Raw genomic sequence first — 70,582 nt, 5'->3', positions numbered from 1 at the left:
TATTAACAAAAGTTATAAAAGTAGATCTGTCAGTAATATGTCTTTTGCTTTAGACAACATCATGGAATGCATAACAGTAGAAATTGAAATCAAAAAATCTAAAAACCTTCTGATAAGCTGCGTGTATAGAAAACCAGGATCATGTGTTGACACATTTGAGAAAAAGCTAGCTGAACTTTATAACTACACAAGCAGCAAGAAAATGCTTTTTGTATGTGGAGATTTTAATATTGATTTGCTGAACCCACAAGAACACAATGCAACTACAGAATTTATTAATTCTATGTATAGCAACAGTTTATATCCTACAATCACACGACCGACCAGAATAACATCACACAGTGCTACACTCATTGACAACATATTCACAAATGTTATGGATAGGAAAGTAATAAGTGGAATATTAATAAATGACACAAGTGATCACTACCAGTCTTTGCAACAATACAGAACTGTACTAGGATCAAAAAAGAGACCAGAACAGTCGTAATTACAAGACACAAAACACCAGAGTCTGTCAATTCTTTTAAAGAAGAATTACGTAAACAAGACTGGAACAAAGTGTATGTACCAGATGTAAATGAAGCTTATGAATCATTTCTAGATATTCTATCAGGGCTGTATGAAAAAACATTGTCCTCGTGTAAAGAAAATTGTGAAACAAAAATATGCTGAAAAACCATGGATAACTAAGGGAATAGAAAATGCTTGTAAAAAGAAAAATGAATTATATAAAGACTTGTTAAAGAATAGAACAGTAGAGGCTGAACAAAAATACAAGACATACAAAAACAAATTAACAAAGATAATACGATGTAGCAAAATGGATCATTACAACAAATTATTGGAAGATAACAAAAATAATATTAAAAACACATGGAATGTATTAAATACCATTATTAAAAAAGGAAATGGAAAAGCACAGCACCCAAACAGTTTTCTGTCAAAAGACAATACAGTCATTTATGACATGACCTCAGTTGCTGAACAGTTTAATGAGTATTTTGTTAATGTTGGTCCTTGTCTAGCTGGGGAAATTCCAAATACTGGTAGTAGTGAAGGTGTAGAAAGTAAAGATATAAATGTGAAGGAAACTATATTCTTAAGAGGGACTGATGAAAATGAAATTATTGACACAGTTAAAAAACTAAAGAGTAAAAGGTCTACAGACTGTCATGATACTGACATGTATACAGTTAAAAACATTATTGAATGTATAGCCAAACCACTAACTCACATCTGTAATCAGTCAATACAAACCGGTGTATTTCCAAATAAAATGAAAACTGCTAAAGTCATACCGATACATAAATCTGGAGATAAACATGTACTGTCAAACTATAGACCAATTTCATTGCTCCCACAGTTTTCTAAAATACTGGAAAAAATCTACTATGTAAGACTAAATGACTTCTTCACCAAACATAACATACTCTATGAACAACAATATGGTTTCAGAGCAAACAGAACCACATCATTTGCAGTTATAGAATTTATGGAACACATTACTAAGGCAATAGAAAAGAAAGAATATGCAATAGGGATATTTCTGGACCTTAAAAAAGCATTTGACACGGTTGACCATGAACTATTATTAAAAAAACTACAGAGATATGGAATTAGAGGTGTTGCACTATCATGGCTATCCAGCTACCTACATAACAGGAATCAGTACGTTGAAATACAAAGTCATACATCACAACTACTACAGGTTACATGCGGGGTGCCTCAAGGCTCAGTCTTGGGGCCATTATTATTTATTCTGTATATTAACAACATATGTGAAGTATCAAAAACTGTTAAAACCATTCTTTTTGCAGATGACACAAGTCTACTCTGCTGTGGGGACAATCTAGAACAGCTATTGGTCACAATGGAAAAGGAACTGAGCAGGATGAAGATCTGGTTTGACCAAAATAAATTAACATTGAACGCAAGCAAAACCAAACTCATAATATTTGGGAATCGGTCGACCAATACAGAGAAGAAACTCACTATAAATGGCGTCCAACTAGAAAGAGTAACGGAAATAAAATTCCTTGGAATAATCATAGACAATAAATTAAGTTGGAAACCACATATAAGCTATATCAAAGCCAAAATATCGAAATCAATAGCAAATCTAAATAAAGCCAAATACCTAGTTAATCAAGCTTCCTTGTTTATGCTGTACTGCTCCTTCATACTTCCATACATGATGTATTGTGTGGAGGTTTGGGGGAACACATACAAAACAAATACACATCCTATCTTCGTCCTGCAAAAAAGAGCAATACGAGTTATACACAAAACTTCGTACAGAGAACCAACAAATAAATTATTTATCAAACTAAAAACACTAAAACTACAAGACCTGGTTGATTATAAAACCATTCAAATTATGTACAAGGCCGCAAATCATCATTTGCCTCATGGTATCCAGGGACTTTTTACACGGAGAGAAGGCATGCACATGTTGAGAGGAAACTGCATTTTCAAAAAACCACCCGTACGTACAAATGCCAAACTTCATTGCATCTCATCAAAAGGTGTTAGTCTGTGGAATAAATGTAGTGATGCACTGAAGAATTGTACAACTTTATATAAAATGAAAGTATTATTCAAGAGCCAAACCATTAGTGGTTATGAACAGTACCTGTAAAAATTCCTTTTGTTATTTCCTGTAATTGTAAAAGTAATTACTTCCTGATTGTTTTTGTACTCTCAAAAAGTATCAAGACAAACATGTCGCTGATGACGATGACCTAATTACTTCATTTATACTGCAAGGAAAATGTACGCTAGAAGGGGTAGGACCAGAAAAGTTTTTTAAGCTTCTTCTTGCCCCTGTTGAACACGACAGAGACTAATTTAAGATTTATTGTTGTTGTTTCTTTTTATTTCTTTTTTTGCATTATCATTATTATTTATTTTATTGTACTTTGGTATAATTATTATTATTATGAGTGAGAAGGAAGAAAAGGAAGAAGCAATATATATTATTATTAGTATTGATGTATGTTTTGTTTCTGACATGTTCAATAAATTGACAATAAAAAATAAAAAAAAATAGATAGATAGATAGATAGATAGATAGATAGATAGATAGATAGATAGATAGATAGATAGATAGATAGATAGATAGATAGATAGATAGATAGATAGATAGATAGATAGATAGATAGATAGATAGATAGATAGACAGATAGATAGATAGATTCATCACTACCTCTAACAAAGACCTCTTTCACATTGTTTTCAGGTTGTCATTTGATAAAAAAAATTGTAAAATATTAATTGTACTTGCTTTAATGCTTAAGACAATTACAAATGGGTGGGGGTAGGGGGGATTAATATCAAGGGGTTTTAAATGTCACCTATTCAAGTATAAAATGAACTCTTTCAAACTATTTAAATCCAAAACACAAATCTGTACCAGAGCTTGAAATGACCCTTCTGGGCCACACTATTTTTCATGATGACAGACGAACAGAAATACCCTTTACAATTTGAAAGGTGAGGTTATTTGAACCGTGGTTATGCACTGCTGGTGCCACATTTCCACATACAGTACTGCAGGGAACATTAACAGTTGTGTTCACCTCAATGGAAACTCACAGAGTCCATTCTCCCTCCGTCCACAGTGAGTTTCCATTGTTGGTGCTGATGTTTACATCCTGCTTGAAACCACTGCCTTCTTTTGTGAGCTCCTCTCCTCAGTGCACGATTCCCACGCTGAGCACTGTTTGGTAACATTAACCACACCAATCTGCCTTTTGAGCTCCATGATGATGACAAACAGAAGACAAGCCCCTGTGGACAAAACCTGACAAAACCCAGCACTGGAGCAGAGTTTGATGCTTCCCGCTTGCTGGGACTCACTGACCATGTCATGTTATTCCTCTCAGGGACTGATTTAAGTCTACAAACTGGGTTATGTTCACTGCAGCTCAGACACTTTTGATGACATGAGGACATCACACAAGTACATCATTCCGTGTGAAGATAGTGAGGCGCTGCATCCGCTGACAGGGAACTGCTCTTTTTGAGATCAAGGCCCAGAAGAAAGCTGCATGTTGAAGATCTCATCAAGGCTCCAAGAGAGTTGAAACTTCACTGAGTTCCCATCATGCCACTATTGTATCCCTCCGATTCAGACCGCTTTCTGCGTTATTCATGCTCGTACATGGCGAAACACTTTGAGCTTTTGAATGTTAAGGAAGCTATATCAATTTGGAATCCAAAAAAATACTATCCTTCCTCTCTCCCTGTCTTTCTGCCTAACCCTTTGTTTCTCGCTCTTAAATACATGCATTGGACTTCAAACTAAATTAATTAAAAACTGTGCAGGATAATTAAAGATTGATGTGAGAAAGGAATAAGAATCATTCAGATGAATTGACAGCTGATTTAAATGAAACACTTGCTAATTTGTGTTTTTTTTCAGAAAGAGTTTGATCTTCTGCATATCAGGTCAAATTAAGTTTTGAGTGACATTTTTTACATATATTAGACAAACTCTAGCTACATTCCTCATAACTATGGGGTTTGACATATTTGAAAGGTTATAAGCCTAGATACTGTCCTTTGACAACGCATCTCTTCTCTTGTCTTTTCCTGAGGTTGTGATGTGTTTTTGTTAATCAAGCACAATCGACAGCGGGACTGAGCTTTTGTTTTGAACTCTGATTTAATTATTGTACATTAATGACTTACAGGCTCTGGTGGTGTGCAGAGGAGTGCCGCATTTAATTATAACATTATTTATATAGCAGCTGTCATTCAAATGAGTGCCCCAAAGAAGATGAGACGACAAAGGAAACAAGAAAAGCAACGCAACAAAATGCAGTTATTGTCTTCGGCAGTGGTACATCCAGGCTTCGGAAGAAATGGATTACAGGTAACAGGATTACGTAATCAGGATTTAAAAAAAAGAGAACTGTGATCCATTACAGTTACATACAAAATATGTATTCAGATTACTGTTATTAGTCTTTCAAATGGGGATATCTAGCAGGATTACAGTGTTATAATACACTAAAAGCACATTTATGAACTATACTACTCTGAATTCCTAGCCTTTAATTTAAGACGACACATTTCTGATTGTACACATTGTTCTGTTGTCTCGTTTATTTTTGTATTTACAGTATTTGCATTGCTTTTGATATCGAGGTAATCCAAAAATTACAGAAAGTAATCTGGTTACATTACTTTTATATTGTGATACTCCGATTAGGTTACAATTATTAACAGTTACACATTAAATGTTTAAAGGTACCCTCCCAACACTGGGCACATCTTACCATTACTTCATACAAAAACAAACATATATATTGGTATATATGAAACTAAGATAAATAATGCCCTGAATGAGGTCTGTGAGTATTTGCAGACAGCAGAGTGTTGAGCTTCTGCCTCCTCAGCATGGCAGAATTTCCTGCTGTCACACCAGCACATGTCCAGAAGACATTCAAAATTGATTTACTAGAAAAATAAGAAGAGTTTCTCCCCAACTTAGTCCTCAGCATTTGATTGAAGTCATGATTCAAACTTCAATGTGTGAGAAAAAGTGTGAATGCAGGGATGAGTCATTTAGACACATTTATAATTAAACTGCGAGTGCATTGTGTGTCTTGACTCTTGCATCAGAACATCGTGAGCCATTAAGCTTTAGTTAAAGTGATGCTTTCTTGAATAACATCTGAGGCTTCAAACACACACACACACACACACACACACACACACACACACACACACACACACACACACACACACACACACACACACACACACACACACACACACACACACACACACACACACACACACACAGCACACACACACACACACACACACACACACCACACACACACACACACACACACACACACACACACACACACACACACACACACACACACACACACACACACAGATAGAGGGAGTTGTTTTTCTCCAAACACTTCAAATAAAGAGATAATGTGTGAAAAAACTCAATTTCTACTTCAAAATAAATATGATTACAATCAATTTCTCCATAGCACCAACACTGTTGTATTATCTAAAACTTCCATATGTCCATAAAATGTTTGTGAAAAAAACCAGGCTGAGAGAAAGGGACACTATACATTTGTATGTGTCAACGCTGGAAAGTAAGTATACTTTTTATAATGTCAAAAACAATTAAATTCAAAATATTGCAACTGAAGCATGATGAAACTGGGATGTGATTACAGCCTCTTTCTGATGTGTCAAAAATATCTACACCCCCCTTAGTTTAATCTTCTTAAAAGCCTCGAACCAAACTCACCAACAGCCTCATAAAACTGCATGTGATGTAATTATAATTTAATTATGTTTTTAAGCTTTAGGATGACGATGCTGTTGCTTATGATCCAAGCAGATTCTTGCTCCTGATACCAAAGAAAAGGAATACTGATCGACGTCTCTCATGGTTGTCAGAGGATGTGTCTGTCTTTTCATAACACAGCGACGCTGGATCCTCAGAAACCTGTCGAGAAAGTCAGAGCCCTCTATGGTCAATTAATGTGGCACCACTCTGGATGTCAAAAAGTAACATCTAAAACAAAGTATCCCATATTTTATGACCATCTTCTCTTCTAAAGGACACTCTAAAGGACACCTCTTGAGTCAGCTCTTGATTAAATAGATCTATGGATCAATCTCTCATCCACAAAAACCATTTTTTAAATGACTCGAGGCAATTACTGCAGAGTTTGCCAAAGGTCTCATCTCTCTTTCTCTTTCCATGCTCAATCTCTCTAGTGCTCCTTCTGCTTTCCCTTTGCTTGCATCAGTCACATCTGCCTTTGTGGAGTGAATTAGTAAAAGACTGCTCTAATAAAAAAGCAGCCAACCGGAGCTGACAGATTGAATTAATAAGCAACATAATCATAGCTGATCTGTAAAGTTTTCTACAAGAAGGAGCACTGAGAGCAGCGGGTGTATCTCGCAGGAGAGCGTCTGGCTGCCTGTCACTTCTCTGCATCTGCTCCCTGCTGGCGTCAATCCCATTTTCGCCTAATTGCTTCAGATAGATGGTTGCAAATTGTCTAAGAGAGTTCCCTCTTCTACTTGATATTGCTCAAAAAAGTACGATATGCTTGGTTTGTTTATTCCTGCCTCCTTTGAATGTTTATCGCAGTATAATCAAAATAAATGGAGAGATTAAACGTCCCTTATAAATCTTGGAGTTCTAGTTTGAGAAAGATGATTTGAATACTATGACGTGACAACTTCAACAGGTTACCAAAATATCACAAAAAACCTTTCTTACAGTAAGTCACATATTTCCCAAAATGCAGAGGCCTTTTACTGTAGGTATTTTTAGACACGTAGCACGACTCTTGAAAAGGCAATGTTCGTCTGTTTTTCGGTCCGCCAGACTCAAATATCTCAGCAACTATTAGACCTAAGAGGAAGAGGTTCTCAGATATTTTGCTTTAGTTAAAGTAGAAATACTAAATTGTGGAAATATGTTGTTACAAGTAAAAGTCCTGCATTCAAAATCTTACTTAGGTAAATGTACAAAACTTCTGGCATCAAAATATAGAGTACTTAACAATCAAATTAACTAAATTACTGGATCCTGATTAGTGATGCATGAATGTGTCTAGAGACAATCTTTAAATACATTTAATAACTGCTACCGGATTCGTTGACCAATAATAAAATGTCCATGTTCATTTATCAGTTTATTTATATGTTGTGTTAGCTAATAATCTCAACTAAAATCGTCATATAATTGCAGTACATTTAAAAAGTACAATATTGGCTCTGGAAATGCAGTGAAGTAAAGGACTATAGCATAACATAAAGGAATTCAGATCTTTTTCAGTTTATCTTTGATATAGAAAGTGAATTGTTTTCAGTGTAGAAAATGTCTTTCAGATTGGACCACCCGCTGCAGTCGCCTGAGAAAATTACAGACAGATTTCTGACAATTTTAGTGCTTCTGAATCTCCTACAAATAAAATTGCATTCCTCCCACTCCATGACACCCCACTGATATTGATTCTTGAACAATCACTAAAAAGAAAATACATAGAAATAGGGAACGAGATATCACCATGCTCCTTTTTCATTTCGTGCTTCATACTGTGACTTAAAACATAATTACTGAAAAAATGTGCTCTCCATAGAAAAGAATAAAGCTCTGACAAAGACCTTAAAGGTTCACAGCTCTCACATCTCCTCTATCTTTCGCCCACACAGAAAACCCATTAACCACCAAGATGGTCATCACACCAGTGGCCACACACTCCTCATGGCAATAAACAATTCAGCACGCTGCTCGTTAATGCTCCTTGACTCTACCTCAGGCTGTGGCCCAGTTATTAATATCCATGTAGAGGTATCTGTGTTTATTTATCCACAGAATCCCAGTAAATAATTGTTGTTTGCGGTGGAGAGCAGCAGTGTGAGAGAGTCACTGATACCCAGTCTATTAACTTGTTGACACTTTGGGGTCGGCCTGACTCTGGGCTAATGTGCAGTGTGACCGAGCAGAACCTTCATTATCCCGCCGTAATGTTTCATCGCTTCAGGCCCGTGCACTGATGGCCACCCGCCTACTTCTCAGATCCAACCTTCTTTTGCTGTCTCTATCTTTGGGAAATGTGAAACGGCCGCTCGCCATATTTAAAAAAAACATTTTCCCAGTGGTTTCTAGTTTATTTCAGCCTCTGTCCATCTGTCTCCACCTTCTACTCCCATCGTTCTCTGTACTGCCAGAGCTTAATTGCATCATCTTTTCTTTGTGAACTCATATTCTCTTCTCATTTTGCTTTTCCTTGAGATGTTGCCATCTGTCTGCACTTGCACTTGCTCTTGTATTATTTGTACATCTTTTTCATAATATTGCTGGGCCAAATCACAGCTGCTCTCTCTGTAATTTTCTCTTTCCTCTGATTTTTTTGGTCTCTGTGGCACACTGAGGTTTTCAAACATGTTTAAGGGGAATAGCAGGGCGTCTCTTGATACCTGAAAGCATTTTTGATTGACTGCTGCTTGAAAATATTTAATTTCGATGTCAATAGACACAGTTATGCATTACAGTTGTGTGAGAAAAGCAGTTATAAAACTCAAAAATGGCATGCTGTGCTTTTTGAAGTAATGACATTTCAGCACTGCGCTCTGAAGGGGAGCCAGGGGAACAGACCGGCTTTTCAAACATGTCCCCATTTGACTTTATTTGCATTCTTGATGCTTATTGTCAATCATTGCACATCTACATGAGCTGTGCCAATTAAAGTTCAGGGAGTAAACAGCTTCAGAATAATTATGCATTAGAGGAATAAGTAATATGAAGCTGTCCACAAGAGTCTCTCGCTGCCTTCCCACTCCTTTCACAGCCTGTCATTTTGTCACTTACTCTGTCAGGAGCTCTTAAGTCACGCTAGCATGGAAGCATGAAAAACACAAATAAATTACTTTTTCCTTAGTAACATTAATCAACAGAGATATGCGGAAGAAGAAGGCTAAAAAAAAAGGTAGAAATCAGCCAGGTGCAAATCATTGTGGAAGAAACATTGAAGGGTTCTTTGAGTTGTGTAGAGCTTCAGACAGCATTGACGTAATCATATGTAAATAGAAACATGAATGGGTGAGAGGGAAAGTTGTTATTGTATGAATTACAGCCCTTCATTCATATTTGTATTTCATCATATATTAAACAGGTCCTGTAGTCTCATTGAGATTCAGATCTCCTTTTCAATAGAGACCTGTGTATACAAAAATAAATATACATACATCTAATGTTCTTCATTTCTTTATGCTTCATTATAAGCTGAATGTTGTCACGTTAACAGTAAACCTCCTTTGGGGTTTAAGGTTTAAAGTCTCTGAAACGTCGAATACATTTCACCATAACATGAATGACTGATGTACAACAAGTGTGCTAGAACTACTAAGCAGAAACGTTTTCAAAAGAGAGTGTTTTCAAGATGTTTAAAATCACTATTTAAAATGATACTACAGATTATTCAATTATTAATTAAATGTTTCGTTTTGTTATTGCATTCATTTATATAGTACTGTATCATGTCTGTATCACCTTTTGTTTCATTTGTATTTTCTTTGGTTTTACACGCAAAATAAATAAATAAACTAAACTAAACTAAACTAAACCATGTTGTTGTCCTGCTGCCTTTAGTGTGGTCTAAAAACAGCTGGAGTGGCTGTGTCAACACCCCCCCCCCCCCGCCCCCTGTCCCCCCACCCCGCCCCCTCGTTCCCTAAGCTCCAGCTAGTGAGTGTGACACGATGAAGACCAGCCTCCTCTTCTCTGCTGTGATTGGAGCTCCAGTTCCCCTCAGAGGTCAATCCTGTTGATCCTGCTAAAGAAGAAGTTCAGCTGGATGACAAAGAGACTGACAGTAAGTCCTTGTTAGAGTTTTAATCTCATTTTTAAACATCTATTTATTTCTGCTCACATCACTTTATTGCAAACGTGTCTACAGATATTCACTGACTTCCAATTTTATAATCAATCCCTGCAAATAAAAAAAACTGCTCTTACAACAAACAATAACGCAATTTTCTATGGAATTAAATTATGACTAACACGTATTTCCTCTTCAGTTGTTATGCAGTACTTTTATTATTAATATTATTAACCAATAAGCTTCAAGGTGCAATAAACACGTGAGTGAGTGAATATTGTGTTCATATAAGTGTACTGTCTGGTAGTGTGCAGGTCTGAATGGATTGCTGGTAGTTTTGACAACATTCTCTTGTTATTTCCTAAAGTGGTCACGGTATAATTTTTCCAAACCCTCCATCAAAATGAGTCTGAACATCTTAATGAGTTCCTCTTAGTGTTAAATAGACTGAAAACAATATCCCCGGGACTAAACTCGAGCCCTCATGGTACGTAGTCTCCTGATGTTTTCTAATCATTTTTTGTTACAATCTTTGTAACATTAATGCCGTTTATAAGCAATGATGTTCTTTGTACTGTCAAAGCTTGTTTACAGAAGAACAAGCTGACCCTTTGTTAGCCTCACAAAAATCATTAGTTTTTTCTGTAATGATCAATTTCACATGTTGTGATTGTCCACAAATGTCTAATGCATTGTTTGACATGATTGCGTTTGCTGCAGATGTCATGGACATTTTAGCCGTGAGTAATGTCTGCATGATCTCAGAATATGTTATAGTAACCTAAAAATGTTCGGTTGTTTTTATATGACCGTCCTTGAGAATGTTTGCCTATTTGACCGTTTGACATGCTGCGTCACGTCAGAGAAGATGGCGCTTTATGTATGCTTTGATTTCCTTAAGTCGTTGCCGCATTTTAACCTTTTTCAGTTCAGGTTTACGTCTCCCTCTCTGTGCTGTGACTCCTTTGGCAGGGGCCCCATAGCTAATCAAAGCCTCTACTTCTGCTTAGCTGTCATGCACACAAATTCCCAGCAGCACATCCTTATTAGCCCCGAGTCTAAAGCGCACCGAAGTCAACTGACAAGTCCTTCAGACCCTGCGAGAGCAATTCTTAAGAAGTGTTTCTTTCTGTCACATGTGGATCTGGGCTGATGACTTTGCATCTTATGTCGGACGCCTTCTCCTCCCACCTCGGCGTCTGTGTTCAGGGTGAAATGATTTCAGTGGCGGTGGGAGTTATCAGCGGGAGTAGCTGCTGGATTAATTTTGACCCAAGTAGAGATGGGAGAAGAAGATTAAGTACAGATTGTTCCCAGAGTAACTTTAATAACATCCCATCATCAGTACTTTCCTACATGTCCCCAGAAACTAGAACAAGATTTCAGTTTTTGGAGTGAAAATATACTAAGGTGCATGAATTCTCTGCAGTGTTTAGCGAACTGATGTCAATGGGTAAACTGGTACAGAATGAAAAAGCTCTTTTGAAAGCTAAAACCCGAACTCGTAATGTTTGGTAACATGTTTTTGATATTGTTCATTACCAAATGTGACTGCTTTTAATTTCCAATGTTGCATGGCCTCCTTTTCAGGTTCATGTAAATGTCTTGTTCCTCTGTGACATATTCTCCATGCTTAAATGTTCAAAAAGCTCTTTATTTCTCTCATACTGCCTGTGCTGCAGCTCCTCTTTTCACCCTCTGTCTGAAACCAGAGCCCACTCTGCTCTGATTGGTTAGCTGGCCGGCTCTGTTCTGATTGGTCAACCGCTTAGAGATGTCCTGACCCTTAGCTATCAAATACAATGTGTTGGCGGGTTAGCCAATAGAAGCGCAAGTGTTACATAGTGATGTCACCATGTTATATAAATAATTAAAGGGGTCCAATCGAGGGAACTTTGGGATTTTAGTCTTTGCAGACCATGAAAACAAAACCTATATAACCGACTACAGGAAAGGGAAGACCTTGAAAATCATCATAGGGCCCCTTAAGGACTTTGCAGTGACAGTCCAGGGACTTGACTTGCTCCAGACTCCTATTGAAACATTAATTGCTGTTCTTAAACTTCTGAGAATCTTCTGTAAAATCAAAGGAAATATGAAGCTCTCGGTAGGTCTTCTCCCGCTGCGATCGCCTGAAGATGAGCTCGCTCTGGAGCTTATTCTGCTCTTCTGTGACGGAGCCGATGGATTATTCAATAGTGTAATGAATGAGGCTTCATTCAGCTCCGCTGTTGGGCAGAATGATTTCTCTCTGTCTACCTCTGCCTGGCTATATGTTGCTCTTATTGATTATGATGAGGCTTTCTCCTCTCCAGTTATTACAATATTGATCTCAGACACGCGCAGAAGAACGGAGCGAATAGAGGAGTGAAGTTTCAGGCTGAGAAACTAAGAGCGGACGCAGTGAGAAGGATCGATGCTTTGGAATTGGGACAGATGAGCACATTAAACTGGGTTTGGTGTTGCTGTAGGAGAGGTAGACAGTTCATGTGTCTGGAGATGTGTTTTGGAGGACTTTATTATAGTAGGTGACACACTAGAATAGGTAAATAGAAAGAAGTTTGTTGCATGATCTCACACCAACTCGTTTCCAGTCCAGAAATTGTTTAGGGTAATTCTACAAACATTTCGTCTTAGGCTTCAACACTGTAATGACACTGAAACCATTCAAGCTCCAGCAGTCTGGTTTTTTTCATTGCAGTGCTTAACTGACATTTAAGTTGTTTGGAGGCTTGCCATTAACTTGTATGATGCATGTCAGACATGTAGAGCCCTACAAACGTTGAAGCATATTTTTCACAACTTTCTAAAAAAGTTTAATTTAAGACATCAGATGCTTTACAACATTTGATGTTTTTTAATATATATTTCATTCGGGAAGTGAAAGTGACAGCTCAGCTAGCTAGCGTGTGAACTGATTCCCGCTAAACATATTTTAATGTTATATCCATCTGTTGATTTGTTGTCTGCTCCAACACAGTGTTGTGTTCAGCTCCTATAACACAGCAGAGCACATTCTCTGTTGATCTTTCTGTAGATTATTTGGAAAACACTGCTGGCTTTTATCTCGCCCGATTTCTCCTTAGTCTTGTCTTAAATGTACATCTGCGGTAATTAAGTCAGGTCGTCCTTCACTCTGTCTCTAAACACAAACTCTACAGTCAGAAGGTCTGGGGAGGATTGCATCCCCTCACTTCCTTTCTGTGTCTGTTTGCTCCCCCCTCAGGGCTTAAAAAAGCAGAAAGCCAGTCTCTCTCCAAACTCAGCCTCCCCTGGTGAGCGACCTCAATTACAGAGTCAGAGAGATTACGGGTCAGAATTAATACGACTCTTAATCTGTACACACTCCTCTCCAACTCTCTCTGTATGCTCTCACCTACCGTTTTATGTGTCCTGATTTAACGCCAGTATAATTTAATAAACAGAAAATAGATGGAGCACTCACTCTTCTGTCACTTCTCTTCTTTTCTGTATCTTATCTCTTTCATCACACGTGCACAACTCTCTTCACCTTTGCTCTGCTGGCGTTTCACTTTCACGGCTAACCCCTGATGTTTGGCTGTCCTGAACTTAATTTTAGTTTTCAACATTTCCCATAACGTTTACAGAATATGTCCTTCAGTTTCTCAAGCATATTCTGAAGACGTTGTTATCTGACCACAAATGAAATCATGACCCTGTCCCTTTTAGTTATTTGATTTAAATCACGCTTTTGCTGTAACTTGCTAGCTATGTTGATCCTTCAAAGAAAGATGGAGGTTGTTCCTTCGCTACAACAATATTAAATATCATAGCCCCAAACACTGCCAATACATTTTCAAACCTTTTCATAATAAATGTTCTTATATTCACATAAACCAAACTACACTGTCACTATGTCACCTCATTTACTTGCACATTAAGCAGTCTAATAGCATTAGTGAATCTGCCATTGGATTTGATTAATTAAAGAGGGCATATCATGCCAATTTTCAGGTTCGTAATTGTATGTAGTGCCTCTACTGTGACATGTTTACATGCTTTAATGTTCAAAAAGCTCTTTATTTTGCTCATACTGCCGCTGCAGCACCTCTTTTCACCCTCTGTCTGAAACCAGAGCCCAGTCTGCTCTGATTGGTTAGCTGGCAGGCTCTGTTGTGATTGGTCAACAACTTTGAGATGTCCCTCCCCTTAGCCTATCACAAATAATGTGTTGGAGCACTAGCCAATAGGAGCGCAAGGGTAACATAGTGATGTCATTATGTTACTCAAGTAAACAAAGGAGTCAAATGGAGGGGTTTCAGGCAGGGGGGGAGTGTTTGGGAGAGAAAGTCCCTCTGAAAGGGTCCCTGGGTTTTTAGCCTTGGCCGACCATTTACATGAACAAAAACCTAAAAGCACCTAGGACCTCTTTAATTAAACTCCAGTCCATAACTATTTTTATATAAGATTTCTGCCAAGATTGGTTTGGTCATCTTGATTGACGAGACAACTTGGTCCCGGTTTGGTCGTCTTTATTTAAGGAAATAAGCGGTTAAAACTGGACATCATGTCCTGATTTCCATATAAACACATCATCCCATATGTGCAGAAAAAGTGAGAATTTAAGAAACAGGAAATCACTGAACTTAAAGGTGGGGTAGGTAATTTTGGAGAAACCAGCTCGAGTGCGCTAGAATTCGAAAATACACAGCCGGAAAAAATCTGCCACTTCCTTACAGAGCCCCTCCTCCAACACACACGAACGCGCACATGACCAATGAGGGCACGAGATACATTTGTGCACAGATGGAAGGCTGACAGGCAGGTAGGCCATCTAGTTACTTTAGCCGGGCCGGCTAAAATGATTGGTCGTGCTTTTTACAGTATTACGGCTTCCACAGATGACATTTTTTTATGGATTTTTTGTCAAAGCACTTAAGATATTCATTGCTATCGGGATGTTAAGAGCATTCCATGGAATATAACAAAAAGTGTATCTCGAGCCGGTTTCTCAAACTTACCTAACCCACCTTTAATGCAAGAGGCAAATACAAGGCACACTTTTCATAAAGTATGTTTCCTGATTTAGCAACAGCATCTTCCTCATTGCTTATTTTTAAGTATAAAACACCAAAAGTTTGTGCAGACTACTTGCTCCTACACTCAGTACTGACATATTTGCATATGGCAGAGAAAGCTGAAGGCAACAGAAAAGTAAACGAGAATATTCAAATTGAATATTAGAAAATACAAATGCCTCACACTGAGACAGCCCGGGGTGTTTCAGCAGTCAACGTGTGAGCACTCAGTGAGATAAAGTGTAAGAATAGCATGTGTGTTCCTGCACGACACACTGTGAACACATTTAGGCAATTTGGGGGATATCAAAATTAGCTTTGTCTTATAAATGTATACAGTAGGAGCTCTATCAAGTGGTGATGGGTTTTAGTCCACAGGTAATTCAAAATATATTTTCCTGCCTTTAAAGTGTTCTTCAACATGAAATAATATGAACTTATCTTCTGATACTTCAGGCTACACCATAGCTGGACTTCACGGAAAGTCCTGTTAGAGTACATTTGTGCATTTATGTTAGTATGTGTCTGTATTTATGACCGGCTGGGTGGAAAGGAATTAGAGTAAGAGGGACGAAAAACCCACATTTCTTGAAGAAAGCAGGATTTACAGCTTTAAAGCCCTTGGCAATATCTTTACCTCTGAGATATCCCATCTCCCCTTCTCCTCCACTCCCATTCTTATATCCCTTCATCCCCCAGTAATTCTCCACATTCCCACACCTTTCACTGTGTTCACTCCAGCCTATCTATTTCAGCAGAGATGCATCCATTAAGTTGCATAATATACCCGCAAAGCAAAAACCTCTGCCATTGTGCGTGTTTCAATGGAGAGGAAGTGCTTTGTGACTGTAGGCTTTTTAGGTCTGACCACTGGACCTCAAAGGGCTGACATCTTCCCTCAGATGACTTTTACTCCAGAGACAACATCACAAACAACTACACATAGAAGTATGTTTGGCTTCAAATGGTTTGTAAGATTTTCTTAAGGATTTGTTGGTAAGCGTCACCGCAGTGAAGTTATTTTCAGGTTAGATATTTGACAGACATTATTCACTCCATTTAGCTCTTTAACCCAGGGACCATTAACACATTACAGTTTGAATGACACAAAACCAATGAAATGTCAATACCTCTGTGCTACCATGCCAATATTATTGAAAAAAATCATAATGAATATGTCCTATGTGGCACACCTTTTTTACCAACGTGAAATGAATTGATTAAGAAAATAGCTTTAATGCCATAGGAACCAGTGACCCTAAATGTATAACATGGTATAACTATACTGGAATAATACGACACACCTCTTTTTAGTGGATTTCTTGCAATAGCTTCCTTGTCATACTCAAATAAATAAAATATTGCATTTAACTTTAGGGGACACCACTTTTTATTAGATTGTATTCAATTAAATGTTTTACTCTCCATCAATGCCAGATTTGATTACTACACTGGACTAAAAAGTCACACGTCGTTGTTGTTGTATTTAAGTGCTCCTTCTCATTTAAATGTGTCTCTATGGATACATTTGCAGTTTTTGCAGCTTCATGACTGATTGCATACATGACCCAGTGACTCAAAATCAATGCAGCATTGTATTGCTACACCGGACAAGTAGGACACACCTCTTTCTATTGGATTTGAGTGTTTTTGTTTTCTGTCTGACACTAAGAAGAACTGAGGGAATGTCGGTCAGATTTCCAACATAAAACTAACTTCATCGCAGCGTACTTTACTTGGTTACAGCTACAGCAGTCTATAATATTGTGTATTTGTTGTACGTGAGTGTGACAATATATGTGGAAGAACACAGGGTTGTCATGTCAGCACTACATAAGTAAGTGCAATGACATCATCAGAGACACACTCTGCGTGGCATTTATAACTCATAACAGTCTTACTTTGTGTGTATAGGTGGCTCAAGGTAGCAGCTTGTTTGTATTTCCATTTATGTGTCTGGGTGTTTGGGGTGTTTACATATGAGCACTTTAAATTCAAGGTGGATTTTAAACCTCAAGGTGAAATACAACAAAGACAGAGACGTCTGTTTATAAAGATGCTGCTACAGGCTTTAGACTGAACTCACCGCTATGATCGTTGTTGAGACATTTTGAAGAGGCAGACCAACCAAAGGGCCCTACTATTCTTTTGGTTGTTTTCCCTTTCCTGTGGTGTAGTGTGTTATATAGATTTGTGTGCATGTAAATGGTCCGCAAAGGCTAAAATGCCTGTGTTCCCTCCAGAGGGAGTTTCTCTCACACACTCCCCTCCTGCCTGAAACACCTCCATTGGACTCCTTTGTTTACTTATGTAACGACTGGTGGAGGCGTGTGGTGCAGTGGGTTTGTGCGTTGGTGTTGGGATCAGGGGGTCACAGGTTCAAACCCCACTGCAGTCAGCATGTCGTTGTGTCCCTGCATGGGCAAGACACTTCACCCCAAATTGCTCCTGTGGGAATTGCCACATTGAGTATGTAAGTCGCTTTGGATAAAAGCGTCTAACAAGTAACATCTAATGTAATGTAATGTAATAATAACATCACTATGTAACACTCACGCTTCTATTGGCTAATGCTCCAACACATTGTACATGATAGGCTAAGGGGCGGGACATCTCTAAGCGATTGAAAAATCACAAGCCGGCCAGCTAACCAATCAGAGCAGACTGGGCTCTGGTTTCAGGGTGAAAAGAGGTGCTGCAGCACAGGCAGTATGAGAAAGATAAATACATTTTTGAACATTAAAGCATGGAGACATGTCACAGCAGAGGCACACAATACTAATATGAACCTGAACATGAGCATAATCTGATTTTTAGATTACTTCACATATTATTAAACCAACACTTTTATCTAATGCGTCATGTCTTGCCCAATGACACAGTTGTCAGTAGGTGGGATGTAACTGCTGACCCTTGGATTTGCAGATCAGAGCACTAACCCCATCAGCTACCACTGCCTCTTGGAAGACAGAATTTTTCTGGCCAAAAAAAAAAGGAAAACATTTAAAGGAGACAAAGTGAGAAGGATTCTTGATCTTGAATGTAATTGGTTCGCTTTAATATGCTCATTGGACAGAGTTGTATTTTATAAATGTATTTGAAAGCGCTGTGATCACACATGAGACATATAGGAAGAAACATTACTTAATAATTGTGGAGTTCCTTAGACAACAGGTGCTTACAAGGCAGTGAAACCTTCAAACAAATAAGAGTTTTAAAATACCAACTTCACAATGCTTGGTTATGTATTCAGATCAGGTTATCAGGTATCTGATGAAAGGGGCTGTTGGCTGAAAGGAGAACTTGTTTTGAATAACTTGCACGAAGGTCGACATGGTGCAGAATAAAAATCCTTTCAGTTTTGTATCCTGTTGGCCATAACTGGCTGAAGCTCCTTTTCATCGTCAGTGATTGAACTTCTGATTTTATGAAATTACGGCTCCAAGCAATATTCAGAATTGCACATGATGATTGGACTGTGCTACTGAAAGGAATTGGAAAATTGGAGTAGTTTAGAATATCAATGAAAACTGTTAAACGTAGACAACTAAATCTTTTATATCAGCCAGGAAATAACACTTTCTTTTATTCATTTCCTGAATGATTATGCTAACCTGAACTGCAATTCCGACTTTCCTACACACCAACAATTGAATATAGAATTACATTTCTTTAACATTGTTACACTCATCACGGACAGATTTAAAAAAGGTACGAAGAATAAAAGCAGGAAACCAGAGGTATTGTCTTTTTGTATACCATCCATTCTTCTTCCTTGTTAAAGCCTACATTACATATGGAAAATGTAAATGGAGGATTTAAATGCATTCTTCTTTAATCGTCACACACATGTGAATGTACACAGCACTGCACACACAGTGAAATGTAGTCTTTGCATTCAACCCATCATCATATAAGCTGTGTACAGTGAACAGTTTACAGAGTACAGAGTATAGTAAACCGCCCGGGAAGCAGTGGGTGTCTGATGCGTAGTTGTCTCGGTGTATGCTTTACGCAGGAGGTAAACTGACACCTTTCATAGTGCTAGTAAATATGTACATTTTCATTTAAATGTATCTAACTTGTGCCTTCTCATTGCTGCTACTACTGCTTTTATCACTGCTTTTATTTATATCTGCCTTTTTCTTTACTACATTGAGAGAAGCCTACGGAATTTTGTTAAACCTAAGTACGATGACAATAAAGATATTCTGATTCTGATACCAGTCACTCTCCATACTTGGGCTCAGGACTTTATACCCTGGGACTTGAACCCTCTGGTTCCCAGGCCACGTCCATGCAGACTGAGCATCTGCCACCCACAATGCACCTGAGGTGAAGTCTGGAAAAGGTCTGGTAGCTATGTCTAACTCCACACATGCTGCTTTTTATATGACATAAGCTAAATAATGTATTCTTTGGAAGTTTGTGGCACATACACCTTTCATAACTGAGAGTGAGACCTAAGGAAATGCAAGCACTTTCATAGGTTGTTCAAGCACTTTCTGGCATACAGGCAGGTTCCCTGTGTGAAGCATTAAAGTGGTGAAACAACCAATAACAGCCACTTAAAGGTGGGGTAGGTAAGTTTGAGAAACCGGCTCGAGATACACTTTTTGTTATATTCCATGGAATGCTCTTAACATCCCGATAGCAATGAATATCTTACTGTAAGTGCTTTGACAAAAAATCAATTTAAAAAAATCATTTGTGGAAGCCGTAGTACTGTAAAAAGGCCTACCTGCCTGTCAGCCTTCCATCTGTGCAAAAACTTATCTCGTGCCCTCATTGGTCATGTGCACGTTCGTGTGTGTTGGAGGAGGGGCTCTATAAGGAAGTGGCAGATTTTCTCCGGTTGTGTATTTTCAAATTCTAGCGATCTCGAGCCGGTTTCTCAAACTTACCTACCCTACCTTTAATGGGCTAATAACATTTTAAACAGGTGGATATCTTTCCTCTTAAACTTGTAGTCTCCAATTATGCTGAGTCAATTGATTTCGCTTGAGGCAATTTATCAGACTCCAGGCAGCTCCCTGTGGAGCAATAAGATACTTTATACTACTTGTTACACATGCAGTAGTTCTCTCTAGGACTTGTAAACAGATTGATGTATAAATGGATCCATTTCCCCTTCAACCCTAACGCTCTGATGGGAGTTTGATCCCCACAATGCGGCAGTGTGAACGTTGTCCCAATAATACAATGAATAACTGGAAATAAACCAGAGCGTATTTTCATGCGGTTTAGTCACTCATTACATGAGTTATTTACTTGAGGCTGTTTTCATATATTTGTTGAAATAACGAACAGAAAATTAAACCCAGCGAGTTATATAAGGTGAATTGTAAACAAGGCTTTGATTCTGGTCACATTCTCCATGCTGCACAGTTTACTGAAATAAAGTTCTGAATCAGGAGTTCTTATTGGCTAAACATAGTGGGTCCTGCTTTAAAGGTCCCCTATTATACTGTTTTTCATCAATATATTATAGGTCACATGTCTCTGAAGTGTTTGGCTCTAAATACCAAACAGATCACTCATTGCAGCATCCCATAATCCCCTCTGTTTCAGCCCTGTTTCAAAAGTGCTGATTCTCTGTCTGTTACTTTAGATTAAAATAAGGAGCCACTCCCCACGCCCCTCTGATGCCCCTTTCACACCAACGCGGTTCCAGGGCCGGTTCGGAGCTAGAGCCTGATAAGCACCGGGTTTTCCTGTTCACACCGCAGCGGAGCCGGCTCTTTTCCCCGAAAACCGGTTCTTACCAAGCACGAAAAAATTGTCGGTCTAGAAGCAAGAACCGCATACGTCCCGCTTACGTCGGAGGGGAGCGAGATTAACCTGAGCTAACAGTTTATGGCGAGTACGGCAAATAAAAGTTGTAACAAGCAGTAGTGCTGAGAAAAGTGACTAGAACGCAACCACACAAAACGTTAGAAAGTCAGGCAACACTAACCAGGCTTCGTGTGATTCTGTTTATTTGTACCTTACTTTGACCATCCGTTCGCTGTTATTGATCATTGTGGAGAGCAGGCAGACGTTTTGTTTTGTGCTATCGGATGGAATCAATACATGGGCTGCACAGGTTGTCATGTCCGACTATCACAAGTAGAATCATAATGAAAAATACGCCGGTAAAATGGGCCTGTAGAAAACGGCTTATGCCACAATAGGATAGCAACAAGTAGTCGAGATAGTCAGTTTAGCTTCGGTTGCTATGCTAACATCACCCATTTTATACCAGAGAAACTTTCATAACAGCGTTGTGATGCCAAACAGCGGGCAGCACTGCAGCGGTCGGTAAATGCCGCTGAATCACATTAATAAACAATGAACCACGGCACTCTGGAGAAAAGTATAAGGTTGGAGAAGTCGTTATTTAATTTAATCTGGCTTCGTATGATTAAAAGTAACATGATCATCGACCTGACACAGTCCCCCATTGTTGTTGTTGTGAGCGCCGTTGGGGAGAAAATCAGCGACGTAAACGGTGACGTCATGACGCAGCAGCGGCAGCACCAGTCGGGCTCTGGGCGGTGTGAACAAAGCGGGGGCTGAAAAGAAAAAACGGTTCCGAACCAGAAAAGCTCTAGCACGGAGCTAGAACGGGAACCGCGTTGGTGTGAAAGGGGCATGAGAGATATTTGAACACAATGGTGCTCTAGGAGGAGATTCAGGTGATAAGGTGGGGTGGGTTACCTTGGTTGGTGATTGGCTAATGGTTACACAAGCCAAGAAATCGTTATGACATCATAAAGTGGCCAAAATCTGATCAGCTCATTTTCAGACAGGTTTTTATATAAATAGATCAGGACAAAAAGTGAGAGAATCTTTTTTCCTGAAACTTTCAGAATCTCTTTAGACAGAGGGGACACATGTTGATGTATACAAGACATGAAAAAGTGGATTTAGCATAATAGGTGACCTTTAATATCAGCACTTAATTACAATATCGCTATATTTTATATTCCCAGGCCTCTGCATCCTGGAGCATGAAGGTTTAACAGTGCAGAGCTCTCACTCATCGCCTTTTATGCTTACGCTGACAGGCCCGCACTGTCCACTGGCAGACTAATTCATTGGCAGTGTTTTATCATTAAGGCCATTCTTGTTCTCAAGACATACATCAAACACTTCATCTTCATTCCCCTCCCCCTCCTCCTCCTCCTCCCTCACTCTTTCTATCTCCCCTCACTTGAAGCGGACACATTATGCTTGTACATTGTTGTGGAGTGTGCAATTTGGTGGATGATGAGGCATAATGACACACCGCTACCCGGCACCAAATATATATATAATCTTAGGCGAAGAATAACCATTACTTTTTGAATATGAAATCAACATCAGAATCACCACCTCAAGCCTAATAGACACTACACATCAACACATTGCCTGAGGGCTAATCTTAGAGCACATTATTGATTTTCTTAATAAGGTTGTGATAGTTGTTCAGTGGACGCAGGGCTCCTTCTGTCTCTGGAGGATCACTGCTGCCTGGGCCTCTTCTCTCCATCTGTTGCCTCGCGTCTCTCACTATGCGCTCTCTCACGGAAACATGTCCCCCACCACCCCATTATCCAACTCTGAAGTCCCTTTCCTTCCTGCTTTTTGCCTATTACAAGCCCTGTTGAAAAATAAACTAAGGCATTAGTTTATAATTCTCCTTTCTACTCTCTTCACACACGTTGCCTAAAGGTCTTGCTTTTCAGTTTGCAAAAAAAGCAAAAGTGTCTGCAGCGCTCACTCTTTCTCCCATGTGCCTGTTTTTTCACTCTTTGTGTTATTCTGTGGGAATTGCTTTCTCTCATCATTGTGTTTCTTCTCAAGGTGGCTTTACAGATTCAGCCAGCAGCTGTGTTTTGGCCGAGGGTGATTCCCCCCCCCTGCCTGCGTTATATCCTGGGCTTTCTAGTCTTATCTATCATGTCTGCATCCAAACATCCTCATGTGGTCGCTGCACATGATCAATATTCAAACTTTTCTGTGTCTTAGACCAACTTATTTGCAGCACTTGCAATGTGCCAAACTTACAATGTACAGCTATTATATGTGCAGCACAATCTGTTGCTCATAAAACATGATGAATCCCTAAAGTCATAGATAATAATCAAAAACTTAAACACAATTTGAAGAATAGAGAAAACAATCACCTCACGTTTAAGGATAAGGTAGTCTGAAATGTGTTTATGTGAAAAGTGTGTACTACATTCCCTTAACAATTCACTCAAATAATGCGTGCTCTTCTTAAAATATGTTGTCTTTTGGATACTTTCATCAGGTATTTTAGTATTTCTTATAGGTTGTAAATTGCTGTTTGATCTTATATTGTGTGATGTTTTAATATCTAGCAAGTATCTGCCTTTTAGAGACTTTAATTCAATTTAAATGTGGTTATTTAAACTGTTATTTACAGTAAATTGTTTAGTTAGCTCTCTTATACAAATATTGGATTTGCATGTCTTATAAACAGGCAATGCAGAGTTTAAATCCCAGCAGTGCCTCAATTAGAAGATTTCATACATAAAACAACTACCTTGGCTTATTACTGTGGTCCGAGGGTAAAATTAACATCTATCAATTGTGCTTTATTTAAGTGTCCTTGGGCAAAATACTGAACCGCACAATGCTCCTGAATGCATCGCCATCGCTGTGGAGATGCTTAAAATAAAAGTGTCTGCTAAATGAAATGCAATCTAGTGCATTATACTAAGTTAGTTTTAGATACAAAAGTGAACAATATGAAATCAAGGCTAATTTCTTTAATTATAGCGGCTTTAAAAGGTCACAGCAGAATATAAATCAAACCTTATTCAAATCAGAGAAGTGGTTTCTGAAATGTCACCTAAGATCAGGTTAGGTATGTGTTGCGTAGATTTGGTCACATTTGCGATGTGTTTGTAATAGTCTATAACATCTATAATTCATACAGATATAATGCTGAACAAAGGGGGAACATAAAAGGACCAGCTGACCTCAAACACAAACAAAGGATTGTCCTCTAAACTCAGATTTTGAGAAAAAAATAAACTTTAAACCATCAAGAAAAGCTCCAATACTTCCAGAGTCAAATATATATGTGTGCATTTGGTAGAGCACACTCAGCACAGAGGAACTAATTGTAAAATCAAAATCAATTAATACAACCAAATGTCAAATTTACTGCATGCTCACCAAGTATATAAATAAAGAATGAACCGATAGAAAGCCAGATGGATTTAGATCGCCACTGTTTGCAGAAGTCCAGCAAGTGTTTAGGGACATACAAAAGTGCCAAACAGCAGAATCAGAAGTTAAAGCCAGCCTAGTGTGGCTTTGTATTGGCAGGGCAGATAAACATATCCAAATTAATTAAAAAGTTTAAGTGTGTGAAAGAAAAACGTAAAATGAAACTGACAGCATTAGAGTCTAAAGATTAAATAACCGGAGCTGCAGGACAGTTTGAGCAGGATGCAAATCAAACGGAGGAGACAGAGCCAACAGGAACAGTCAGAGCTCAGACATCATGGGATAGCAGGGCAGGTGCATCATGGGCCACGGGGCCATCGGGGGAAGGAAATGGATACAGAACAAACATGGGAGGAGGCAGTGAGGCTTGTCACAGGAAACTCTTAGGCAAAGCAGGGTCAGAGGCTGAAATGTGAGTCTTTCGGTATTAAAAACACTACGATGTCTTCCTATGAAAGCACTCAAAGTACTTTATTCAACTCATGTGTTCGCCATCTTCTTTAAATATTCTCAAGACTTTAATAGTCACTCTGCTACTCCTCATAGAGAGATATCAAAAGATCCTGGATCATTTGCCAAAGCCTTCCTCACGCGGCAGCCAGCTTCATGCTGACATCACTGAAAACTATCCAGTACAGCACAGATTCAATGACCCGTGTTATTGCAGCCTATATGGTCAATAAAATTGGAATTGGCCCTCAGCTGATAAACGTACAATTATCACAAAGTTCGATTTATGACATTACATCTTCACATCATCTTTCCATGGTGGATGAACACAATGTTCCCATCAATTTGTGTCCACAAAACAAAATCTGCATTTCTCAGGAAAACCCATTTAATAAAAAGAGTTGAACTAGCAGCGGTGTTTTACAGCCTCGCAGGCTTGAGGTGCAGCATTTTCATAATGGATATTTAGCACTGTAGGGCAGGGTTTATATGCCTAGGTTACTACTGTACACATAGAGGAAATCGTGTGAATGTTTTTAAATGTTGGCAATCAGCAGTGAGAGGTGCTTTCAGTGAGCCTCTGTGATTCTGAGCGTTTTGGTTTCAGAGGGAGATGTGTTTCTTTGCAAACAATTGGAAAGTTGTTTTATTATAAGTTAGATTTCTTGGATCTTCTTATGTCTGCAAATGTTTGACCATTGCTTTAATGTATTAGTCAATACAATACAATATCAAATATATAAAAAAATATATAAAGTATCAAGTAAGCACTTTTGTGAATGTGCCACTCTTTCTGGAAGTTGAACTAAAATGCATGCTTCTTTGTGTCAGTGAATTGTGAGTAGTGGTATATGTTGGGAGCTTACTATGAAGTCCAAAGAGGTGCATCGAAGAAATAAGAAAAGTCAACAACAGAAAACGGATTGTTTCTCAAAACAAGTTGCTGTTTAGTTGATGCCATTCATTCATTGTGACATTAGTGGAAGGGGGAAGAGAGACAAATGTCATGACAGGTGTAAAACTAGCTCCGTGACATTTAGGCTCTGAAAACCCACGCATGTTGAGATCATATTGACTTACAATCATTCTCACAATGCTAAATGTTACCCTTTAACCTTTAACCTAGTCATTATTGTAACTTAAAACCAAGTCTGAGCCTTAAAATAAAAAGCTTTAACACATGCAGAGACTCACACACAAGCCACAAGGGAAACATTGAGACTGAAAGACTTGTGTTTCCTTTGCAGCAGCTGACTTTATTACATCAACACACACTACAAACGGAGGATTGGTGTGTCAATGCTTTACAACAAACAGTATCAAATTGAGCTCATTAGCCTGAAATCATCACATAAAAAAGAGCCATAGATTGATGATTTGGACATTACATGGCCGCCATAATAGTTGTTCCAGCACCGAGGCTTCATTCGCTGGTGTAATGAGATCAAATGCTCTGTAACTCAGTCGGTGAGACTTCGGAGACGCGTGGATAATGAAAAGAAGAGAGGAGATGAACACATTTTGTTGACAGAGATGTGGAAAACCTAATGGAAAATAGGGACTGTGCGGAGCTAGACATTGGATTGGTAGAACAATAACTACAGACCCTTTTGTACGTCTGAGATCAAAGTGAATCTGGACCTGCAGCCAGTACTTTAGCAAATTAACCCCTTTTCACAAAATGGTAACAATGCATACTCGTTCTCTTAGTTTTTCTTTGTCACATCTCGAGTCTTTCTCTTGAATACAATTGTAAGAAGCTAATTGAGCAATGTCATTTCTAAATAATGGGGCAGCAGAACAATGGCTGCGAACATCCTTTTGAGGAGAACAATGAAAGCCTACAATAATAAAATGAAAAGGTGCAGATAATTAAAACATATTTCTCATTTATTATCTCTTTTAAGATTGTGTTTGAAGCCGGCAGTCAAGGACACTAAAACTTTAAATGCTGAAGGAGGTGCATATGTTTTATTTATTCATTATGTATTTTTCACATGATGTTCTTATTCTGTGAGAGTCTGCTCATTAATCTGCAGAGAGCTAAATAATAGTTTGAAATAAAGCTCAAAACATACAGTTCCAGGTTCACATCAAGAGGACCTCTCCTCTTTCCTTACATGCAGTCACCATGAATGTAAGGAGGCCTATTTTCTTTTCAAAATGTCAGCGCACATTACAATCAGCATCTACAATAAATAAATGGGGGTAAATAATTATTGGAAATAATTGTGCATGTATCACTTTTCTATATTTTTCTGAGAGATAACTGCTTTAAGGGGATTGATGCAAAGGTGTGGCGACTGTTGTTCATTTTGCAGAACGTTTTGTGTCCATAATTGAACTCTTTTTGTTTGAGTTTTGTCATTTTGGTAAAGTGAGTATTGGATGATGCAACCGTGAATAATTAGTCAAATCGACATCTTGTAACCCTTGCTTATTCAATGCCCATAAGACACGTTTATTGTGTCCCTATTATGCCCCAAGTTCTCTCTCCATAGGGAGTTTCTCTCCCACACACTCCACGCCCAACCCCCACCCCGAATATGTCCTCTTTAATAACACTGTCTGTTGGCACTTCATATGCAGCAAGCACACATAGTCGTATCGATTTTAACATCTATCTCTGAGCAAGAAAGCAAAAAAGCATATATCCAAAATGTAAAACAGATACTTCGAATATAGAGGCACTATCAAAAAATATGCAAAGAAGAAGACAACATTCAGCTGTTGACCTCAGACCACTATCACAACATGAACCTCAATTTAAAAGCAATGCAGTATCTCTTCAGAAAGCATCTCTGCATACCAAAAGTCTGACGTCCTTTTGCAGCATAAGTAGAGCTGCGATGAGTCTTTTAAGAACAAAGACAGTATTTGCCTGATTAGTGAAGCCTTTCCGGCTCGAGGTGTGCGATCAGTGAAATAATCCAATGTTGTGTTACATGATGAAAGCCTGCAGACACCAGACCAGGTCACACTGTTTCCCTTTCATTGCTCAATTTATATATTTATTTTCACTCTAAAAAAACATGCTTAAATGTTGTCCTTCTGCACGGTCAGTTAGTTGAGAGACCTTTTCTTATTTCATTGATGTCTGTCTGTAAGAGGATTTGTTCTTCAGCAGCACTAAAGAGTTGTTGCTCCCTCGTTGGCTGCAGGCTGGAGAGCAGAATTAAATCTGATTGTTTTCGAAGACTGTCAAATCTAAAAGAGAGAGACTTGAATAACAGTTGCTGTAGTGTTTGCTATATCCCTGAACCCATTCACCTCCTATGATCTTTTTCCTGTTGTTTTTAAGCGCTCACAGGATTAGGAAAACATGAAGTTCCTGTTTAATAGAAAAATCTCCAGCACAACATGTGTACTAAATACACATTAAAGGTCCCATGTCACAGCCATTTCTACTGATCATAATTCCATTGTTGAGGTCTACTAAAATAGATTTATATTGTGCAATTTTCCAAACTCACATTGGTTTCTCATACAGCATCTCTGTAAACTACGTGTATTCACTGAATTTCACTCTCTGCCTTTAACGGCTCGTTGTAGCTCCAATAGCTCCAGCCCCCACCCTCCCTGTGAGCACAGTGTGCTCTGATTGGTCGGGACGTTGTGAATCGCGCTGAGCTCCGTGGAGGTGTTGTTTCCTTGTTTAGCATACACAGCGAAACACAGCCAAACTCATCCTGAGCACACACAAACTCCCATCCGAAGTAAAAACAATAAGTGTGGCTTGATATTGAGTAAGAAAAAGGTTGATAAACGCTGTGAGAATGGGTCTGCAGAGAGAATTTCGCCGCAATCCCAACTGTCTGTTATCAGCCTGCAGCCAGGGAGGAGAAATCAGCTGAGCTGCCTGCTCCCTGCACACAGATGTGTGTGTGAGGAAGTCCGTGGATTGGTCAATTTGGACCAATCAGCGGGGGCTTAACGTAACGGCTCCGCGGACGTAACATAACGACTCCACGGATTGGTCCATTTCGTTCCGGGTACGGGGTTACGTCACCCCGTCCCGGAAGAATCAAATGGACAATGACGTATCTCCAACGAGGCGTTTTGGGGAGGTCTGGGGTGTACTTTGAGGGTTTTGACTCTGCACACCGTTTACATGCATAAAAACCTTCATAACACACAAGGGGACGGGTAATAACCGGAAAAGCATGACATGGGACCTTTAAGATACAATCATCCAAAGTACTTTTGTCACTGAAGTTTGGATATACATCATCTGTTAATCTTCCCCTATGTGATGACATTCTAGGAGCAACCAACTGGAAACACAAGGAGTTCATTGAAGAGCTTCGAATTGATGTCGACACTGAAGATTTATTGGAAGATACCGTCGGGGAATTGACACAGACATTAGCTCAGAGACCATAGAGACACAGCCTCTGCCCAAATCAACTCTGAAGTTAACTTCCCCTCCCCCCTCCCCCCGACACTTAACACCTCCTAAAAGCATAATCAACATTATAAAAGCTGCAGGTCCTGTCCCTGGTGGGGTCAAACTGTCCTGTTATTGTCAGAAGAAGAATAAGTTGTTTTATTATCAAATCTAAAGGCACAGCTGTGGTTGAAGACTCAGCACAAAGAAAGGGCTGCATTATCATACCAGAGGAAACAGCTCTCCAAAGGCCTGTGCTGGGAGAGAGAGCGGAGTCAGAGGAGGCTAGAACGATCAGAACATAAAACAAAGGACAGTGGTGCAGGAATGAGCCCTAAAACCCAGAAATGACTCAGTATTTTACTACGTCTGGTCTCTGTGTTTTGTTTTTTTAAATGTCAGTAAACACCCCAATCGTGAATATTCAAAGCTTTTTTTGGTAATAAAAAAACCTACACTTAAACGACATCACTGCACCACTCTGCAGTCCCAAAGACAACATTATGAAATCAGTAAAAACCCTAAAATACCTAAAGGACATCATAAAACATTCACACTGTTACCATCTGGAGAGTTGCAGGTTTTTTGTTTACCTTATAGACAGAACTCTAGGGAAGCAAACATTAGCATTCTCCCCAAACCTGTCCAGCTGTCTGTTATTAAGCCTTATGATGCCCTCAGACTCCTTCATTAGACCACTATCATTTCACGGTTGAGCTGCTTTTGTGTCTGTTTGTGTAGAAAACTATCCCCCAAATAACTTTTATTTATCAACTTTGTCCATATACACTGCCCTTATATAGCATCATGATAGCAATTGGGTTAAGATATGTTGTTGATCCACCAGATGATGTCTTTAAAATGCTTTCTTTTGTCGATTCTTTATGTAAATATTATTTATGTTACATGCCTGTGTGGAACGAATTCTTGGGAAAACACAAGAACAGCGACAACATTAGAACCTGAAGAGAAACTAAGTGTGTGATCTGATAAGACTGAGCAGTTTTTGCTGCATGTATTATCATATTAATAAGAAAATCTAATTTACCTCAGTGCTTGAGGATTCAGGGTTCATGCCTGAGTTCATATTAACACATCCCGTATACTGAAGAAAAGTACTGTATGTTGACACAGGATTATCTGCAAATGAGTGCACTGATTGCACTTAATTAATAACCACATTAACATAACTGCTTATCTTTATATATTATGAGGACGGTGCTGGAATATTAGGCAGCTGAAGAGCCTCCTGGGGCGGCACACTGGCTCAGTTCTGATTACTGTCCCCTCACAGAAAGAAGTCCCCAGTTTCAACCCAAAAAGAGCTGCACAGTGAGAGCATTTCTCCTCCGTCTCTGCTCATTTTTCCTCAACGCCCCAATTTTTAAATGGACCACCAGTCGTAGGCTATTCCTGCTGTTGCCCTTCAAAGTGTATTAACAGGTCTAAGAATAAGAAAATCATGTGTACTCTACAATCGTTCTAAATACTTAGATTTTTCAATATAGTTTAGGGCTTTTTGGTATATTTGCTGTTCCAGAAAACTGTTGGTTTCCATTCATTTCAGTAGAGTTTGGAATTAAATTAGCATGGCAGTGTAACCGCATTAATTACAATAGCTAAAAATAACATCAAATAGAATGATTTGTCACTGTAAACAAAACAAAAAATGCTCGGATATAAAGTCTCCTAGTTAGACTTCAAGGACAAAACATCTTTGCTTTAAGGTTTAATGAGTAACTGCTTGCCCCACATCTGAATGGCTCATCCATTTGGAGAAACTATTAAATGTTGCAATGGTGTTGAATAGGTTTGAATTCATAATTTGACCTTCAATTGAAAAAAAAGAAAATCTGAATTTGCAAATCATATTTGGATTATTTCGGGGAATTTCTTAATTCACAAATGTCAGTTCCTCAAAATGATTGCAGTATTTATTGGTTTTCTCAATTAACCAAAACCCTAACCCAACAATTGTACGAATCTCTATGCACCTTAATTCCTGATCGGCCATTTGTATATTCTTTTTTTGTTTTGTTATTTTTCTTTATTTTTCTGTTTTCTGTTCATAATACCATCAGTTTAAATTCAAATTCAACATTGATGTGGTGTGCCTTTCTATGATGTCTTCGAAAGTGTTGTTCAATCAAGTAACAAAAGAAGAAGTTTTAAATACATCTCAAAACAAGGCAAATAAATAAGCTATAAACAGGATCCATGTTTTTTTTTAAGTTGGGAGCGACTTTATTTCTTCACCCTAAATTTGCAAAACTCACACAAAGTAATTTTTCTCTCATTCTTCGCCATTGTTTTAATTGGATGCTTTGGTCATGTGACCCAGACAGGTCATAGTTCAGAGATCAGGAAATGATGTATTAGTGGCATACTTTATAGATACAGCCTATGGTAGCATCCCATGTGGTCAGCTAGCAGCTCTAGCCACCTTATCCTCCACTTCCTCTGCTTGAGCCTCGGAAAGCTTCCCCTTGAGTTGTATTTACACCTACATTACACTTCATTATATGAGTACACAATGATCACACAATGTGTTTAGTTATGTTGCATTTAAAAACACTGTTTATTTAAATGTGAACACTGCCTTTGTTTAACTATCTGTGCATCTATTGTGTTCTCTAGTGTAATAGCTATTTGATAGCTTTCCTGCTGCATTTATGCCAGTACTGTTTCTATTACTGTTTTTAAGCGGGTTCATTTTATGTGCATTATTTACAAGACATTTACAATTTAAGTAGAACTATTTACATATCATTTAAATGTGGTAGATGATGGCAATATCTTTTTAAGCCCTCATTTACATAATTGAATGTCTTTGGATGTGTGATGTCCTTTAAATAGCACTCAGTAATTTCTGCTGTCTTTCTGTGTCATTTCAATTTGACAAAAAACAACAGTTAAAGGTGGGGTAGGTAATTTTGGAGAAACCAGCTCGAGTGCGCTAGAATTTGAGAATACACAACCGGAGAAAATCTGCCACTTCCTTACAGAGCCTCTCCTCCAACACACACGAACGTGCACATGACCAATGAGGGCACGAGATAAGTCTGTGCACAGATGGAAGGCTGACAGGCAGGTAGGCCATCCAGTTAGTTTAGCCGGGCCGGCTAAAATGATTGGTCGTACTTTTTACAGTACTACAGCTTCCACAGATGACATTTTTTTATGGATTTTTTGTCAAAGCACTTAAGATATTCATTGCTATCGGGATGTTAAGAGCATTCCATGGAATATAACAAAAAGTGTATCTCGAGCCGGTTTCTCAAACTTACCTACCCAACCTTTAAGAGCTTTCATCTGCGCTCCAGTTTCTGACTTTCTCTTGAAGCAGAGAGCTATCTGTGGATCTGCGTATAGAGGCACACAGTAGGGCAGAATATTAGAAGCGAACGGGCTAAAAAATGCAAACCACAGATGTTTTTTTCCTTTTTCCTTTCTCCCGCTGCTCCTGAATAGTACGGATGGATAACATGCAGAAGATAATTCCTCCTCGGGGGATAAATAAAGCAGAACTTAATTTTGTAGACAGTTGGCTGGATTTGGATATTAAAAACAAAGGCCCAGTGCCCTCATGCTGCACTTTTTATAATTAAAGCAAAGGCTGATGCCAGTTTCCATAACAATTCTCAAATGATTCCACTGTTTCTGCCACACTGGTGTCATTATGCATGGGGCATGTGGATTTTAATTAAAGCAAATCAATATCCAAATAGTATCAAGGCTGTATATTTCAGCATGTATTTCCAAAAATGTACATAGGTCATTAACTCACCAATTTGCACTGAAATTAACATTACACTTAAAATAAATATCAACATGTTAGACGTTCACACAAAGCAGTCAGTGATTGATCATTAAAAGCCCATTTCTTTACCTGACAGACGTGGAAATGTGAATTTTATTCTTCTTTTTACCGAAACGGCACACTGTTCTGCTATGTCACAAAAATTACACAGTTATTACACATTACAGTCAGAGTTATTTGGCATGTTTGATATGTCTTTTAAAGAAGGTTAGCATGTAGAACATAGTACTGTACAGCGTCGCTAAATGTATTCTCAAGATACAATCTAAAAACAGTCAAATTTAGGGAATATTCACATATTTTCTTAAAGAATTTAAATTGATGGATGGAGAATAAGCTTTCTTTTCTTTTAAACTCTTTAACTCATCAAAACAAATACAAGCCATGTTTAATGCAAGTGTTTACTTGTAGTTTACAAATATTAACAAACCTACTGAAATGTGAAAATACATGTAAACTCACATTCAGTCATTAAGGCCAGAGCTCACTGGATGATAGTATTGACACGTGTTTCTCAATGCCGTTCATTTTAAGCATCATTGACACTGCGTTGTTACAGTGATGGGTAAAGTTTGTTTATCATTTTAATCCATCAACACGTCTCTTCTATAGTGTCTATTTCATATACAGTATGTGCACTAGCTTTAAAATATTCTGTCCAAATTGTTTTTTGAAACCACTAAGCTTGCAGTCACACTTCAGAGCTTTGTTAACTGACCTTTCCCTCCTCCACTGCTTAGCTTCCTGTAGCCAAACTCTTAATAAAGTCTGCATGATGTCATGTTGGCCCGAGGTGCGCAACAGCCACCACAGGTCTCCCAAACTCACTTCCATTTACTTTGACTTCTGGAAATTGAAACCAAGTTTGAAGTGGTCATGGATCTGCATTTGCAAAAGCATAGATCATACAGACACTTCATACTTTTCTGCCTTCATACTTTAAATTCAGTCCTCATGTCAACAAGTCATTGTGTAAACAAGTCCAGTAGTTGAGGCAAAAAGTGTCGCGATAATACTGCCTCCCAAAATAATATTCAAGCACTCAAAAATGTTTTTTTTCAATGATATGTCTTTAGAAATCTCCCGTGTTCATGGTATAGATATTTCTGTCATGAGAGAACATTTCCATTGCGGAGTTAAGGTAACTTCTTGTGAACTCATCCTTAAATTAGATGAGTTTACCCCTCCACAAAGACTTCTCCATACTTCTCTTTACCTACATCCCTTGCAGCTGCGTAATTTCACAAGAAAATGAGCCATAAAGAAAGAAAATCATTAACATCAGCAGAAGCTATTTCAGGAAGAGAGAATGGCTCAATGTGCTGCTCAACTATTGGAGCAGCCAGCAGGCTTTAGAGTCTCCTGTGTCCATCCGTCTCTCCGCATCTTGCTCTCAAAACATCCAAAGCACATTACGGGCAAGGAGCACTAAAAACACACCTCCTCAGGACAAGAAAAGAGAGGGGGTATGACAGCAGTAAATTGGCTATTTCCACCCCTGAGCCTTACTCCAGACTTTCCCCCGCATGCTGAGCAATTTGAATTGTGCTGTAATTGCTCGTGTTGCTTTTCTCTTGCTCGTCATTCCAACAATATAATTTGATCTCATTACTTTTGCGTATGGTTGGATTCTCAGTCTCTCACCCTGGTAGGAATAACACTAAGTGGCGTTTACACAAAAGGAGCACTGTTGCACTCTGCTTTTCTCCGCACAACGGGAGCAGGAGGCATAAAGATGTGTCATACATAAATGTGAAAAAAAAACAGCACTTTTCAAAACCATATTCTTCTCCAATGGAGTAGTTTAAGTGCGGAGAAGTTTCTGATTAGCTTGTTGTAAAGTGGGTAATGTTACTCAGCCAGCGTATGGAGCCGGGAGAGGACGATCCGAAGGGGCCCACAGAGAAATGGATGTGACATGATTCATGAAATAGAAATAAAAAGCCGTGCTCCAGCCTGGAAGCAGCGGACTGGACTGGTTATGGTTTTTGTGAGTGTGTATAGTGGATGTTGCCTTGGGCAATGTGCTTCTTTTAAAAAAAGCAAGGATGTACTTTGAGTGTGAAGCAGGCTCTAGATAGAGTATTTGCCCAGACAGCATTTCTAAATTCACCCATGCACTCATTTATCTGCTCACGTTTTTCCTCTGTGTTTCATAGGAGAGGACTCGAGCAGATACTGCAGGACTACAGATATCTTTCAGCTCTTGAGGAGGCAGTGATAGGAGAAACAGAATAATAAACTAAAGGCAGGGTATTTTTTTTAAAAGGAAGAAGAAGAAGAAATGAAGCAATTTGTCCTCTGTGGCTCATTCTGAGATGGATTTGAAAGTGGTAGTGAGTGTGAAATAAGAGCGGAGAATGAGACGGAGGCTTCAGTAGCTCCAACAGGCCCCGTCCAGGATGAGAGTAGGCAGCAGCAGTAATGTGAGGAAGGGTAGTGCCCGGCCGGCGGCTCCTCGTGTGCTGCCTCTGGCCCCAGATTCAGTGTTGGAGTCCTTCTCAGAGTACGGAGGGATTACGTTGAATTCCTCGCTTTCCTCCTCCTGCTGCTGATCCTCTTCCTCGCTGTCCTCCATCTGTAAAAGCAGAGGAAAGAGAGATTCTTAGTAGCTTGGAGAGAAGAGAAAGTCCAAATGAATGCAGAATTTTTATTGTAAAATGATCTTAAAGATGCAGCCAAAACAGTGGAGATAATGCTAAGAGCTTGGACCGAGTGGACCAACCAACAAAGAAACTACTGTGTTCAGTGTGGATTCAGCTGTTTAGTCATGTTTGAAAGTATGTTGTGAATGAAGTGTTCAGTTGTTACTTTGATTGTGTCAACTCTGTGTTTTATATGTGTAGCACAATAGAAGTAAATGTTCACTAGTGATCACTGGGCTTTCCAAAAAAACAACAATTATTATTATGGATATAAGACCACCTTTAAAACCCTTAAAAATCATCTGTGTTGACTTGATTCTGCATCATTTGAATGTTATTAGGGGACCAAACTAGACACACTGAGAAGATGCAGTAAACATTGGGAGTGAGACAACTCAGGTTTAAAATGTTTTTGAACAGCAGCATATAGTTAGGTTTGGCGTCTAGGCTTCCGGCTAATCTTTCTTTCAATAACTTTCCCCCGGAGCCCACAGGTGGATGCTGGGATGGTGATGGTTGTGAGGCAGAAAGCAGCAGGACAGCAGCTTTAGAGAGGCAGAGGGAGAGATGGCAATTCTTGCAGACTTTGTTCGATTGGCACTGTCGTTAAAAGAGCACTTTAGGCAATTGAGTTTGAGGTTTTCCTTAAATATAATATTTTGTGATTAATTTCAGGAGAAATTCACTTTGTAGCTGGCTTTAAAAAACGCATCATCTCAACTTCAGTGGGTTAGGGTTAATTTTTAATTACAACCCAGCACAGCAGTGACTATGCAGCAGATGGATGTGCATACATGAATATTAACCGTAAAGGTTGAGTCTAATATTGCAAACACCTACGGCTAATCCTCAGCCACAATGAGAGGCGGAGTACAGGAGCTGCTTCGTCCCCCTGATACTTTGGTGTTACCTCCTGATACACAGTCTACTGTTTCTAACACATATGGTGAGACAGAGAGAGGAGGTGCTTACACTGTTGAATTCAGGGAGAGTGTTAACACCGACATGGACCCTTTCCTGGTAGACGCGAGGGGGGGGCGGAGACGCTGGCACCGGAGTGTTTTCCACAGGAGGAGGTGCGGAGATTCCCATGGAGCTGATGGCGTTGCCTGAAACACAATCAGCGGGGGACATCTTCAATAGGTTCACATGGTTACTCATCCTTGAAGCATCATCAGAGTATTATCAGTGACTTTAAAAAAGCACAGTTAGGGCAAATATGTAAGTACTGTGCATGATTGGGCGAAATACATTTGAATAGGTTGGATAAACCACATTGTAGCTTAGATCGCAGGATTGTAATATTGTTATGTGGTCCAAGCTGATTTATTTCCACTATTGTGTGGCTTACCTTCAAAATTGTGACAGGCAATAATCTGCCAATTCAGTTTCTCAATGGGGAAGACCTCAATTACAAAGTGACAACAACAGCGGTTCTCTCTTTTTTTGCTTTAAACTTAAGTCGATAAAAATGATTGAGGTCATGTCCATATGTTTTTAGATAAATCGATATTGTACTTATTGTGACAGGCCTTTTGGTGCATCCATGTCCCCTGAAGGTGAATTGTAACACCTGTGGGGATCTTTTGAGTTTTCATGTACATAAACGTGAGGACAACTGATAGTGAGTTCAAAGAGGGCGCCAAACCAATTTCCATTATGCAGTTGCTCACTATGTGCAGATAAGCAGACGTGGGTTTCTAAGGACTTTTATATCATGCACACTATAGAGTATTTCAGTGCATCGGAGACCTCTGACTTCCTTTTAGCTCCCAGCACACGCGATAAAATAATGTCACTGGACCGAACGGACACATCTAATAATACACTGAATAATTTATCCGGGTTCGCTCTCTATTTTACAGCCACTCCTTCGCCAATGGTTGTTTATACAGAAGTCAGTGGAGGAGTGTAACAAAGTACTTTTACTATTTTACTTAAGTTTTGATATACATTATATGATACATATATTTTTACTCAATTACATTTTGGATGGCAACATGGTACTTTTTACTGTACTGCATTTATTTAAAGGGGCCGTTTTGTGCTTTTTCCAATTCAGGTCTTTTACTTCTATTGAATTATGGACCGTATTGTTTCTACTTTTTCTTAAAGGTAAGTTTGAGAAACCGGCTCGAGATACACTTTTTGTTATATTCCATGGAATGCTCTTAACATCCCGATAGCAATGAATATCTTAAGTGCTTTGACAAAAAATCCATAAAAAAAATTCATCTGTGGAAGCCGTAGTACTGTAAAAAGCACGACCAATCATTTTAGCCGGCCCGGCTAAAATAACTGGATGGCCTACCTGCCTGTCAGCCTTCCATCTGTGCACAAACTTATCTCGTGCCCTCATTGGTCATGTGCACGTTTGTGTGTGTTGGAGGAGGGGCTCTGTAAGGAAGTGGCAGATTTTTTCCGGCTGTGTATTTTCAAATTCTAGCGCACTCGAGCTGGTTTCTCCAAAATGACCTACCCCACCTTTAAGTAAAGGATCTGAGTACTTCCTCCACCTCTAAAAGAGACATTTCAATTAAAGAAACCCAACTGTGCAGTCCATAGTGTTACACGGTGCATACTCATTGTTGTTAATGTAAGCACATTCTACAGCAATGGTTAGTTAAAAGTGATTCTTATATGGGGTGTTTTGATGCCTTTTTCAATTACTACTAGTTTGGCAACAATTCAAGAAGAAGCCTCTTTGTGTTTATCGCTGTAATTCATTGACTCCACAGAACTTGGAGAAATCTCATGCACATTTGGCAACCAACCAAAGAGTGTCTCTTGCTGCTTACTTATTTATAAGAAAACATAACGGTTCAATGGTTTACCCTCTCAATCATCAATTATGACCCACCTCGTCTGAATTCTGCATTAATTCACATTAAAAGCCGCTTAGTTTGAACAGTATCTCGAGAGATCAATTTAGTTATTCTCAGGCTTGACAGCTCAAAGTGAACTGTTCCTTTGTTGTTATCTTGATGCAGAAAAAACTGGCAGGTATTGTAGATGAGGATCGGGGGGCCCTATTATGCTTTATGGTGTTTTCCATTTCCTGTAGTGTGTTATATAGATATATACTGTATATAAATCCCAACGTTTCCTCCAGAGGGAGTTTCTTTCCGTAGCATAATGACATCACTATGTAACAATCACACTTCAATTGACTAGCGCTCCAACACATTGTACATGATAGACTGAGGGGCGGGACATTTCTAAGCGGTTGACCAATCACAACAGACCAGGCTAACTAACCAATCAGAGCAGACTGGGCTCTGGTTTCAGACAGAGGGTGAAAAGAGGTGCTGCAGCAGGTAGTATGAGAAAAATAAAGAGCTTTTTGAACAATGAAGCATGGGGACACGTCACAGTAGAGGCAGAAAATACAAATATGAACCCAAAAATTACATAAAAGGGTCCCTTTAAACATTTATGACTCAAATCACGAGATAAAGTTGCAAGAACATGTTCATTCTTCTACTATAAACGTTGGTAAGTTTCTATATGTTTACAACACATGACTATTACTTACATATGATTTCAAATCATCTTTAATAGGTTATAAGGCTTTTTGTCTTTGTCAATCCTGCAGGTATATTGTACTGCATGCTGTAACATAATAACATTCGACTCACGTAGACACAAGTTGCTGCTGAACATGTTCATGATGCGCTGACAGCCCTGCAACTCGTTCCCGCTGCCATCACACGAGCACCACTGGGACACCTCTGTGCTGCTGTTGTTCACATAGTTAGGAGTCATGATGGTGCCTGGTTTTTAAAAAAGAAAGTCATATTGCAGCTGCGACATTATAAACTCTTCCCGAAATATTTTCTTTTGGCAGAAGATTGAAATTCTCAGCACACATCTTCATGGTAGGTAATATGCAGTGTAACAACAATTTAAGAGTGTAAAGAGTTGTCAAGCTCTTAATGTGGAAAATTGCATGCCTGCAAGATTATTATTTTAAGATACAGTTTTAAATACAATATCCTTTTGTAGCACTGATGGCTGGCTTTATGCAGTTGAACCCCTTTAGATTCCTTGTGCAACCAAGTGAAAATGATGTAAGCCAAACATCACGGATAAGACTTTTTTTTACAAAAACCTCTGTAATTTATTTTTCCTCCATCTCACCTATGAGTCCAGCGTAGGCCTTCAAGCACATGGCTCTGCTTTCTCGCACGCAGCCAGAGGCAGACAGAGGGGAGGCATGGCAGTTGTGTTGGAAATCAGCGAAGCGGGATCTGAAAAACACACACACACACACACACACACACACACACACACACACACACACACACACACACACACACACACACACACACACACACACACACACACAGAGAAGAGAAAACAGTTTAATCCGTCAGCACAGAGAAGCAGAGTGTGCATTTTCAAGTGTTTAGACAATTTGGGATTTGGGGTCTAGCTACAAAAACAAACACAGCGTAAGCAACACTGTGCGCAAAACACAAAACAGAGACATGGATAGCTGTGCTGAGACATTAAAACAATGTGTTGGTTTACCTCTAAGTAGTACAAATACACAACCTACTACTCCACTGGTACTGAGGGTGAGGATAACACTTCGTCTCAGAGGTTTCAAGCTACTGTATATATTTTACAAGTAGATTTGGTTAACAATTATTCGAATAAACATGCACACACGTTTAAAACATCTTGTCATTTGTAGCAGATATAAAATACTTTATAACTTGAGCTAACATTGAGTTGCTCCTTTGCTTTTCCTACGATTTCCAGAAGAAACACATGATAGCCATACAGGTGGAAAAGAGGACGCTCATGTCAGCTGCAGTCAAGGCTTCTCTCTTTTCTTATTTTAAATGTGTTAATAATACTACAGAGGAGGGATTTTGTGTGACCTTCTCAGTTTCAATTTACTAGAACTCTACAATTTTCATTAATAACCTCTGTAACATTTACACAGATTAGACCGGTATTAGTGTAAGAAAGACCTATGCAGAGTGAAATTAGAGTCACTAATGCCATTATAATCATACAAATGAGTAGGGGCATAGCTATGAATTCTGGGACACTAAAAGCAAACTGCCCCTATCCATACATCATCAAATATTTTTCGAGTTATAGTGGGACCACAAATTCAAACACTGTTTATATTTCCCTCCGATCAGTGATGAAAGTGTAAAAAAACAAACAAATGTAGTCATTATCTTTTGAGACCTTTATCCCTGAGCAGAGAAAGAAGTAAATACCAGAATGTATGCAAGTAAATAAACTCCCAGGCTTACTCCAGACAGTTTGTTATTTTAAGGACATATTTGATGTTATTGTTGTGTTTACATGGCCACTGACCAAAGGCAGGAAGGAGCTGTGTTTAAGGCCACAACAACCTTCTTTATTAAACATCTGCTAAGGTGATTATCGTTCCTGCATTTGCTGTTGAACAATCATATCTTACACTATTACTGCTATATGTTGGATAAAGCGTGAAAACAAGATATGTTTTTTATAGTTGCAAGCACTAAATTGTATCTGGTTCTGCTACATGTGCATACTGTATGCTATCAGAGTAGAGGGTTAGAGCTAAAACTTCAGTCTATTAACACATTCAACACTATCTTGATAACTGATTAATAATTTAAGTCTTTCTTCAAACTTATTTGATTGTTCCAATTTCTTCAAACTAAGACTTTACTTTGCTGCTTTTTCTCAGTAATCTGAATATTGTTGATTATGACTGTTGGTCCGGATAAGGGAAACTTCAAAAATGGGAATTTGGGCTCTAAGAAATGGTGATTGACATAGTTCTTCTAGTGATTCAACGATTGTTCATGAAAATATTTGGTGGTTTAACATCCCTTTGTGAGTTACAAATCAAACTGGGACCCATTTATCAAAACACTGCCTAAAAATGCAACAACTAAACTCAACAAAAGGCCTTCAATACTGACGTTTTGAGGTACTAGAGTAATTCATTGTAATTTATGGTACATGGTCTGACAGTATACCTCGGTGCTTTGAAGGACACTTTGTTAAATCTTAATTTCCTGTGTGGTCCCATGCTGAAACCCTCATTAAGGGCACTTGTGTGTCGTTGCCCCCAATCAGCCGTCTCACCTACACAGCTCGTCTCTGGAGCAGTAGTTCTGCAGGCTCAGGCAGTTGGGCTTTCCCACTCGTTCCTCCCCTCTCCCGTTCTCCTCGTAGGAACACGACGGGACGATGGTCTTCCTCCGCCTCTCCCCGCACAGAGTGTCCGAGCAGGGGCAGAAGAGCAGAGCGAAGCTGTACTCTTCGGGCACGCGCTCCAGGAAGCGCCGCAGGGCTTTGTGGCATTTCTGCCGGTTGCAGCTGTTGTCTGTGACTGTTGCTCGCTTGGTGCAGGCCACGACATACTCTGACCGCAGGGAGCCACATTTCTCATACAGGCCACAGTCCTGCGCTGCCTTCAGACACTGGTTCTGGCCATCCAAAGAAAGAGAAGAAGCTGGAGGGGGGGAAAAACGTTTATTGGGAAATAAAAACCATGACATGCAGCGTGCAGAACTTTAAGGATTTGTGATCAGAGCAGTACCTGCCATGATGGAGGCCATACGTGTCATCTCTAAGTGTTTCACCAGATTCAACTGCAGTTCTGCATATGGAGACACCTCATACTCCTCATAAGCTGAAACAACAGTACAGAGTATTTATCACATGGACTATGCAATGGAGATTTCAAACACATGATGGAAACTTCTGAAGCAATGGAGACAGGACTCAGAGAAACGGGGAGAGCAGGAACTTTGATGGTTTATTTGGAGCTTCGGCCGGAGAATTCAAAAGACATGTGCTGTGCGGTTGCTAAACCAATTCTGAAGATCTCTACCCCAGACCCATGTATTTAGCTAGTTCTGAGAGAAGAATCAACATTGTGCATAACAAGATAAAACCATAACACCTCTATCAGCTGACGCCAACAGGCAGGAACAGGGAGACAAAACACTGAGCGCACAGCACCCAAGGTTGCAGGTGCTCATTGTACAAACTGATAAACTGGGTCAAAGTTATGGGCCTAGGAAAATATTTCCCACCTGCAAATCTGGCCGTCCAGTAGACCTTGAGGCAGTGCTCCTCCCTGCGAGAGCCGCGCTGACACTTGCAAACCTGCAGCGGGCGGTAACGCTGCAAAGAGTTCTGGGCCTCCAGGCACTCGAGTCGGGCGTCTGAGCCGAGAGGAGACACGGCCTCCTCCGCCGCGCAGTACTCCAGCAGCCGATAGAGCACCATGCAGGACGGCTCCTGGACGCAGCGCTGCTCCGCCACCACACAGTCTGAGGAGGCAGATACTGGCACACTACCTGCAGAGGTGGGAAGTAGTGCAGTACAAATACTTGGTTAAGTACATATTTCTGGTATCACCCCTGAATGGTTTAGGACCAAATTATATTAACGATCTCCTGCAAAACTATGAACCATCCAGGAGTCTCAGGTCTTCTGGGACGGGTCTGCTCTCTGTTCCAAGAGTAAGAATTAACATGGAGAAGCAGCGTGTGCGCGGCAAACTGAAAGCGCGCACTCTCGCGCACACAGCGGGAGATTTGGAGGAGTACAGGAAGTCTAGGTATGATCTCCGGAGAGCAATAAAAAATGCAAAGAGACAGTACAAAGACAAGGTGGAATCTGACTTCAAAGGCTGTAACACTAGGAATATGTGGGCGGGACTAAGGACAATGACTGACTACAAAGGAGCAGCGGGGGGTGCTGCGGGAGTGTCTGCGTGCGCATCTCTCCCAGATGAGCTAAACAGTTTTTTTGCACGCTTTGAGAGCAGCCAGGCTGTGGAGGTACAGAGGGACCAGGAGCTACACTGCCCTTTTGTTTTAAATAGGGCAGATGTGTGTAAATCCTTTAAAAGGGTTAACCCACACAAGGCTCCTGGACCTGATGGCATCCCTGGCCGTGTTCTCAGGGTGTGTGCAGTTCAGCTGGCAGAGGTGTTCACAGACATCTTCAACAGGTCCCTGCTGCAGTCTGTAGTCCCCACATGTCTTAAACACTCCACCATCATTCCTGTCCCCAAAAAGACAATCATCACCTGCCCCAACGACTACCGCCCAGTAGCACTCACCTCCATCATAATGAAGTGCTTTGAGCGGTTAGTCAAATTATTCATCACCTCCTCCCTCCCTGAATCTCTGGACCCCCTGCAGTTTGCCTACAGAGCAAACAGGTCCACAGACGACGCCATAGCCCTCACCCTCCACACTGCCCTCTCACACCTGGACCCGAAGAACAGGAACACATATGTGAGAATGCTGTTCATTGACTACAGTTCAGCATTCAACACCATTGTGCCCTCCAAGCTGGCCATCAAGCTCAGAGACCTCGGGCTCAACAGCGCCCTCTGTGACTGGATCCTGAACTTCCTGACGGGCAGACCCCAGGCAGTGCGGGTGGGAAATATCACATCCTCCACCCTGATTCTCAACACCGGTGCCCCTCAAGGCTGCGTGCTCAGCCCTCTCCTCTACTCCCTGTTCACCCACGACTGCGTGGCCACACACAGCTCCAACACCATCGTGAAGTTTGCTGATGACACGACCGTCATCGGCCAGATCACAGACGATGACGAGACGGCGTACAGAGAGGAGGTCGAAAACCTGACATCTTGGTGCCAGGAGAACAACCTCCATCTCAACATCAGCAAAACAAAGGAGCTGATTGTGGACTACAGGAAGCAGCAGGGAGAGGGACACGCCCCCATCGCCATCAATGGGACTACGGTGGAGAGAGTCAAAAGCTTCAGGTTCCTTGGGGTCCACATCACTGAGGACCTGACATGGTCTCTTCACACCACCACCATCACCAAGAAAGCTCGACAGCGGCTCTTCTTCCTCCGCAGGTTGAGGAGGTTCAAAATGGATTCCAGGATACTCTGCAACTTCTACAGGTGCACCATAGAGAGTATCCTCACTGGCAGCATGACGGCCTGGTACGGCAGCTGCACCGACCTCGATCGTAAGGCTTTACAGAGGGTGGTGAAAACTGCACAGCACATCACCAGGACGGAGCTGCCATCCATGGAGGACCTTTACTCCCAGCGGCTCAGGAAGAAATCACTACGGATTATCAAAGACCCCCATCACCCCAGCCACAAACTGTTCTTTCTGTTGCCGTCTGGCAGACGTTACCGCAGCATCCTGGCAAGGACAAGAAGATTCGGAGACAGTTTCTTCCCGCGGGCAGTGAAACTTGTATATAGACTCATACTGCACTATTCCACATCATAACTTTATTTCATTTTTATAACTATTATTATTTTTGTATTGCTCTTGCTCTTATTGTTATTATGTTATGTTATTATGTTGCATTGTTGGAGAAGCCTGTGACATAAGATTTTCAACTGCATAATTACTCTGTAGCTATGTCAGATTGACAATAAAGAACCTTGAACCTTGAACCTTGAACTTGTTTAGCTATTATGCCCCGACAAGCTGGAACAAACTCCCTGAATCCTGCAGGTCCGCTGCAACTCTTACTACTTTAAATCCAGACTGAAAAAGTATCTTTTTGCCGCTGCTTTTGATGGAGCTGTTTACATCCACACTGCAGTATGGCTTTTATTCATGTATTCTATACCTGTTGTGTTTATTTTATTATCTTTGCTTTTTAATGCCTGTTGTTAAATGCCATTGTATAATGTGTTTCTGCTGTATTTCTTCTTAAATGTCTTTTATTTTATTTTGTAAAGCACTTTGAATTGCCGTGTGCTGAAAGGTGCTATATAAATAAACTTGCCTTGCCTTGCCTATCAGTACTTTACCCCACTACTTATTTTTCTGACGACTTTTTACTTTTACTTCTTACATTTTCCAAACAGGCTGGTTACTTTAGTTTGAATGTGTGTTTGGTGGCGTGATCATTATTATTTAGAGTTATTGCGTGAATATTGATTTGAACACGATCCGTGTATCCATCATTTCCTGGTCTTCTCTAAAGAAGAGGGACCAATGAAAACGTTGTCATGTTGCCGTTGTTCAGCATGGAAACATTCATTAGCTAACAATGACATTATTGTTCTGTTAATATAAAGGGAGGTCAGGTACTCTTTAAAACAGCTGCTAGTTATGGGTACTTTTTACTAAAGTACATTTCAAAGCCCATACTTCTTTACTTTGACTTGAGTAAAGAAGTTTAGTCAGTACTTCTACTTTTACCAAAGTATTTTTAAACACAAGTATCTGTACTTCTACTTGAGTAAAGGATGTGTGTACTTTTGCCATCTCTGACTACCTGGAGGAGGGGTTGATATAGTGTCAGTACTGGCTGCCAACATTATCACCAATATGTGTATTTGTGTATGTGCAAAGGTTTTGGTTTATAGTCATCATCCAGTCGGACTCTTTAAGCTAATTAGGCTGTGATTACAGTACACCAGAGCTAGGGAATTGCTCTCCACCGCACTGCAAGTTACTATAATGTCCAACAAGGAGGATTAAAATGAAAGCACACAAGTGTAATAGAGTGCCAACGTGGGCGAGTCCTCAGTGTCTCTTGGATAATTTAACAACACTATGGACTGTTATTATGGTTAATTATGATAATTAACTGTTTCTTCTTCCTCCTGTTGGGGCTCCTAGTTGATGCATAATGATTTATCTACACAGTCTTACAGTTCACTTTTTGCTTATGTACCATATCTTTACCTCACAGTGTCTCAACATTCGTACTAAATAACCTGCATGAGCTGCCAGTCACCTCACATCAACATTTATTATAAATAAATTATGTCAAAACCTGCTGTCCTTCCTCCCTGCTCTGCAATCTCCTACAACTCTGTTAAAATGATGTTAGTTTTGGTGTGACAAATAAGAGCTGCTGAATGAGAATGTTTTGATTTTTTAGTTTTATCTGTTCAGTGCTTCTTAGAAAAGAGGCCATCCAAGATTTGAGGGTACGTTGCCCAACCCCTTTGCATTCACAAGCTAGTTGAAAAATAAAAGTACGACCCAAAAGGGAGGTAGGGAATTTGTTAGTTTCCGGGACTAAAAAATGAAGCCGTTCAAAAGCCAACTCTCAAGTCTTGGAAGCTTCTTGGATCTTCCTGCAAGGACTTGAACCACCAACAAGGGAGCATTGCCAAAAAAGTATCTTTTCATATTTCAAAAATAAAATGTTGGCTAAAAATAATAAACCCTCCTCAAGCAAGTGTGGAGTTTATTTACTTTTACCATACTGGATTACATCCAAATCCCATAGCCATCTGGAAAGAAGTAAACATGCAATAATTACTTTAAAAACCTGTCAAGTGCTGGCAAAGTGATGGCAGCATTTAGAAAATAGATAGTTAAAATGTATTTAAAGATTTCAAAACACTAGTGTGGTGTCTAGGTATTTAACATGTGATACATTAAAGGAGGGGTAGGTAATTTTGGAGAAACCAGCTCGAGTGCACTAGAATTAGAAAATACACAACCGGAAATAATCTGCCACTTCCTTATAGAGCCCCTCCTCCAACACACACGAACGCGCACATGACCAATGAGGGCACGAGATAAGTTTGTGCACAGATGGAAGGCTGACAGGCAGGTAGGCCATCCAGTTATTTTAGCCGGGCCGTCTAAAATGATTGGTCGTGCTTTTTACAGCGCCACGGCTTCCACAGATGACATTTTTGTATGGATTTTTTGTCAAAGCACTTAAGATATTCATTGCTATCGGGATGTTAAGAGCATTCCATGGAATATAACAAAAAGTGTATCTCGAGCCGGTTTCTCAAACTTACCTACCCCACCTTTAAGTGATATGTTCTCATGGATGTTAAAGCACTGCTGTTATTATTGTTAAGGACACTTAAACAGCGGGGGGCCAAACATTTTGCAGCAGGGGGCTGCAGTGGGGTTTGAACCTGTGCTCTCCTTATCCGAACACCAACGCACTAATCCACTGCGCAACACGCCACATTTACATGCACAAAAACCTATATAACACACTACAGGGAAGTTAAAACCCCAAAAAGCATAGTAGGACCCCTTTAAAGTTATCACAAAAAGTCTGCTTCACGTACAAAAATACTCCAATTGAAGATATTGTAGAATTGTGTTGGCTGTGTATGTATTTAAAACAATTCAACCCATTATGTTTTACAAGGGGTCATTGAGAAAAAATGTGTTGCTTATCATCAAATACATTCCCTCTAAAGGAATACATTATTCAGGAGAATCACAGCCATGTTGGTCCACAGTGATTAAGAGTGTTCTGATTGACAGTGTTCAGTCTAAAAACATTTCATATTAATGATTTTTGTTCCATGTGCAACACAATGCAGGAAGGCCAGAAGGCAGCCTGAGGGAGATGAGAGCATTTCAAGAAACTAATGTTCTCAAATGTGACACGTAATTGTCCCCGCAAATTACACTTTATGCATTGTAGAAAAGGAAAATGGCTTGGCTGTTTTATCTGTCTAATTTGCTGTATCCTGTCACTTTTTAACTTCACAAAAGAAACTGACTGGCAGGCATTTAAGAATATGTTGTGAAACTACAAATGAATGGAGGAGTGTTTGAACTCTCCTGTTAACAAATATCTGTACCTATTTTATCCTCATATGGACTTGTGCTTCGGAACATTACCATATACATCAAACACACGCACACACACGGCATTGTGTTAGATCGGTCACACACTTCGATTAAGCTCCTGCTGACTGGCGGCACAAAGCGCAGCTCCAATCCAATTCTGCAGCTGCATGTTTTGCAATCTCAGGCTCCACATGAGGTCCATGTCTCACTTTGGCATTAGACATATCAAAAAACAGAGGCTCCGCTTCAGCGCCGCTGCAGGAAACCGGACAAGACGAATGCATCGACTCCAGGGGTTTGAAAAGGAAAAAACACTAGTGACACAAAAAGCAATAACTCACAGTCACAGATTCCCAAAGGTGTGTAAAGGTGATGATTACCTGCCTATCTATGGATCGTGATACTTTGATTATTATTCTAAAGTATTAAATTCAGCCATGTTTAGCTGCACTTTAAACAGCCTTCGTGTAATCTCCTGTTTGGGCAGATAATTCATTATTCATTCTCACTGTTTGCCCCCCCCTGGCTTAACAATGATAAAGAGAGACTATCAGCAAATTTAGCTTCCGAGAGCTTTGATTTGTACACACACACACACACACACACACACACACACACACACACACACACACACACACACACACACACACACACACACACACACACACACACACACACACACACACACACACACACACACACACACACACACACACACACACACACACACACACACACAGCAGTGTGATCACATGTTGCTGTTTGATATGCAACACATCCCCAAAGTAAAAGTCTAGGTTGAGGGATTTGTCAGTGTGTTTTATGGAAAAAGAAAAGTAGCGAGAAGCGAGATGAATTAATTTGATATCTGAACCATAATGGTACACCCTATTGATTTCTCACTGAGGTGATTAATAGAACTGGTGAGGCAAAGCTGATGAAGGTTAACGCCATAAATGACAAACCACACACACACACAGACAGATATTCATGTGTAAACTTGTTTGGTGACATTTCTCTTCCGTTGATTTCAAATGCGTGGGATGGGTAGTAGAGCATCCAGATTGTTGGGCAGTAATTTGACTTGAGAGGAGACCCGGGCGTGATTCTGATGTGAAATGTGTTCACAGAGATCGTGTCAGAAGGGACATTTTGGAAATAAGTCGTAAGCTTGGAGGAGGAAATGGCAGAAAGGCGTCAAGACGGAGCTAAAGTGAGACTACAGAAACACTTGTTACTACTTCTGTTACACACATTCAACTGAATTACAGTCAAACCAGTGGCATTACTGAGTGAACTGTATATGCATGAGTGTGTTCACATGCACATTAACACTTCTTATAAAGCCATATATATGGACTTAAGTGAAATATGGTACCAGTAAAGAATGTTTATACCTGTCAGTTTTCCCCTCAAAATGCAGCTTCAGTAATCAGTCAGAAAATCAATTACACTGAAAATGAATCAGCAAACATTTGTTCAACCAATTAATAGTTCAGGTAATTTGCGACTAAATGTACTCCTTTAAGATCTCGTCAGACTTCAGTGAAAGAAAACAAGCATATCAATAGCCAATAGAAGTGTGAGTGTTACGTAGTGAGGTCACTATATTACAGAAGTAAACAAAGGAGTCCAATGGAGGAAAGGGTAAACCCAAAAAAGCATAGGGCCCCTTTAATGCTTAATCCTGGTTTATTGTAAATGCATGTATAAATACTATGTGAATATTCCCAATATGCTGTGCAGCAAATGGAGTGCTAATGTGAAGCTAATTGACCTCACAAGACCATACTGGGAACGAGTAAGCTGCAGGACAATAGAGCACATTTGTTTGTCAAAACAATGGTGTTCCTGCCAACATGACTGATTTAAATTTTAATTTAAGCTACTTCATTCATTCAAAAATATATATATATATTTATTAAAAGTTGGACAGAGCAGATGGCAAAAGAAAAAGGGGGTCTTTGCAAACGTTTGCAACAGAAACTAGTATATTAGGTCCAAGTCTAAAAATAAACAAAAGACAAAACTCAAAATGGCTGACCCCATTAGCTTCCAATAATTAAAATTAGATTAAAAAGACAGCACCATCTTGTGCCATTAGCGCTTATGGAGGATCTCTGCACTGCTTGTAGAGAACATCAATTTTATATAAAAGGTAAAGAGATATTTCAGTTTCCTGTTTTTTAATTATATCAGATATGATGTGTAATGAACTAGACTTCCTCTCTATTTGTGTAGCAGTGGACAGATGAGTTTCTTCTTGACGGACACTTTTTTTGTGCTTATTTAAACCTGTGTGCGCCCTTACTGAGTTATTTCTGCTGAGCTCTAAATTTGGCACTTTCCAACCAATCAGTTCACTGTCTTGCAACATTAGACTTTCTATTAACGTTAAACATAATCTTAGCAGTTTGCACATTTCTCTCTTTGTTATGAGATAACTTCAGGCACTGCCCTGGGCACCTCGGTGGAGCAGCTCTGTTTAAAGACACAGTATGAGTTCTGTTTCATTTTTCGGAATGTATTTTCTTGATACCAAATCAAGATTAATTATTTTTAATGTGTTCTGCATTGTGGGTTTCAAAATTACGTACAAATATGTGCCCATTTGTGTGGTTGTATATACCACTAAGCAGGCTTTGGAGTACCGGAGTTAAGGTAACAGGATTACGTTATCAGGAGACAGTTTGTTTAACAGTACTTTCCCTTACAGCTACATAAAAAAAGAGGCAATAAAGAACATTGTTAATTTCTATAAATTGGGGATTACTAGCAGGATAACAATGTTACAAAAAACTCAAAAAGAGCATATTGTGTTGTTAAGGATCAGATTGTATTTCTTCTTTGTAAACTGTACTGTTCTGTAGGCTAATACTTTACTGCCTGAATCTGCTTTATAGTTTTCACTTTCTTTGGTCCATTTGTTCAGTAGATGAACCTATATGTTCACAAAATAGTGTGTGTGAGCTTTTCTGTATGTATTAAACTCAAATGAAGCATTTTCTGTCAACTCAGATTTTATGTATTTTTCTTTAAACTGTAGAATGTGCTCATGTGTTTCATTGTTGGTGAATAGGCTACTGCCTGAATATGCTTCATGAAAGGCAGGTTTCCGTGAATAAAAAATCCCTGAGCAGAGGACACATTTAAATACCTTGGTTTCTTCTTTTCTAAGGTTACATTGTTCAGTTGGCTTGCATAATATACTTAAGTAATTCAACTAGAATTAACTCAGATTAGGTCGCTGATTACATTTTACAGGAAACTATTGTAGGAATACATTTTGAATGTTAGCCTTCCAACCCTGTCCTTTAGTCAGACATGTTTTCCTGAACCCTCCACTTTCTTTCTTTGAGTATGTTACTTTCATTTCTTCTCAATGCCTCCATGATGCTGCACATGCCAGATGTAATTTCTGCCATTTTCTCCTCACTTTATGTCTATCCAACATCTTTCCACTAGAGGCTCCTACGGCTTTCTTTCCATCAGGACTTCAGTGATGGCAGCACAAACAGAAAGTTCACGTCAAAAGACAACTTGATTTCACTACCCTCATTTCACAAAAAGCTACAATTTCAGTTAATCGGCTTAAAATGATGCCTTGTCTGTCGTCTTCATAAATAGTGATGGCAATAAACCTGGCAAGCGTGTAACATAATGCAGCGTAATGACAGAGGACAGGGATGAGGCTGGAATATATACTTTACCTAGGACAAAGAAATTGCAAAGAAAAACTCAATGTGACTAAAATAACAATAAGCAAGCCCATCACAACTCAAGGTCACTCAAGGTTGGGTGCTTGTATGTGGTCTCTTCTAAGGAAAACGACAATCACAAACCCATTTGTAGGCAGCATATTGCCAAGGGCCAATCATTGTCATTTTTCATCCGTCCAACAGATGATCCTTTCCCTCTATTCCCAATCACGAGACCCACACCCATCTACACACCTGTCCCCTCCTCCCTCCTCTGCTCCGCCTTCCTCCTATTCCTTCTGATTAAATCCAGCTCCACACACTGACCTGGATCCTAAGTTTTATCTGTCAGTTTGTCATTGTTGCAATCTGGTGTTTTGTTGCGTGCCTGCTTTATTTGGACTGCGTAAGAATATCTCAATAATAAACCACTGAGTTCATCCTGCCGCCTCCTCAACTGTCTGCATTTGGGTCCAATACCTGATCCAGTACGCACCTCACTGTGACAGTTCTCATTATAATGGCATAAAGATAGGGACAGTTCAACTAAAAGGGAAAAACTCTGCCACATGACAGACAGGTTGTTGGCTATAGAGCAGAGTGTGATGACTGAGAGCTGAGAAAAGAAGAATAACTTGATTATGCCTGTACTTTAGGTGCTTTTAACACCTGTAGGTTCTTACAGCGTATTGTCTAGACAACTCACCAAGTGCGTGCAAAAATCAGTGTTTCATCTTCTGAATCAACTGTTGCCAAGTGTATTCAGTACATGGAGGCCTTGTCTAATGAGGTGCTCCATCGTGCAGCCACATCACGCAGCCAAACACCTCTCCTCTGTACTCCAAGTAAAGTACATACTTGCATCAGCCAGTTAGGGTGTGTGGAGCTGTGTGAATATTTCAGGCTCCTGCCTCCTGCTACCTGGTGCAGTCCAAAATAATTTCTCCACATCCTGCTCTGGTGTTTTGTTGGTGCCATCAAGATGCAGAGCACTCAACGCCATATAAAGCATAGGAGGCAATAACACTTAAGTTATATTAATTCACATTCATGAGAGTGAGTAGATTTCAGGTGTCATTCACAAACCCACATTTTGATGTTGAAGTTATCCTCAATTTTTATTTATAAGTAAAAGATCACATAGGTGAAATAATTGCTTATTCAGAAAGAGTATTTAATGTTATTTTTGTATCTAAGTAATGTTCAATGGGCACGTTGCCAATTTAATCTCTGTGTGCTGTCGTCCTAAACGAAAACTGAATTACAGGCACAGGGTGCATAAAGACAATGCCTCAGCAGAAAGAGGGAAGAGTCCTCGGCACGGTGGGAAAGATAAAGAGGTAAAGGATTGGAAAACGTGTGCATGAGGGCGCTCAAACCCCTACACAGTGCGTACATCAAAAAGTCAAACCCTTAAAAGAAAAACAGCTCGAGCGTGTGAATATTAACTCAATGTAGACCTGTGTAATTTAACACAGCCGGAAAATTAGCTCTAATAAATCTATGACAACGGTGGCACGGCTCAATTGCGTCCACTAAATGAAGCACCAAAAATAGCAGCACTCTATCACCAGGGGTGATAACAGAGCAGCAAAGGGTCAACGTCAGGTTTAATGAGATTCAACAATAGCCTGCTGTCCATTGATTTATCTGACAAAGGTACTGTACGCTGATCTCATGCATCATTTGTAACCATTACATTGGTATTAATTTGGAAAAAGATGCAGATGAATGCATCAATGCATTTCAACAATAGAAAATGAGAGGGATAGAAAAAGTGGAATGTCATCTGAGTTTTAGGGTCAAATCAGTGACACACAACTCGGGGAAATGACAGTTTATAAAATATGTCTTATACGCAGGATGCTTTTTATGTTTTCTTGGTGTCAAAGTGTGACGTCATGCAGCAGCTGCAGGTTTTTCTTCATATAGTTGATAGAGAATACGTGATCTTTACAAGCAGGTGCAAATATCCTCTTTCTTTTTGGATGTTTCAATGTTGTGACGACACATTAATGAGAGCATAGCTCAGCGCAGCGTCGGTGGTGACAGACATTTTGGGAAGGCTGTTACCTCTAAGGGTCCAACTGAGGGCCATTGTTTGAATCACGGAGGACAAGGCAATGAGAGATATATAACAAGGTAAAAAATAATATTGTTTGAAATGAAATACAGTTCTCATGGGCTATATATATGATAACTGTGGACCTAGAAAGAAAGTCATTCAGACTGAACACAAAGTAGAAAATAACAGATCTATCCAACAGATTTGTCAAAAAAACAACCTGACTACTCTACTGAGTTCTGCCAAGATTTCACCTTTACTAAATGATGTCAATTAACCAAATTGAAATGTCATCAATGACTTTGCAATCAGGTATAAGAGTAGAAATCAACATCACGACAGTCTGTCTAATTTGCCTCTCTAATGACTCAGATCTCCATTAAATAGTGCTTAAAGATACCTGCTTTTCTGGGTGTGATTCCCCCTAAGTGCCGGCCAGGTGGTTTGACACATATGATAAACTGGGTGCCTGAGAGAGGTTTGACATTCACAAGAGAACATGTATCCTTTTATGATACTAATCTCTAATGGGCAGCCTTCCCTGATAGTATCTGCATTTTGCTGGATGCAGTGAAGCATGCATTTCCTGCACTACTGAAATAATCCCAACAATTACAGTATTTGCATTGCATTTCCGCAGTGAACAGCACGGGGTGTGAGCTGTGTTTCATCTGTTCAATGTTAACTATGGATTAGGATACGACCTGCAGACAACCCCAATCAAATAATGAAAAGACATGTCTGATCCTGCTTGAGCACTGAAGAACACAAAATGACATAGATAGCAGATAATCAATAACAGATCAACAAGCGTTATGCTCCACTGGGAGATTTATTATCCAGCCTCAGCCACATGATTGACTTTAATAATTATAACTCATTTTGTGTGTTTGTGGTAGCAGCAGATGCATCAACTGTAATGTCAAATTTCACCACGTTTCCCTTTAATGACCAGCAAGACAAAGACTTTTTAAATCAGTGACACTACAAACTGATACAGTGAAGTTATGAATTTTTACCTTAAATCTCTCATCCTTTCAACTTCTAATGCACAACTTGTGTAAAATGTCGATGAATCACAGATGTGGCAGCCAAATGCTTTTAATGTAAAGGAGTACATAATTTACTTTAACTGCATGTGTGATATTTCCATGATCTGGAGACAGGGTAATCAATACATGGGAAGATGAACAGCTATTTTTGGAACGTGGCCAAGGTAGATAGCAGACCTGGACCTATGATGTCATCCAGATGTAAAAGGTGTCTGCTACAATAAACCTGGTTTTATGGACCTTTTTAATATTTTCTTTAAGGTCCTTTTACAAAGTTTCACTGAAACCTGGAATAGTAAATATCTGTCTTATTCTTAAACGTGCAGTCATTCTTTATTTCCCTCCTTTGTTTTGAGCCACATGTTCTATATCAGAACTACATGAGCTATGTCAAAATATTTTCAAAAACGTAGCACTTAAAGTTAATTTCTGGGGAGCCTGGGGAATCTAAATAAAATATACTTGAACAAAATCAGACTACAATTTGGTGGATCTGGGCAGAGGGCTTAATAACAATCCATTTGTATAGTCATCATCATCATATTCATGAATGGTTGAAACAACTGGAATTCATTTGTGCATTATTATTCAAGTTCTGGCTACTGAAAGACACCTTTGGAGCCCCACACTACCAGATTCAACAGACTAAATGTATGATATAGCCTACAGTTTAAAAGGTGGCTGATTCAATAACAGAGATGCCATCTGTTAGAAATAAGAAATGCAATGCTCACCATGGGATAAGACGTTGAGCAGGAGTCCGATGATCATCATCCTGTCCGGTGACATTGGAGAGTTGGGGTCTGGGGAAACTCGCACCCGGCTCTACAGCTCAGTGACCCGTCTCCTGCCACATCCAGCCTCCTGCTCTGCACGGACCGAGGCAGATCGGATGGGCTACCGCACAAAGTTGGCTAAACTGGAGGGAATCAAGTTCTCGCGATTTGTGATGTCCCATTTATTGTTACGGATCCCGGTTTTACTGATCTCTGTTGGACGCGTAACATTTATCCAAAAAGTTTCTCTGCAGCTGATCACCAGTCAGTTCCAGTCACACTACAGCCTCAAAGTGCGCGTTGTTGTGTCGCATTTGGAGTGGACTTGCTTCTGGTTGCGTCGCAGCTCCGGAGTTGTCCAGCAGCCAGAGTTGAGATCAGTGCGCTCAGACTGCGCGGCGCATCTCTGGTTAGGGCGCCGTGTGATTGGCCCCTGTAAAGACTGAGTATGTCCATGGGGTGTTAAAATGTTTCCTGTGGGAGAACAGCTGTGCTGTTTTAGCCATTAGTCCAGACTCCAGGCAACACCATTATGGAGGTGTATACCACTATAGACTGCATTACAAATATATATTTAGTTGGTTACATGCACAAAATAATCTCTCTTGAATCCACTTATTTAAGCGAACTCTTTGTTTTTTATTGTGTTTAAAGGGTTTAGTGTGTTCTTCTAGGCTCTATTGAACAGTGATGGCTTTGACCTTCACACTGAACTAATAATATTAATAATAATGAGTTTTTATCTAACCATTTTTATTTTGAGCTAAATAAGCATAAGACTGTCCTCTATTTCCATATGGACCCATTTATATGTGCCATGTTTATATGTGCCATGTTTTATAAATATTGGTTTGTTTTTGTCTCTGAGGTGCCTTTATGTGTCTGCTGAGGTGAGCTTAAATGTTAAATTAAATATGTTCCCCTCCTCTGCCTTGAGACTAGTCTGCAGCCTCACAGCCTTTTCTATTCACATCAGCTTGCAGCAGGACTGGGACTGTGAAATCTATATTTTTTACACTTTGCAGCAGAGGAAGACATTCAGTGAGAAACACTACATGTTGGGGTACTCACAGTTTACAGTGAGGTTTCCTTTGTTTTGTTTTTGTTTATGAAAACAACCAACAGTGGAGTTTGTGTCTGTACTGTATGGTAAAGGCTTCCATCCACTATTTGCTATACTCTTCTTAGATGTAAACACAAAACTACATTTGGGAGTTTACTGAAATAGTTGCTTGCCCTTAGAAACACATCAGATTTTTTTTAAATAGTGCAGCCAAAATATGATTTAACCTGCCAACGCCTCCTCCCGCTAAAAAAATAAACAAAAGCAAATTAAAATTGTGCATAGAGTCAATGCCATTGACCTGTCAGCAGCCACTGCAATTAAAAACAGCATGGGATTAGTGGATTAATTAAAAACCTCCTGTTCAACTTGATGCTCAAGTGGCAGTTAGAAAATAGGCCTATACAAGTGTATAGTGAGTGTAATTAAAATGCACATCCAACGAAGCAAGAACCACAAAGCCAGGCCCTGCTTTCAATATAAACATGGCAGCACAAGGAGACATTTCAATGCATTTGGACTAAACATTCTGCTTAAAAAATACTGCAGGATGAGTGAATTATGTTGTTTCACAGTGTGTTCGCTGTTAAGTTGGGTTTCATTCACCATCACAGCAGCTCCTCCATGTGGTCAACCCTGTGTATTAAATAAGACATGCATATTCCTGTAAGTTATACAGTGAGAACAAAGTGTTTACTACAGCCACTGTTATAACTGTTGCATTCATTTGCATAGTACTGTATCATGTCTGTATCACCTTTTGTTTCATTTGTATTTTCTTTGGTTTTACACGCTCGAAAAAAATAAATAAACTAAACTAAACTAACTAAACTATAACAAAAAGTATTTTTGTAGTGTTGTTTGGCCACACTAACATGGTTTTGTATAAAAAGCTATATATTAGACCCTTGAGACAACTTTATAAAACATCTGGCATTTAATGAGGAACGTCATTTGTTTCCAGGTGTGTAGTTTGATGAGGCTTGACATTAAACATTAGTGCTTTTTTTTTTTTAAACTTCCACAGCAACATAAGATCATGTTGTTGAATTCAGCACAGCATTCGATAAAAGCCTCCCCTATGAAACTGGTTGGCAAACTTAGCACCCTGGGCTTTTACTCTGCAACGAGATATCAGACTTCATCACAAACAGACCTCAGGCAGTATTGAATGGTTGTCACATCTCCTCCACTCTGAACACCGGAGCCCCCCAGGGCTGTGTGCTCAGCCCCCTCCTGTTCACACTGTACACTTACATCTTACACCGTCCAACTGAGAACACATCAATCTGGCAGAGGTGTGCTCTGTGAACCAACCACAAAGGGGCTGGTGATGATTTCAGAAAAAAGCAGGTGAAGACCTAGCACCTGTCTGCATCAAAGAAGCTGTGGTGGCGCAAGTAAAAGTTTGAATTTCCTGGGGGTCAGCATGACAAACCACTTGACGTGGCCTCACATATCTCCATCCTGCTGAAAAAGGCTCAAATAGAGTGTTTTTAAATGCTAACCATACCCAGCATAATTGATATTAGTGTGAAGAGGTGAATGAGAAAAGCCCCAAAGAATATTAAAACACAATTAACAGCCTGTACAACCTGCTGCCATATGGCAAGCCATAAAAAGTGTCCCTTGTTGTCGTACCAGACCACAGCAGAATCTTACCTCGGGCTGTAAGACTCCTCAACTCGTCCTCCACACTCCACAATAAAAAAGTGTTTTCTTTATTTATTTTGGAGCATATAAGGGACTGCAAGCAACTGCAATCTTTGCCAACAAAACCTAAAAAACCTTTATGTTTTTATAAAGCGAAGCTAGTGGTAGGCTCTGCTCTGAGAAATTAGAGCTTTCATAAGGGGTAGCCTGCAAGTAGGGGAAAAGTAAACAGCTAGTGGGGTCCAGGGCATCCCCTGTGAGGAAAAATGTGCCATAAAAGCCCACATTTGGTGGTATCTGTCTGATTGTAATGCCAGTATTCCATCCTATAAATTTAGATTTTGTTAATTGCCTACTGGACTGTAAACACTACTGTAAAGGAGAAGTTCCTGCAATCTGCAAATATTTATAAACATTTAAAACCAACTCATTATAAATACACACACATCCCCTTCCCTTTTTGTAATTGATAAAGCCATATGGCTACATGGGCAGTTAGCAGGTGTATTACGAATGATAATTAAATGTGTTACACACAAAGCAGGAGACAATTCCTTACGACAGGACAACCAAACATGTAAATCATGTAAAATGTATAATAACAAATCTTGATTTTATATATCATTGCTGGAGGTTTTTGTCGGCTACATAACCGTAAAATATGGGGCATCTGACAATAGTTTGCTTGGTTGACCGTTGACGGCATAAATCTTTGATTGAAATGGCAGCATGAGGCTGTGGAACATTTTGCCCATTGTGAAGGCCTGTTACTTTGACAACGTCGTATTTTTAGGATGTGCTTGTATTGCCTCCTGGATATGGCTCTGTTGTAAAATAACAGGCCTACTCTGTTCGGCCATACTGAAATTCAGCACTTTCCGGGGACTTGTTAATGCAAGATACTGCGCCATATAAATTGCTGCCATTGGTGTTTTCTGACGAGGCTCTCTCGGGCAGGTGCATACACAATACACACACAGCAGTTATGTTTGTAAGACACCATACTGCATCGCCATGTTACATTGTGAGAGATCGACCAATTGCAAAACCTACTATTTTGATGGGTATTTTTTAAATAAGAATCAACATGTACAAAATTAAAACCGAGGGGGGCGTTAACAGAGGTTATGTTGCAGCCAGGCGGATCATTGGGTGGGCGGTGCCCCAGTACGGATGCTTAGATCCGGGTGTTTGTCAAGGAAGGATCCTTCAGATACGCTATTTCAAGGATGCTACGTCATCGAATCCCGCCGAAGGACTGTTCCAATGTCCAGGATCCTTGGAATTCAACCGAGGACTGAGTCCTTCGTTGCGGGAAATTTCGAGGCTGCTCATGTGTATCCTCGGCGGTCTTAAAAGCCCCACAATTCACTGCGCACGGACCAGTTTCCGAAATCTTTGGCGGAAAATGGCAGCAGCGATGCAGTACACTTTTAAATGTAAGTATGTTCAGTGGCGTAGTAAATGTGCACATGGCTTTTGTTTAAAGTTTATAGTCCGTTTGAGTTTTGCCCGTGTGAACGCAAACCGAACCTTCTGAAAAATGAAACAATGTAACAAACTGTCGTCTGGTGCGCACCAGAGAAGCGGACTATTAGGTTTGAATGAGACCTTAGAGCGTTTTGCACCTAAATAAATAATTTAAATGAACCTTGTTTTGACTTTGCCTCTTTTGTTGATATTTGTGGTTTATGCTACAATGTGCACCAATATGTGTAAAAAAGGTTTGCAGACATCAAGTATGATATGAATACAAATTGTATTATTGATTGGTGATGGTGATTTTATGATTTACTTATGGCTGCTTATCCTCCAGGACTTTTTCAAGGCTGCAAACAGAAGGAGAACGTTTTATGTTAGTTTAGTGGTTCTGTCCTGGAGAGATGATCATTTTACAAAATACAGTTACTAAAGTACATCTTCGATCTTCGCAAATCAGTTATGAGTCTTCAAACAAATCGCGCTCAATTTTAAGGCGGGGCCTCTCATATGACGCACACCTGCACACTTGCTAGCCTGTTCAATTATTCGTTCTCCGAATGCTAGGAAAGATTCTTGCCTAGCCTCTGAAGGACCTCGGAAGGACATGTCCTACCAAGGAAGCGTCCTCGACATTGAGAAACACCCTCAGCCTCGGGTCTATTGGTGCATATTGATGACATCCTGCCGCCCTCTAGTGGAAAACTTAAACCTAGCTAAACTGGATGAATGAGACTTTTATTTTGAAATGTTAGCACAAATGCAGCACTTGTATCTATGATATACAGTCGTATTTTAAGCTCTCGCCCCCCTACAAAACAGAGTCAAACCGATGCAAGCTCCAGCATTTCAACAGGTGCACTCATCAACGTGTGTGGCCAACAGAGCAGTAAAATACACGTGACAGTATTCCTCAAACATTTCTGAAAATGAAATCAAACATTTACCTTTGCATACAAACTATAGTTTAGCAAGCAGCACAACATAGACTCGAGTGATACTTGGACAAACGCCCACAAGCTGAAACAGTTCATCTGGCCTAGCCTGTTAGGCTATGTTATGTAATAGCTACATGTTAATTCAGAGGAATGCACCACACTGAAAAGCAACTATACAAAATGAATTAATCTTTTTAACAGTCGTCACACAAGGTAACAAGTGTTAAATACTAGTATATAGTCATATGTTGTTAGTCCATTGAGGCCTGTATGCCCCTCTGAAGTCCTTGAAGGCTTGGTGACCCTGTGACTTTGCTCCAGTATTAAGAGCACAAATGTGTAGGCGACAAGCCTGTCTCCATTGGTCAATGGGCGTTACTGTCCGTGAGCAAGCTGCCAAATAAGAACAAGTCCACGCAATAACTAATTTGGTTTTCTGTCTAAATTTAGTTACTTCACGTGTATTTACTGATATCAGGATGGGATTTTCTTGCCCGGGACAGATGAAAGTACGCATCGTGACGTAATCACCATCTCTGCAGTTTGATTGGCGGAGAGCCGCGTGACTTGGGAGGGTTTGGCCACTGTCCTCAAATCACAGTTCTCGTGGTGTATCGCGATCAATCGGGTTATATAAATACGCAACGCGGCTGCACAATCGGCCATTTCGTCTGTGTAGGCCATCAGTCGTATAGTGCAGTCGGGGCTTATTGAGTTTACTGGTAACCTGAGAGACACATCAAGAACATCCCAAGATGAATGAGACAGCGGTATCGTTTGCCAAGGACTTCTTGGCTGGTGGCATCTCCGCCGCCATCTCCAAAACAGCCGTCGCCCCAATTGAGAGAGTCAAGCTTCTCCTTCAGGTAAAACTACCACTAGCATAGCCGGCGAGCTTGTGTGATCTTGCTAACTGCTGATAGACAAAGTTAGGCACTTTTCTCTGCCGATTGTCATCTCCTATCCACAGGCACAGCTTTAAATCACCCAGTAGCATGTCATAATTTATAATGAATGAAAGTGTTAATGGTAATGGATGAAAGGACTTGAGGTCATCATGGGATGGGGAAATGACCTACACCAGCCTGTAGCTAGCGCTAGCGCTAGCGCTAGCTTCCCACGTTAACCTTAGCCGGCGTAACGTTAGCTAACAAAGGACAAACGCTATTAGAGCTACCGGGACATTGTGTACAAATGGACTGTATCAGCTCAATTTTATTAACAGCTCAACTGTTTTATAGGCAATTGAAACAAGACAGTATGTGTGTTATTTAGTAAGCTTTATTCCACATTGAAGTGTTTCCGGTGGCTAATGTAAGGATGTTAGCCTGCGCTTAGCGAGATGTCTGCAGTGAGGGCCCGGGCGGCGTTCATTCAGTCAGTCGGGCCGGGTCAACCTAGTTTTACATCCTTTATGTTAATCCTGTACTACAGCATTGTTTTAAAACCTTATGTGTACCCTAGTTCACCGTAAGACATAACTTTGTTAATGTGGATTGATATTTTATTTCAAATTTAGGAAAAAAATGTTTGATAGATTATCTTCAGATCAATCCTAATCATTTACCTTATAATCCCCACTGCTGTTAAATTACACTGAATGAAGACTTTTTAAAGCAACTTTTACACGTCTAACCTGCACCAAGGTCACAACAAGGAGACTATGGGAATGACATGCTCAACACTTGATTATCTTCCCCATTTTAAACCCTTTTCCCCCCTTTTTTCATTATTCCAGGTCCAGCATGCCAGTAAGCAGATCACCGTGCATTACAAGGGAATCATGGACTGCTTGGTCCGTATCCCCAAGGAACAGGGCTTCCTTTCCTTCTGGAGAGGTAACCTTGCCAATGTCATCAGATATTTCCCCACCCAGGCCCTCAACTTCGCCTTCAAAGACAAGTACAAGAATATCTTCCTTGATGGCGTTGACAAGCGCACCCAGTTCTGGAGGTACTTTGCCGGTAACCTGGCTTCCGGTGGAGCCGCTGGAGCGACCTCCCTGTGCTTCGTGTACCCCCTCGACTTCGCCCGTACCCGCCTGGCTGCTGATGTTGGAAAGGCTGGAGCCGGCAGAGAGTTCAACGGTCTTGGAGACTGCCTGACGAAGGTGTTCAGGTCTGATGGTCTGAAGGGTCTGTACCAGGGCTTCAATGTGTCCGTGCAGGGCATCATCATCTACAGGGCTGCATACTTTGGAATCTATGACACCGCTAAGGGTAAGTTGAATCCGCACTGACTTGCATTTTCAGATCAGCCTTTTTGGTTGGTGACCTTCCAGATCTAATATGTTTCCTTTGGGTTTACAGGTATGCTTCCAGACGACAAGAAAAACAGTATATTGGTGAGCTGGATGATTGCACAGAGTGTGACAGCGGTTGCTGGCCTGACCTCATACCCCTTCGACACTGTCCGTAGACGCATGATGATGCAGTCCGGCCGCAAAGGAGGTGAGTCTTTTAGCATTTACTGTTGTATCTATGTTACGATTGTGTATAGAAGCTTGAATACAAGTTGATGGATTAAATGCAGAGTAGCAATGCAGCTTAATTTTTTTAACATGCAATGCCTGTATATCTATTAACTTGTCTTTTCTTACCTTTTTAGCTGACATCATGTACACCGGGACCATGGACTGCTGGCGCAAGATCGCAAAGAATGAGGGTAGCAACGCCTTCTTCAAGGGAGCACTGTCCAACGTGCTCAGAGGCATGGGTGGTGCCTTCGTGCTTGTGTTGTACGATGAGCTGAAGAAAGTCCTGTAAATTGTCATATTGTCACTGTCCAATTTGGCTAAATGTAATAACTCTCCATTTCTATGGACTCTGCATTCTGCCTTATTTATGGGAACAAATCTATAGTGTCCCACCCTAGTTGTGGGCAAAGGCTGTACGTTGTGCATCTTCATTATTTTAAACGTTCCACACCCTCTTTACCGATGTCATTCCTGTTAAAGATTATCTGATACCTCCTCCTCCTGTCATTCACTAGGTTTGTATGGTCCCAACTTGAATAAACCTATTCTGGGAACAATCTATACCAACTGTCTCTTCCACTGTCATTGCATGAGAAACACTCGATACTGAATTGCTTGAAGTGGATTACACCCAACAGCTATATATACTCACGCTTAGCTCTTCCTGAGCCTTCCTGGTTCGACTGTGCTCTCCACTGATTGTAAAGAACAGCACCTTAGTGTGAGCTCCTTTGAAAAAAGGCTCAACAGGCTGCTGATAGTCAGCGGGAGACAAAGCATTTAATGCTTGTTAATTTTGTGGTGATAAAAGTTACTGATCCAGGGAGATTTCTTTATTTCTTAGATGCTTTTTCACATATTTATTCTTCAAGAACAAGCAGGGGTAATGGACTCACCTTGGGAGACATTCATTAGTTAAATATTTTAATCTGTAGGAACATTATAAGGAATCCGAATACCTTTATACCACAGAGGGGACATTGTTACAGCAGAACAGAGCCAAAGACAGATTAAGGAGTATTCATATTTCCTGATGGGAATTCAGGATTGAAATTCCACGGCAGTGCAGGGTTACACTACATAGCATGAGTGTTGCTATCAATACTAGTAGATAGTAGAGAAACTTGCAACACACTTTATGAATGAACTGTCTCCTCAGCTGACTTCAAATATTTGCAACCCTTGATAAAACGGGGTGAGAGATAATGGGTGGTAAAGTTCGGCTTGATAAATACTCAACTAGTCAGATCTGCTGAGGATGGTATTTCTAAATAGGCATGGCCTTATTACCCACAATGTCGGGTGAAGGAGAAGCCAGTCAGCGAGACATTTAACCTGCGACATGTTACAGCACACATGCGGAAGTGTCAATGTATACTCTTACGTAACTAATCTCTACTCAGCCTGAGATACTGGAGCCTGACAGCAGGGGGCGTCCGAGGCAAATAAGTGTGAGTCCCTGCCAACATTCCCCTGTAGAGTGTGACACTTCACTTAAAAACAAAATGAGTACTGCTCTCTTTATAAATGATGGTTTAGAGATGACTCAGAGAGTTGCATCATAAGTTACACTGCACTGCATTACAACTTTCAAAAATATATAAGCCAACAGTCTGTTAAAACTAGCTTATTAGGCTCTAAGGAATTCATTTTGTACCTGTACACTTATTTATGTGACAAACTCAAAGATAATACATTTTCTTTGGTTGTCATTAATGATCCTGTACAAAAATTAATATTCCATTCAAAGAAATATGTATAAACAAATGTCTTTTTTTAAATTAGGCTGAAACTGTATTTTTCGGTTATGTTGACTTAATGTGGATTTAGCCATGAATTATAATGAAAGCTATGAATAATGAAATGCTTCAGGGTAAACTAAACAACCACTGAGAAAAAAAACATATTTTCTGCAAGACAAGCTCATTTTGAATTCATAAACATTTATAATTGATTGCACCAAATAAATCTTTTAAACCGTTATTTCAAGCAAACCAGAATCAAGATTTAAGATACAATACATCTTATTTACCCCCCTTATCTCCAGAAAACCCAAGTATGTATAGCCCTTGAACTTAACCTTTACCAGAACATTTAATATTAAAAATCCACTGTGGTACATACTTACCGGCACTGTAGGATTTCAATATATTCTCAATGATAGGCAATCTTTTGTCATGCCAGTGATCATTAATTTTTGTATTTGTAACACGTCAGCACTCTCAATCTGAGTATCAGTATGAGCTAATATTGACTGTTCTGGTTGATGCAGTTGGCCAATCAGTGTTAAAATCATGTATGTGCCAATACATATATCATGTGTGTGTGGTGTTATGCCGCAGAGGACACGCAGCTGGACAAACCACGTCTTCCCTTCCTGGAAAATGTTTTTATTTTTTATTCAGTTTACACGTTGGCGGCATCAGTTTCCTCCCACACTTGTGATTGAAGTGGATTGCACTCTTGAATCGGCAGTAGGCGTGAAGTGAAGTGTGACTGTGATTGTTTATTAATCATTGTCAGACTTGTAATGGACTGGCAGCTTGTCCAGGGTGTTTCCTGCCTTCTGCCCAGTGCATTCTGGGACACGGTCCAGCCTGTTGTCACTTCCAACTGTATTTGGTATCAACACACAAGCAGGCTAATATTATCCACCGGCTTAATTTGAGCTAATTCAGCCCATTTATTTGATTATAATCTATTTATGTGGTTTTATGGATTCAGTTGTTTGGCAGAGGAGAGGTCATGCGTGGAAGCCTTATCGGTAAACCTTTTTATCGAGCAAAGGTCACGCCACGAATGATCCACCAGGTGAAAGAAAAATAAAACAGCAACAAGACTTTCTGTGAAGTACAGGAAAGTACTAGTTTTTATTCCTTCATAATCAAACTTCACAAACAGCTTGAACTTGTACAATACCTCAGAGAGTGAAAATTACAAAAAAAGTGCTGGTAACATTTACAAAAATCATCCTTACTTAGCAACAATCAGTTTATTCTTCCACACTTTTTTTAGTCTTTTGTATTAAGGCTTAATACTTCTGTATAAAGTATATGCAAGATAAGTCTTCACAGTTTTTCGAAAAAAGTCACAATATTATGTAACATAATGAAGCTTTTACGGCTATTTTCTTTATAATAACAAATACACATCACTGGTAAATATATGTGAAATACAGGGCTTATTGTAAAATGGCAAGTAATGATACTGTTTGCTGAGATAAATTGATTCCACACACTGTTATAGGAAAGTTTTGACATACCATTGCTATAACTGAAGGAGGAGGAAAAAGAAAATGATAAGCATAAACACTTGGGAGATCGCCTCCAAACTTTGGCACATCCCATGAAACAATTTCACAAAATATGAGATTTATTTTTGAAATCATACATATGGAAGAATAGCTAAACTGGCATAAAGTGAAAACATGCTGTGTAGTAAGGTGCTAAATCAGAGATATTACATTGCCAGCCTTTTTCCCCCACATGGACTGACATGGATAAGGTGCATTTGTAAGACTCAAAGCATGTAGGCCTTTCTTAGATGTCGACAAAATATGTAATAAATACAAGTTTTTAAAAACAACCTAAATTCATTTGACCAATAGTCTCGAGGCGACCTCGTTTACTCATGCGCTCCCATGGATTCAGAGAAATGGATTCCTCCCCTGCAGTTGTGTAACTCTCTAACTGTGGCATGTGAAAGTAAAAGCTGTATTGTTTTCGATGGTATGTGTTATTTGCTTTCCCCCCCCCCCCCCCCCCCCCCAATTTTTATTTTATTTTATTTGTTTTAACTGTTGAAAGTGTGACGAACTTGATGAGTAAGGAGATGGAGTTGAAAACTGAATGCGAAACTAAGCCAAGATATATTCACAAGATCCTCTAAGCTGCACTGGTTTACAGGTCAACAGACGAGAGCTCTAGCCCTAGACTTACCAATTCACCCTCATGCATACTGTACGGTTAAAGTGACGCAACAAGCTTGCTTAAATAGTCTACATCACAAAAGCAATTTGGTTTTAGTGCAAACACAATTGGCTGGCTTCAGCTTCTCAATAATAACGAGCTCACCAAGGAGATTACAAGAAGGCACATACTTATGCTTCCTCTAACACGCAACATATTTAGACAAACCGCAACATCTTTCAACAACACCACGAAGCGGTGAAAACAGGAAAGCTACTACATCCAGATAAAAATTGTGAAGTTTTGCTGTTTGTGAATTATTCAAAAATGTACACTATCAAAGAAATAATGACGTCAGAAAGGACTGCTGTTGTGAAGACCGTGTTGGAACAGGATGATACAGATTCTCTGAAGTCGCCAGTGACGCTGTGTTTGTACGACAAAAAGGTGCATTTGGATTTTTATTTCCTCTCTTACGAGTGTTTCACTTTAAAGCATTTTTTTGTAACATCCCATTAAAAAATAGCACTCAAAGTGACCGAATATGAAGACGAGCGTTTTTCAGGGAAAGGCGAGCACGACAGTGGACAGCTGGGATTAACTTTTGGTATTTGTGTTCATCTTCAAATGTGTCGTTGGATGTGTGATGAAGACAATTTGACTCATGGGAAATCATTCCTTCCCTCATACATCCCGTCTCTCACTTTCAGAGCTGCTTGATTTGTCCAAAACAATCACAGGAGGAAACAACAGTTGTAATGCCCCTCAAATCTGGACACTAATATTCAGGGTACTGCCGGGTAGAAAGAGAAAAAATACCCTGGTACGAACAACAATATGTGAATGTGCATGAAAAAAAGAAAGATTTCTGTACCTTTTCATACAAAAACAAATCAAAAACTTTAATCATCATTTACTCAGCATGGGCGACAACTATGGGTTCAAAAATGTGTTGGTGAATTATATTGCTTTTGATAGAAGAAGACCAAAATAAGTCTAGTGCAAATCTATTTTCTGGTTTGAGAAGTGGTGGTTAGGGTTCATGAGACTCAGCTGTCATTTCCACACTAACATACACGGTGATTCAGATTTTGGATAGCTGTCAAGTGGTATCCCTTTACGATATTTCTAGAGAGAGTACTCCTTATTTAGAAAAAGGAAAAATAAATCTGTCACCGGTGGATGCCATGCAGCAATTTTGGTAGGAAACCCCTAATAAATAGTTCCTATTGTATATAACCCATCACCCAATGATTGCAATTAATCAGCACAAAGGAAATGTCATAACTTCTTACATCTAAATGACTCCTATTTTGAACGGGAGGATGGCGGCCATGTTATTTAGTCCCCCCCCCCCCTGTACAGCTGGGAGGATGTGCTTGTCTGTCAGCTGGCGTCTGTGCAGTTATGTCTGTCAAATACATCTCTCAACTTGGAAATGTTGGAAAACTCACTCCAGTCCAGTGTTTGACAAATCATATTATAAAAACGTCCTTGCACATACAATAAAAAACAAACAAACTTTATCCCCTCTTTCAAAACAGCAGTCAATACATTTCAAACAAGCTTGTTTCATAACAATAATAATAAAATACAAACCAACTTGGAGCATAAATTATCAAAAACAAACTGAAAACACATTACTGCAGCATATATTTCAGGGTTGCTTAGTTGTGATGTTAACTACCTTTACTACAACAGCTCCACTTCTGCCAAGTTCATAACTATATAGGAGAAGTCTTTTTTTTTAAGGGAAAAAATAAAATATCAAGCTAACGTATAGGCAAAAGAAAGCCTAACAAAATATACACATATTTATAAGCACATCTCATAGTTCAACTCAAGTGCATGTTTACAAAAAGCATCTACATAAAAGATATGGCAGCAGAAAGCCTGAAAGCCAAATGAAAATAAAACCGAAGCTGCTTTTATTAGGGCACAGGTCATTTGGGTTTGTAATGCCAATAAGTGAGAAATTCTGGTACAAAACATCGCCCGAATTACAGTAATTCAATTTCCTATTTTGAACACACAGGATGAAAAATATACAGCAGGTTCACCTTGATTTAGACCGTTACAGTAATAAAATATCGTCCAATTTAGCCAAATGGTTTACATTCCACTCGCAGAGGATGTTCTCTTATTACAAAAATATATCTAATCACTATCATAAATATTTGGACCATGTTATGATATTTTTAATTTGTGATAATTTATTTTCATCATGAAGTGATGGCTGGCTCTGATGCTTTTTTGAGGGTAATGTTTGCTTAGAAATCATGAACACCTCAGCTGGATTGAAAGTATCTTCTTTCGTTTTTTTGGCTTAACAAACAACCTATAAAATATGTGCAAACTTAACATCTTGGTCCGTCTCAAGTAGAAATGGCTAAAGTCACAAAATCAGATTAGTATTTTAGGGACAGCCTAGAAAATATTAGACAGTGCCAAAAATGTCATAAAACTGCGATCACAAATCATTTCGATAAACTCCAATGTGAAGGGGAACAGGTCGACACTGATTGGCTACGTGTGTGTGTTAAAAGACATAACCCATGATTACTGTGTTTTGTCAGATGCAACATTTACAATCTTATTACATGCCATAGTTTACATCACAGCTACGGTGTCGGATTCATTTTTATGTTTTGTTGCATTTCTTATTTAAAAAAATCTATTTTGGTCTACAATAGGCAATGGAACACAACACAAAACTATAAAATCAAGAGACACAAACAGTGACGCGTTTTCACAATCATCCGCAAAGAGAAGAACAAAAATAAACTGTGGCGATCTAACCCAATCGTATAGGAACCCACCCCAAAATACACAGAAAGAAATTATTTTCTCCATAAAACTTAAATTATCTTCTTCTTTGGTTTATAAAAACAAACATTGTCTAGTACAGTTTTTTTTTTTTTTTTTACTTCCAATGATTGGCATGGCCCCGTTTTAAAGGTTTAGGTACATTA

General features: G+C 39.7%; 2 protein-coding genes across 2 annotated transcripts; one reads left to right on the top strand and one right to left on the bottom strand.

Moving 5' to 3' along the window:
- Positions 1-33,174: 33,174 nt before the first annotated feature.
- On the bottom strand, positions 33,175-56,387 carry LOC117490241 (GDNF family receptor alpha-4-like). The gene is made up of 8 exons (XM_034139881.1): positions 56,052-56,387; positions 43,013-43,279; positions 42,514-42,606; positions 42,057-42,426; positions 40,092-40,201; positions 39,590-39,724; positions 36,924-37,060; positions 33,175-35,884 (listed from the first exon to the last, which is right to left on the bottom strand). The coding sequence occupies exons 1-8, from the start codon at positions 56,104-56,106 to the stop codon at positions 35,681-35,683; spliced, it is 1,371 nt and encodes a 456-aa protein (XP_033995772.1). The 5' UTR covers positions 56,107-56,387; the 3' UTR covers positions 33,175-35,680.
- A 5,439-nt stretch (positions 56,388-61,826) lies between these two features.
- si:dkey-251i10.1 (uncharacterized protein LOC100038774 homolog) lies at positions 61,827-64,265 on the top strand. The gene is made up of 4 exons (XM_034140058.1): positions 61,827-62,092; positions 62,965-63,445; positions 63,536-63,676; positions 63,834-64,265. Exons 1-4 carry the CDS (start codon positions 61,982-61,984, stop codon positions 63,989-63,991), a joined length of 891 nt encoding a protein of 296 aa, XP_033995949.1. The 5' UTR covers positions 61,827-61,981; the 3' UTR covers positions 63,992-64,265.
- Positions 64,266-70,582: the final 6,317 nt, after the last annotated feature.

This window comes from Trematomus bernacchii, unplaced genomic scaffold (genome assembly GCF_902827165.1).
Source record: "Trematomus bernacchii unplaced genomic scaffold, fTreBer1.1, whole genome shotgun sequence".
Taxonomy (NCBI): domain Eukaryota; kingdom Metazoa; phylum Chordata; class Actinopteri; order Perciformes; family Nototheniidae; genus Trematomus; species Trematomus bernacchii.
The sequence above is the reverse complement of the archived record's forward strand: the minus strand, read 5'-3'. Positions and strand labels throughout refer to the sequence as shown.

Coding starts and splice junctions, on each gene's coding strand:
- LOC117490241 (XM_034139881.1), bottom strand. CDS start 56,106: ATGTCACCGGACAGGATGATGATCATCGGACTCCTGCTCAACGTCTTA. Junction 42,607..43,012: donor CTGGACGGCCAGATTTGCAG/GTGGGAAATATT, acceptor CTGTTGTTTCAG/CTTATGAGGAGTATGAGGTG. Junction 40,202..42,056: donor TCCAGAGACGAGCTGTGTAG/GTGAGACGGCTG, acceptor TGTGTTTTTCAG/ATCCCGCTTCGCTGATTTCC.
- si:dkey-251i10.1 (XM_034140058.1), top strand. CDS start 61,982: ATGAATGAGACAGCGGTATCGTTTGCCAAGGACTTCTTGGCTGGTGGC. Junction 62,093..62,964: donor GAGTCAAGCTTCTCCTTCAG/GTAAAACTACCA, acceptor TCATTATTCCAG/GTCCAGCATGCCAGTAAGCA. Junction 63,446..63,535: donor AATCTATGACACCGCTAAGG/GTAAGTTGAATC, acceptor TTGGGTTTACAG/GTATGCTTCCAGACGACAAG.